General features: G+C 30.6%; 1 protein-coding gene across 2 annotated transcripts; it reads left to right on the top strand.

The window, feature by feature from the left end:
- The first annotated feature begins 10,504 nt into the window (after nt 1–10,504).
- On the top strand, nt 10,505–20,774 carry LOC121127715 (uncharacterized). Of its 2 annotated transcripts, XM_040723194.2 has the most exons (5): nt 10,505–11,005; nt 14,679–14,998; nt 18,493–18,652; nt 18,710–19,089; nt 19,170–20,774. In XM_040723194.2, the coding sequence occupies exons 2-5, from the start codon at nt 14,747–14,749 to the stop codon at nt 20,148–20,150; spliced, it is 1,773 nt and encodes a 590-aa protein (XP_040579128.1). In that variant the 5' UTR covers nt 10,505–11,005; nt 14,679–14,746; the 3' UTR covers nt 20,151–20,774. The 2 variants fall into 2 exon arrangements, with proteins under 2 accessions (XP_040579128.1, XP_040579117.1); XM_040723183.2 differs by having other exon boundaries at nt 10,695–11,005; nt 18,493–19,089.
- Nucleotides 20,775–60,948: the final 40,174 nt, after the last annotated feature.

Below are 60,948 nucleotides of genomic sequence, written 5' to 3'. Positions count from 1 at the left end.
TCCCTGGAGTTCTTGTCTTAATAATTATTTATGAACATCGAAGTTTGCTCCTTCTGCCCTTAATGAATGAAAAAGTTCTGAACAAATTTAAAAAAACATGGAAATTTAGGTTTATATATTCATTTGATTTACTCCATTATTTTAGTGCCTTATTTTTTATACATCTTATAGTTATGAGTAGTCTTTGGATTTAGAGCAAATTTTTTTTTGCTATAAAGACCTGCTAATTTTTAAAAATGAGCATCAAAAATATTAAAATTGAGCAATTTGAATTTCAGGAAAAATACTGTTCTTTTTTAGAATTTTTTAGATTAATTAGTGTTGTCAAAGGTGAAAATGAGCAATTTTGTGAGCGATTGAGCGATCACTCACGAATTCTGGTAAAAATTTTATGCAATAATACATTTTTTTATCATAAGCAGACTGTCATTTTTTTTCTTCTTATATAATCTCGTCTCCCCTTATTCCATTGCAACTGTTGTGAATTGACATTTAGAAAAATAAATTCAGATGAAATGGTTTTTCATCTACTCTTTTCTGGGGTAGAACGACGTATCGATACTACGATATTCGTAATCCGGTTATCAGTATTTAAAATAAACAATTTCTTAACTCTGGAATTACATATATATCCCTAATGTAAGGAATAAGGATGCATCATATTTACAACAATTGCCCATAGTTTTTATTATAATTTTGAACAATAACTTTGTTGACGCAATTTTTTTAAACGATTTTTTTACAATGTTTGCACCAATCATATTTTCTAACTTATTTTGAAATCAGTTTTTCATATTTTTATGACATCCTTCATCTGTTGTTATTTCTATTATCTATATCCTGTAAGAAAATTAAAAAGTAAACTGAAAAAATCATTCAAAATGTATCTTTTTTTGAAAGCAAATCTTTTTAAGTTGTAATATGATAGAATTATTTTTTAGTTTTAGCTATAATATAAAGCAATTGAAAAAAATATTAACTTCCAATGAAGAACCTTCATTTTGCTTAATTTTTGTAGGATTTGTATTTTGAATTTTGTTGGAAATATATTCTGAATAGATTAGTAAATATTTTTATCAATTGCCTTTTATTTTCATTTTTGAAAATGTAAATCTGGGATTTTTTATGTTAATAATTATTTATTAACATCAAAGTCTGCTCCTTCCACCTTTGATGAATGAAAAAGTTCTGAGGGTATGGAAAGTGATTGCAAAGGGTTTCTATAACACTATAGTGGGAAAACAGACTTAACGCTAAAATAATAAAACCCCAGGAAATAAAATTTCCGATAATTTCAAAATGTTATCCCCACGATTGTGTTATATGTATGCATATCAAAGTTATTAAATGAATTTAATTTTGCAATTATGATTTTATTTGTACTTTTTGTTTATATTTTACTATAATTTTTTATATTAGTTTATTTGAAATGTTTTATACACTGGCTAGACTAAAGGCTAAAGACAAAGAGTGGAATGGACACAACGTTGAATAGACAAATTATCGAAAGTACAAATTTAAGATTGCAAATATTAATTTAAGAAAAAGCTTAGAGTTAGATCTTTAAATATAAATTTAAATGGACAGGAAAGATGTAATTCTAAATTAAAGTGACTTTTAAATTTAAGCTATTTAAACAAAAAAAAATGAGTGATGACGAAAAACAAAGGCTTTTCATAAAACATCGTAGTCTCAGTCATTAAAAGGAGCATGGCAGACGTCCCATGAGGACGAAAAACAAGACTGTGAGAATGGAAGAGCTTGTATGGGGTGCTAAGTCTGCAATTTTAGAAAAACATGAAAAAACGAAAGTCTCTGATCTGTGGAGTAGCTGGACAGTGCAAATAATAAGGACATCCTTATGAACAAGTATAGTATAGCTTGGATGTGGCAATAAAATGGGACTAGGCCATACACAGCGAAAAAACATCCAAAATTTAACCAAGCACAATATCCAAACAATTCTTCACCTCCTAGGCAACTATAATTATATGACATCTCCCAACTTTGCCGTCTTTTACCGGCTCCAAGGAATGCTCTCTGGGGTTAGTTCTATATCCAATACCATGATCAAATCCAGAGCCAAACCTCATCAAGACCAAATACTTGAAGTTTCGTCTAGATTGCAGACAGTTATTAATGCCAATAGTGGATATATTGAATGGCGTTCTTCAATCTATATATCTTTTTTATCAATCAATTGAAAATAGTGAAATAGGACGCCTTTTCAATTCTATACTCTGTTGATTCCTTTTTTATAATCCGAGGTAATCATATTGTAAAAGTAGTAGTTGAGTGGACCTAGCTTCATTCTAGAGGGAAGTTTTATTTGTGTGATTTATGAAAATCCGTCACTTGCTTCAATTTCTAATATACAAAAAAGAAAACGAGTTTTTCAATTCATTTTCATAATTTGAAATTTGCAAAATTCTTTGAACGCGAATAACTCCACTAACGATGGAGAGCTAAAATGGGTGCCATCTGATTTTGTTGTAATGCAATAAGTTTAAATTAGTTTAGTTTTTTCAAATAAAGTAATTGAAGCCAGATTTATTTCGGAAAGATCAAAAATTTTAAGATCTTTGTGAAATTGTAAATAGCTAATAAATCGCTTAATAAACTAATCATTTAGAGCCATAACATAAAATATTTTTTGGACAAATAAATTGTGTTGATTTTTTGTATAAAGTCATCACCCTTTTGATACCTGTTAATGAAAATTTATTTAAAAAGAAACAAAAAAAAATATATATATATAAAAGTTCGATTTATTTATTGAATGAGCAATGGGAGATGTCACCTATCTGAGACCATTTTGAACACTTTATAACTGTAAATTTGGAGTATTATTATGGGAAAAAATAGATCTTTTCCGATTTATAAAATTGCTTAATTGCCTTTGGAAAATAAAAAAAGCTATGTCGCTGCATCCTGTATATTTCAAATAAAGCTATATTATAAAGTACCATCGCAAAAGGTATAGAGGAAGTATATGATATATTTATAGTTTACAATGAACGATGTAGTAAAATTATGATACAAACAAAATATTAAAAGGAGATTTCTGTCTCTGGTGTGGGTGGATAAGCACGTCATAGAGGGTACAAAAGGTTGGACATCCCATAATTTGAGCATCAAACCCTTTACATTCAAAGGCGAATGACAAAAAGAATACATTAAAAAAAGGTGAAGAAAGCTTGAGGGACGGAAAATAAATATATGTAAATACACATATTTTGAAAATTTGATGTTCAAAGAAAAGACTTGAAGCCAAGATACATTCCAATGTCCTCTATTTTAATTTCATAAACTTAACTAAATTGAATTGTTATTTACAAATATACTTAATAATATTGTATTTGTAACACTCCTTTTTAAAGGAAAACTACGACGTCTTAGAAAAATGAAGCAGCAAAAATTAGGAGATGGACAAAAGTATCATTACATAGCCAGTCAGATACTATGATAGCAATCTTTATAAACTATGAATCTCTCAATTTGAATAAGTATGTAACTATATATTTATATATGTATATTGTATGTATAGTCAGTCACTATGACACTAAAGCTGAAACCTCATACATAAAATATACTCATATATATGTAACACTGAGCAACAACACAAAAGTGCATTCCAACATAGAAAGCAACTAATTGATTGAATATCAGGAATCTGTCCGAAAAGTTATTATTCATGACTTTGTTAGTGCTAGTCCAGATATGTTATGATGCAAAACATGAATATCAACAGACAAAGAATACTCTATACATTTAATCTGCACTCCTTTTTCCTTTTTTTTTTTTTTTTTTTTGACCATCAAGAGGCACTTTTTTCTTTCCTTTTTCTATTAGTAGAATAGATATGAAATGAAAGAGAAAATTGAATAAAAAAATCGTGTACTGAATGATTAACAAAATATGAAGAGCATTTTTTTGTTGTTCTCATCTATAAAATAAACAGATGAAGATAAAAAATTGTTTTAATTAAATTTTCTATTTCATTTCATAACAATTATACTCTAAAAAATCACTCTTATTTTTACCCACTGCAGGGGAAAAGGAAAGCATTTTATATACAGGGTATTACTTGATAGATAGATACTTAAATTAAGCCTAAAATAATAAATTAAACTATCAAACTATGTAAAGCTTTATAATAGGCCATGAGTAAACTAAAAACTATATTAGTTATGTATAGTATGGAAAAAAGCATCAGTGCAACATACCAAATTATTTTATGTTAAATAATATTATCATTCAGAGACGTATATAATTTTGCCGTAAGACGACGACACCACTCTCTGCCGATTTGCTTACAAACTAATATAAGCAAACAAATGCTGCATTGGTAAACTGAGGTTGCTTACTAAATATAATATTAGCGAGAAATGATGCCGTTTAGAGGACACTTTCAAATTTGGGACGTGATTCAAAGGACCAACAACAGAGATTGGACTATACGAGACAGTTTTTAAGTCCCATATTAAGAACAGGAACAATCCTTATATTTTTATTTACATACATAGTTACAAGACAAAAGGGGTTTATTTTGTTTGTAAACTTGTACAAATTAGGAATCAAGAAATAAGCTATCATTTTGACACTTTTTTTGTACCTGTAACCTTTAATCTGAAATGAGAATAAAAAAGCACCGAAATTCTATGGTGTTTAGTTCAATATGCCTATAACACCAACTGCACTTTATCTCTTAAAGGGAGCCACATATTTTTCTGTGTGTGAATGGTATATATAAGTTGTTAAAACTAAGTCGTTGCTAAGAAAATCAGGATTTTTTGAATTACATTTTGGTGCTTTGATATGTTACCTTTCCCCCTGGATTTGTTTCAATATAAAATTATGGCCTTTTGCTATAACTAAGGTGCTATTTTCGCTAAATAAACAGAGCACATATAAATTGAAGCATATCTCTTGGCCTAAGGATATTTTAATACTTTTCAATCAATGTCTCTTTTAAAGTATTTATGTTCCAATGGATTTGCTTCATAAGAACTCATATTGATTGTTTCGTCGTAGACAAAGTCTTGTGATGAAGATTTAGAAATAGACAAATGATGGAGTTGGACCTCTTACGTTCCGCAAGCGAACTTACAATTTTAAATTGAAAAAAATATAGGTGGCTACATGATGTCACAAAGTATCAAAGTTAAATTTAAAAAGCCTGTTTTTCTTAGTATTGTTTTTTATTATCGACTGATAAATACATATTCACTCTTAAAGCAACAATATCTATCGATTCAGGCCAGCTCGTCAGACCTTGCAGGGGATCCTTTGAACTCAATAGCGTAATAATTTAGTAATTTGAGGGATTTTCTCAATAAAAATAGGATGTGGACTTGGTATTTTAAGAACCAAGAAGTCTAAATAATAATCAAACTAAAAAGAGTTGTAAGCACGCATAATTCAAAATTTTAAACTATAGAAATAATGCGACAATTGATACATATTATCAGAGATCAAAATAATAAGTAACGCTTGGTATATAACAAAAAACGTTAGCGTGGTTACCCTGGCATTTGAAGAATGTTTTGGAGGAGAGCAGCTAGGCTGTCATGACGGTTCATTAAATTAGCTGCGAACGGCTGTGGGATGAAGATAATATTCATGCACCCCCACTCCGTATCTAGCAATGATAAAGTCAGAAATTACCGCCATGTCGATCCTCAATTTAATTCAGATTCAAACACGCCCTTACCCTGACAACTCCATAACAAATTATCAGAGTCACACTTGTGATTATTTGATACTTATTGTTTTGTCTTCAAGAATAAAAAATTAATGATGACAGCTTTGGTAAATAAAAAAAATCTATTCTGGCAGCAATTAAAAAAAAATGCGACCTTCAAACTTCACATTTTATTAAGTTATGCAAATTATTTTATACATATGAGGAGAGATCAACAAGAAATATTATTCATGTCCTTTTGAAAATGGATTAGATGTAGAGCATAAGTTGTTAGATTATTTATTTATCAAATATAATAAATTATGAAATAGCCATGACGTATCAAGGAAGATCTAAGACGGAGGGATTAACGATATACAACAAAATGTAATATAAACTTTTATGTCAGGTAGGTACCATCATGCCATCAGAGACTTACTTTTTCCTTATTCCCTCTCTCAGCCTTTCGTCCTCCATGAAGATAACCCATAATCAAATATGATGGTAGTTTTTAGACAATTTGTGTCAAAGATAGGACCATTAGACTTCATTTTAGTGTAACAAGGAATTTTTCACACCACCAGAACAAGATTGTATTTGAATTGAACAAATAAATGTTGTTAGGAACACTAATTATATTTGAGGACTTAGTAATAGACAGCTGTCAAAATCAAAGCTTTTCCTATTCTAATTAGAGAAAGAAAAAAAGATATAAAATGATTTGGCCAGTTACGTCGTTATTCCTCACAAAAATGCAAAACTATTCTTCATTTGTATTAGTGACTTTTTCAGATAGTGCAATGTTATACAAAATTAATTTTTTTCCCCGCTGATGATTTTTCAACTCAGTAATGACTATTAAGCTGCTCCTTCAAAACATTTTTACAATTATCAGGGTTATCATTATACATTTTTGATATACTGACAGTTGTTAAAATGTACAACTTTAACTATTATTATTATTTAAAGTCGTATAGTAACACTCATGATATAAGTTGCACAACTACCAAAGGTTAATTTTTGATTATTGTTCTCTCCCATAATAGAAGAAAAAAGGTTGAGAGAATCAATTAAGATCTCAAAGTGACGAGCACCGTAATATTCCCAAAAACATCAACAACTCTTATGTTGGTATTTCTTTGGAAAAAGTAATCATACTATAAGTCCAATATGTGCCTCAAGCATTTACTCACAAGTCAAAATACTTGAATATTTTCATCGAGCCCAGTTAGGGTTCTGAGGTTTCTTTTGAGCCCAGTTCAAGTCCATCATTATAATTGGAGGTGCATAGTAGTTTTAAGGATTTACTTGAGTTAAATATATAATAGCTTTCGAGTCCAAGTAGAGTGGCAAATCTTAATAGATATCGAGTTATAATCAAGTCGCAAGTCTTTCAATGTGAAATCAAGTAGAGTCACAAGTTTTCAAAATAAAGACCAATAAAATAAAACAATAAGGCATGTATAAGTTATCATATCAATTCCCGTCAACATAGAAATAAGTAAGTAACAAAAAAGCCACTAAAATCAATAAAATATATGTAATATTAAGAGTGGAATTGTATTTAGACTAACAACTAGCTTATTTCTTCAATATAAAGTTTTAGTGTCATCCGCAATGTCTAAGAATGTCAAAAAAATCAAGCTCATCTAGAGTTTGATGGATGATATCTAATAATATCAGAGGCCCAGTACCAAACAGCTTAGATCATCTCAGGAATCTTCAATTAGAAAACACTCAGTACCTTGCAACCGCCGAAATTAAAATTGCACGAATATCCTCTGAAAGAATATAACTACAGATGAACACATAGTAATGTGTTCATCTGTAGTCATATTCTTTGTTAGGTAACTATAAACATTTAATTCGCTATTGATTTAGTTTTAGGAGTACGATCTTAATTTTTTGAGGACATACTGAACATAATTATCGCCATAAGTATATCGACGTTAAGTTCCTCCGAACCCCCCGATTTAAACTTATAAATGATTTCAGAATATGTAATTGAGGATATTCCAAAAAAGCGTGTCTAATGGTGTTGAATCTTTACATAAAGTGTTGAAAAACATAATTAATGTGGCTATTTGGGAAGTCGATGTCATAATCCTATGAATCCAATTACTAAATAAACTTAAGTTCCTAATCCTTCCATCACATCTGGACAATGCAAAGTCTTCTTTTGAATAAAGAAAAATTGATTTTTAAATGGTAAAGAACAGGCACATTGTATAGCTTGTCTTATGAGAGGAAAATTAAACTTCCTGTTAAAAAAAAAAATAATATATAAACCAGAGTGAACACAAATATAATGTATTGTTAGCTATTTTTTTGTGAGTGCCTCCCATTTCAAAGACACAGGGTCTTGCGCAAAATTATTTAAAAGAATGTTTCCTTACAAGATTCCTACAAATAATATCCGCAGTCGTTCCATGATTGTAAGTGGGAGTCACTTTCCAAAGAATCCTTTATGTTGCAGTAAGGGAAAAGGAAAAGTCTTTTATATATCCATTTATAAGATCTGTTCCAAGTATAATAAATTCATAGTATGAACTTGATGTTATCACACATTGATTTTTCTTTATATCAACCAAACTTTCACTTTATCGTTTCTCCTCAAGAAGTAAGTACCTTTTTTTAAGTATATACCAAAGTATAAAACAAATGTCTGTACTCATGAAAGATGGGCAGAAACACTGAATATTTGTTGTATTTGTTGGATACAAATTGGAAATTGGAGTAATTCAGGACTATGTCCTTGCTTCATAGGGATTTTTTATTTCCTTTGTTTCACAGCAGCTTGCACGAAAAGGTGTAACTAAAGAAGTAATCTGTTTAAAGAAAGAAACTAAATTTATCAATTAGGAAAGGAAAAAAGGTTGATGTATGTGTTTTTTCTACTTTTTTGCTCATCATTTAATAAATCGTAGGGATGTTGACATCTCTCTCTAAAAGAAGCGTTCTCTCCTATCTTGGCTATAAATTCATTTAAAAATGCATAATAAAATTAATATAATTATAATATTTTCCCTGCATTGACGCTATTTGAAAGGAAGAATCTTCTCCTCTTTAAAAAGTTAATCATTTTTACCCCAAAAAATCTTATAATAGACAGCTGATATTAACAATGATCTTAATTCAGTAATACTATATGTATATATATCGCCTCCCGCTGTCTCATCGTGCTCTTAGACCAATCTCATTCATAACTATAACACAAACGTGTACGTCAGGTACGTGCATGTTAAGTAGATTAATCGTTTTATTAACATATTTTTCCCATGCAAGGGTTGCTTTTTATCATACCACAGATTAAGTTACTTTAATATGTCTCTTCTCATGACGAATGTTACATTTTCCCCCTTCATAGAATTCTTCTGGTTAGTTCAGTTAAAAAGGTGAATTAATTCATGGAGGTTGTATATTAGTTAGTTATATTTCAATATTCAAGTCTACGCCACGACTCTAGCGGACAAAAAAGTACTACTGTAGTCCACTATAGTTGGACAAATATTGATCACGCAAACTTCGTTTTAACAATTTGATTTATAGGTAGGGATGGGATTTGTGTAGAGAAAAGAGCTTTTGCATGTTCATTTTTTATGACCTTCTTCAATAGATTGTCGTGATTTTAATATATCATCCCGGAAGAAGAAATATTGCAAACCTTTGGTGTAAATTGCTTTATAAATACATAATATATTAAAATAAAATTATAACGAATGCTTTTTTAAATAAAGAGGGTTCTCCCTCCAAACTATATAATAGGCTGATGATGTTAACGAGGGACTTAATTTTGTTATGGCATAAGCTTTCTCTTTGCACTCTACAAAAATTATATAACTGTTTATAGATTTGATAGAAATGATAAAGATTGACACCATTGGCCAACTACCAATTATAATATGGGGGCTTTTGTCTTTCAAATTTAATTTTGTATGAAGGAAGATTGAGAGCTTTAGTCGTCACTGCAATGTCTAAAAGTGAATATTCAACTTTGCAGCTCTCTCAAATTAAATGCACAAACATATTACTCAAATTCCACTGCATAATGACTCTATACATACATAAAATGTACTTATACCTATTGACAATGTCTTAATTCAATAGGGTTTACAAAAACAACAACAATAATAATAATAAAAAAGGTCAAATATGAAATTTCTTACAAAATTTTTCTAGATATTTTTCTTGTTTGTTTTTCTTTTCGCTGGACATTTACTATAAATTATATATATATATATATATAATGTACATATTAGACCGTACTAAGTCTCAGGTGAACATACCTAAGTACTTTTACATAAGTATAGTTTATCCTTAACGATTACCTTGTTAGTATAATTTAAATACATGGATTTGGTGAAAAAAAAATATATATATATATAAAATCATAAAAAAGGTAAATATGATTATTAATTAAGAATAATAGTTAGTGCATTAGTATTTATTAATTCCTTTTTTTTTCCAGGAAAAGTTTATAGGTCAAAAAAAAAGAAGAAGATAAAAACAAGTTTACAAATAGCTTAAATATCTCTTTCATTCAAATGAATCACTACAACATAGATACTCATACTACCTTAGGCTATAATATATATTACGTAATTATTATAAATTGTATTTACGCCGATGGAGAGACGTTTGCCGTATATTTATGAAGGCAAAAGGGATGAAAAGAAAAGCTGCTCTTTTGTACAAGAGAAACACGTTTCCCGTATATTTAGATTGAAAAGGGAAATACGAGAGATGAAAAGAAAAGTTGTGATGCACGAAGGAGAGACGTTGCTCGCATATTTAAGTAGATAGGGGAAAGGAAGGAGAGGGGGACGACTCATCATACCGGTCAAAAACTGCGTGTCTAATAAAAGAAAGAAGATTGCCTATTGTTTTTTTTCTTCTTCAAATGAGATCGTATTTTTTCTTCTTTTTAAAGCAGTCGTTTGGACGGTGACTTTCTTTACAATATATATATATATATATATACAAGACACAAGCCGGACACACTAAAATGATGGGGAAGGCAAAAAATATGGGAAGAAGTAGAAGAAGAGCGATCGCAATAGTTTGAATTTGTTAATTCAGTTACTCGTCTATTAGACGCGGTCAACCTCTCATATCCGTCCATTCATCCATCTGATTATTGACACCTATTCATACTCTCTCAAGCTACCAACTTGATTATTTATTTGTTAAGGACACTGAGGTTTGCCAAATAGATAATAATAATTTAAAAAAAAAAAAAAAAACTTCTTATAATACAAGTGAATCATCCATGTGTTATTGAACTTACGCAAACTCCTATTCTTCTCTTTTAATCCTAAATTTGTAAGTTAATTTCCTTCTTATTATTTTTGCCTAAACAACTCTTCAATTACCATAATTAATCATTCACTTTTGTAACAATTTAAAACTAAAAATAAATGTTACAGTCTTATTCATTTCTTAAGACTCAAAAGCTTTTTCAAGGTTATACAAATAATAATGAAAATAAATTATAAGAATAATATTCATAATTATTTTTTGTCTGAAAGTAAACATTTGAATAAAAATAGTTTAATTTTTTCAGGGGTGGCAATATCTTCCTAGATATACATGGATATTACACAGATTATTTAGGGGGGGAGATAAACAAAACTAACAAAATAATTACAGTAAAAAATGGGCCAAAGGAATTTGTGTAGTATTTATTATTAGGTGAAAAGGCTAAAAAAACAATAAATTCATCATCTATGTAATCAAAAGCTGGTGTTAGGTTCTTAAAAACTCTATTTTTTCCTTTCGTTACATCACGAACAATAAATATACTATATATAAGTAAAAACCGGCTATGTTATTAGTCTGTACAAGAAACCACTAGAAGCTATGCATTTAAGAATGAAAAGGAATTGAGAGTTTAGGAATCAATACTTGTATATGCAGGTATTTTAAAAAGAGTTGAAAAAAAGAAAGATAGATGGCGCTCAAAAACTAGTTATTTTAAGTAAATATCTTAAACTTACTCACCTATAATATACTCTATAAATGGAACATCCTCTCTTTTTTTCCGTTCCTTTTTTTGACCAACTGAGGTGTAATCTTTATTGTCACTTTTAACCTTTCCTCTTCCAAAATAATTGAATTTAAATAACAACCCTCAATTAAGGGCGTCCACGGGATTATATAAATATATTTTTATTTTTTTCTGGGTTTGAAAAAATAAATTTCAAATGTTAAATTGTTTGGAAAGAAATTTCAAAAATATATCTTAACAAAATATTTAATTTTTTGGAGAATAATTTCGAAAATCAAAGCTTTTCCCAGAAATAAAACTTTTCTGGAAGAAATTTGAAAAATTAAATTTTTTGAAAAAAAAAAATTGAAAAACTAAATTGAATTTCAAATATTAAATTTTCTTATCATAATCAGAATTCCTCAATTTGGGTGGGAGATACAACCCCTCAAGTCTACCTTCTGCAAACGCCCCTACTCAACGTCAACTATCATGTTGGGCAATTCTTTGTCATTGGTAGGACTAATCAGGAATGATACACTCATTTTATCCCGTTCCTTTTTTTAATCAACTAAAGACAATCTTTATACCAAATCTTAACTTTTTCTTCTCGGAAAAGAAAATACAAAAAAGACTCCCAAAATTAACTGTCATATTGGACAAGTCTTGTCAACGGTAGGACTAATCAAGGAACTCACTGTACATGGAACATACAATCTAAAAACTTTTATTTTTTAGACCAACTACGGGGAATTCTTTTTTTCTTTTCTATTAGTAGAATAGTAATGAAATGAAATAGGGAATTTAAAACTCGATTAATGAATGTCTTTGAAGAATATAAAGAACAAATGACATAAAGGAAGCAGATGTATCAATTTTTAGTTGTAATTCCTCATGACATTCATAACACAATTGATTTAATTCAATCCCTTCTTTCATTTCACTACAATTTTTATCTAAAAAAATCCCCTTAGTTTGACCAACTAAGGTTAAAAAAAATACATCTGTCTAATATCTTCAGAATATGTTGTAAATAAATTATTCAAAGATTTATTTGGTGGAAATATATAATGAAGTGTATCAAGAAGCTATTTTTTTCGACCTAAATACTTTTTTAGTTGGGGAGAGAAGTAGGAACTATGCACATAGCGGTCAGAGGAATTTTAAACTTGTAAATGAAATCAAAGCATTAAATGTCATTTTTGAATTCACTGACACTTTTTGAAAGCAAATAATGAACAATAAATATTCAAAAAAGACGGCACATATCTATAAGTATGTAGTAATAGGTATATTATATAAGATACTGTTAGTTCCCTTCCAAGTATATCAATAGCTAATATCTGGGGTGTAAGGTCACTCCAACATTGAAATGACATTTTTAAGAAGGGTAGCAACTTTTTTTTAAGGTGAGTGAGCACGTCTGCATTTGCATTATGGTTCTTCAATTTGATGGAATGAGTTACTCCTTATTGGCAATAAGTAATAAAACTAGAGATGTATAAAATACGAAAGTAGAGCCTTCTTTTAATTTCTCTTTTTGGAGGAGAAAAAAATTCAGAGATGCAAAGGAAATTACTCTGACCATACTCCAACTGGAATAGCTGTTGTTAAGAAGATATTTCCATAATATTTCCAAAGTTATCAATTTTAAGCATTTACTCAAGTATGACACTTTTTGTTGTTGCCAATCTGAGCAGACTTTTTTTTCCACAATTGCTATAATATTTGATCATTTTTGAGGAGAGAACATCGATATATAAAGTGCATGTCCTTATTTTTTTTTTAATTTACCAGTGTCATATTTATCATATCTCATACAAATTATTGAACGTTACGCAAAAAATATTGATCCATGTTCATCTCAATTTTGAGAAAAAAAAATAGATTCCGACTGAATTAGCATCAATTACGTGCACACATATAAATATTTATATATGTAGTGTAAAATTTGCAACTTTTATAAGCAAATTGCACTAGTTGTAACTAAAAAATAAGATGTAGAATTTAAAAACCTTCAATGACGATAATACTATATTTGATGTTGGGGAGTCATTTTTGATTTTAACATTTGAAAATCACTAATTGATAAATATTCTGCGGCATATCATGAAAGTAAATTGTCCAGTGCTATATTACTCCTAAATACATACAAAATAAGTAATTATAATTGATTAAAAAGTAAAGATAGCGTATATTAGTAGTTGATAGTTAGAATGAGTGATGTTATAATTTAATAAAGCTTAAGGAGACGAAAAAAATGCATCTTGTACAATCTTTTTGTACAATTTAGAACTTGTCTACAAATCGTAACTTGTATATATAAACAGTCGAACAAGGTTAACGTGTCAACTCTAAATATGAATATTGTTTTATAGTGAACATTCATGAAAGTCCTGAATTATTTATGATAAGAGTGTATAACAATTATTAGTTACTCGATAACGCGGATTTCTTTAATAGTTAACATTTTTTCCACGCTTTCTTAAGATCCTGCTTAAATGGGTTCTGTTCTACGGTCTAGAAATATATGTTGTGGAAAGGTATAGTATATTTTAAATGTAGATTGTATTAGTTGCAACCAAAGAACAAGATAAATAATAGTTGAATATCCCTTAGATCAGGGATGTCCAACCTTTTAATATAATGGGCTGCCTTCCCACTTGAAATATTTTAATGGCCACATAACCTGTTAAATGAAATTCATGGATAATGGCTTTATAAATACATATTTATTTCAAATTAGGCCGAATATATAAAAAGGCCAAATCTATTTTTTCAAGGGCAACCTGCTTCAAAAAAGGCCAATCTGGCAACCCTGTTTAGGTGTTCCCGCAGGATTATATATATTTTTTTGGGGTAGAGGGCTTAGTTGTTTTCAATTTCTTTTAATTAAAATTTTGCTCTGCTAAGTTACTAGTTACAACTTGCCCTCATCAAATATTATATGTTTATCCTTAAAGATTGGATTTAATTAATTTCATGACTCCAAATTTCATAATCATACAGAGACAAGACTGATTGGAAAAGCAAAAAGAGAAAGCCCAGAAACAGCTCCACAAAAAAAAAAGCCCAAAATGGAACGCGTTTTCCAATGCCCACAATGTGAAAAGGGCTTCAAGGAACTCCGAACCCTTCGCCTCCATTTGAAAATCCATAATGCGGAATATCCAGAGCGATGCCTTGTTTGTCAAAAGGTGTTTCGCACAAAATGGCAATTGAAGCAGCACCAGATGGATCACGGAGGGGAGAGGCCGTACCCCTGCCCAGAATGTTCTTTTACGTGTAAAACTAAGCAACAGCTCAACGAGCATCGAAGGAAACACTCCGTAAGTTTAAAAACGTACATTATTTAGTTAGTTCATTTTGCATGCATTTTAAGGCAGAAGAAGCGTATATGATAGAGAGAGAGAGGGAGTGCAAACGATTTTTTTATAATGAAAATTGCAAAATATGTGTATTTGTTTTTTGTAAAAAAATTTATAGGTGCAATTTTAGGGGTGAATTTAAATGTTTGAACTCAAACTAATAAATCCACTTTTGGAATCTGTCTATCCTTTCTATATTAACAATTTCTATCAATTTACAAAAAATGCTTATTCATTATAGATGTGAAATAATGAAGGATGTTCTTAGTAAAAAAAAGGTCAATATTTGATTTTTTTTTTTTAATATGTTATTTCTTCATTTCCTATAATCAATTACAATATGAGAAAATAAAATAAATTACAGGATGGCCTTGAAATTCCAATAATATCTGTCGTATATATATACATTGACTAGTACACATACATCAATATAATGACCATTGTTTAAAAAGCACCCCCTACCCCATCCCAGGATCCTTTATTAGTTATCCATTTTTTAAAAAATATTATTTGGTTGGCAAATTTTAATTTTCTTTATACATATGTTTTATCAATAATTTTTATTGACTTTCACAAGCTTTAATCCTCCAATCAGTGGAGAAAAAAGGGTCCGCAAATACTTAATTGATATTTGGTCAACTATGTACAGCCAAACTCTTGGACGACTGTTGGACATTTTTTCATTTAGTTACAGGGATTATGAATGACCCGCAATATTTATTCCGAGTTCAATCAATCTATTTGTTAATTCTCAGAATACTTATTAAGCAGGAAAGAGTAATATTGCTCATAAAAAAATATGTTAAGATAATATTGTGGAGATACTATTTTGCAATCCTATATGACTTAGATATATATATATACATATATATGATGTGATTTCAAATTTCTGTCTGAAAAAAGAAGAAGAAAAGGCCTTAAATTAATTGGTTGGTAGCCAATTAGGCCAAATTGTCCTCAATTGCTTCACTATTTTTTCATTTAGCAATAGTAGGGAATTACTCACAGCTTAACAAGTACTAATTTGAATTTAACCAATCAACGTAGAGAGCACTAATTTTGGAAAATTATAGACAAAAAGATACTGAGTACATTTTTATAGTTAGAATTGTAAAAAATATGACTTATTTGTATCTAAAAAAATCGGAAATTAACTTGGTATTTCTATAGGTGTAAAAGGAAGGAAATATACACAAACTCCAGTACATAAACAGAAATTTGTCTCCCGATGTCGATCCAGAATTTTAATCTGAGTACAAACTCTTGTAATCAGTGTTACTCTCCAGTATTCATGAGCACACAAATGATATACTTAGATATTTTTTCTCCAAGAATGAAAAAATAATGATGACAGCTTTGAAAAATGAAAAACTATGTTCATGCAGCAACTTTAAAAAGCTTTTTTATAGAAGTGGTACAACAGCACAAATTCACTACCCTATATTGTATTTCTCATCTTTATTTCTAGTAAATAGACCGACCAAATATAAACTAGACTATTATGTCATTTTCTCCAACTTTTACATTATTTTTCATTTAAAAATGAGAATATATTTATTGCTAAAGAAGCAATAAAAGTTTGTCGTAACTCTAATACAACACATCTGAAAAATAGAAAAATCAACAGCTAATACATAGAATATTGATCATTTGTATATACCAATGTTGATCAAGACGGCGATATTCTTATGCTTACATCGCCCATGTGACTGCCCGTGACTGCTGATATTAACTTCCTTCCATTATTGAAGGAAAATCCCACAGTTGGGAAAGTATTACTTAACTATAAACTGACTCAGGTCCTTTTCTTCTTTCTCTTCTTGGAGGAAAGATTGAGAGATAGAATAAAAGTGACTAGGTACGGAACATTAACAAGTAACATTTAGTGGAGACAAATGGACAGGTCACAAAATAATGCAATGACCCTCTTCTATTTAGTTAGCTAATATGATGATGTAGCTATGATTTTTGTTTCAAATTAAAATTCGTTGGATGACGAGTTTGAATAAATGTTACCGGCCCAAGTACGAAAATAAGTAACGGTACTTTGATATTTTTTCTCATTTTAAATATACAACAAAAAAGTCATTAAGAGTTTGTTATATATATTTACAAGTTCATCTGCGAGATTTTTGTTTGAGTGGGATGTAATTCAGAAATATGATGACGTATTTTTATTCTTGCTGAGAAATGTTAGTGATTCCACTGTCGGAGAGTCAATGTTTTTATGACGATTCTAGTACCAATTTTTATTATATTACCGTTTTAAGTATCCCAGTGCCATTATAGTAATGGTAGACCGAACAATTCTCTCTCTTGTTACGGTCATATTATTTGATAATAGACTATTGAAAAATAAATAAATATGGAGAGTTATGATGAGAATGTAAAAAAACAAAATAAAAACCTTGGATAGCTAGTTGACATATCTAAACATACATATATTGAGACGGAGGATTTTTACACAACTGCTTTGCTTCTTCGAAAGAAATATGAGATAATTTTATGTGTCTTTTACAAGTAAAAAAAAAAAAATTCTTCCCATTTTTCTTCTCAACGATAAGAAAAATACTAAAAAGTTCTCCTTCTATTTAGTATGTAGGTAGATGGAAAGTGAAAATATAAATGAAGAAGAAAGCTTTTTGAATGATTGACTCTGTGTTTTTTTAACTTAGTATGTATTGTACTACATAATACATATGTACACTCAAGCCTTGTACGTTACTTGATTTTTAGATCTCAAAAGAATAATAAAAGGATCAAATATGTTATTTCTAAAAGAACAAAAGAACTTTATCAGAATAAGAAGAGTATTCAACTCTTTTGTAAATAATGATTGACAGTTTATCCAACTTCTTGATGTGTGTCCAAGATTTTGTAGTCATCATAAAAAGAAAAAGAGACGGAGAACGGTTGTTTAGTAACTTTTTGTCAAATAGCAAAAAGCCATGAGAGAAAAAAAAAACTCTTACTGATACAAACCACAGAAACTATGAATAATATTATAGTTTGCAAAGTTCCAATAAATAAAAAAAGTCCAAATAATTTATTTGTAACGGCTATGTAATATAACTTCTATTAATTATTAGTACTCTGAAGAAAGTTGATTGGTTGACCTCTAATTAGCGTTTGACATACTTTGCTAAAAATTTCCTACTAAATATCAAATAAAGTCGGATGGTGTAGTGCATATACCGGTATCATAGTTCAGTGGTGCAAGGCTGCTAACACATTTAAAAAGCTAATCTTTTCAATTGATATTAGAACTGGTATTTGCCGCGTCATTACATAAAAGTTGGACTATTACCACAACGTATATTTTGCTTTTTTCTCCGTCTCTTTTTGTAATCAGAAAGGTTGAGAGAGTTAATAAAGATCACATCACATTAACTATACGTCAGCCCTCACAATAAATAACTATTATAATCAATAATCCAATTCCTTATTTCCAACAGGGAGAAAAGGCCTATTGCTGTGCCCTTTGTGGGACACGCTTCACCTATCGCAATGGACTTATTAAGCATACTAAGCTCAATCGATGTCCAAAGAAAATAATTACGGCGGATGGGGAAACAATAATTAAGAAACGCTCTCGGGTTGTGAATAACGCATATAGTAATAATAAAACCACCGCCCATTCTAATAATAAAAATAACAATCTTAACCCTCCAGCGGCGTCCACCTCCTCCCCACTCTTACATTCCTCTCCTCCTTCCCTGACGGTGACGCCAGTACTCAATCTCCAAATGTCTGTCGCTGTTGCAGAAGCTGTAAATAATGTAATTTCTGCCACGAAAGGAAACAAAGATGCTCTGGATAAGAAAATCATGGAGGTTCTACGACGTAATAGTAATACGCACAATGTTGCTCCCTCTTCAAGCAGTGCACTTACCATGACCTCTCATAAGTACACAAGCTCAAGAATGACTCCAGAAAGAATCCTTCCAGATCCCACGCCACCTCCAGGGAATAGGGGGTCTCCCATTATAGATTATCAAATGCAAGTGGAAGACATTATTGGAACGGACAGTGAGAGCATCGCAAATCCCATAGTAAGTGCAAAATAGATATAAATAACTTTGGATTCTTACAATGAAAATAATTCATGTGAATATATTTTTTTTAAATGTAGGCATATAGAGAGGTTGGAAATTCCTTTAATTTAGCTTTGTTGGATGATGGATCCAATTGTCTTGTCTCTACCACCTGTACTCTTCCCACGCAAACTATTACGACCAAGGCGCATCCCTCCTGTGCTTCCTCCATGACAACAACCACAACGAGCAGTACTGTTATTGCACATAATGGTATCCTCCCTCCAAATACCATAAATGAATTAAGCGCAGCAACAGGCTTACCCTCATCTGAAATTTGTTCCTGGGCCGCTACCCTTCCCACAGGAGCACTAGTTAAAGTCACTCATCACTACAACACCTCCATCGAGCCTTCTCCAACTCAGCAGCACCAGCAACAGCCAAGTCATCAACTTCTTCTTCCGGCCATCATAAATATACCTCATTTTCAGACAGCACATCCTGAAGTCCCTCTCACTGTATCAGAATCGGAAGTGTCTGGAGCCCTTAAAAACTCTTCTGTTGGATTACTGTCATATAGAGAAATATTTGCTGTTGACCCAAATGAAGTCCTTCAAAAGAGCCAGTCCAAAAGCTCTCTATTGGCTCAAAAAGGTTGTGATATCAAAGTGGAACCGAATACAACGATGTGCCGTGAAAATTCCAAGCCTATTCCAAGCGTTAACAATAATGACACTTGTTTAGAGGATTTTATAGGCTTTGACTATGGGATATTTGAGAGTGGAAGCGAGGGATCTGACTCCCAGAAGCCCAGTATCAAAGAAGAGCCATCAAGTCCTACAGGATCTGATAGTGGACTCAGCAACAACTCTAGTTTTTACTCAAACTCCTACTATATAAACAACAACGAGGATACCTTAGCAGACATTGATCTAGGACTTCCAGACTGTCTAAATTCAAACGCAGCTAATCCTCTTGACGATACTCTCAACGTTCTCAATGATCAGGACTTTAACTCAATGAAAACGATTGTGGAACAGACTTTTAAAGACGGAAGAGAAATTATGGACGTCATTTAACGTGTCAATGTCTTACTTTTTTGTATTTGAATAATGATAAATTATCATTCTTGCTCAACCCTTACAATTATGTACTTTTCGCTATTCCTTCTTTGGTGCTATATGTGTCTGTTTTTTTATCATTCTAATTACCTTTTTACCTCATTTCAACACAAGTGTTTATGTGAATCACTTTTGTCTACTTACTTACTGTATTGTGAATATCTGTACACCTCTCAAATACCTATTTACATACATACAGTTGTACCTTCAGATAACCAATCAAAAAACCCTTCCTAGTTCAATTTTCTCTTATCAAACTGTATGTACATTAATATTATTATATTTTTAAAAATCCTTTGCGATAATTGATAAAAAAAAAATTTACATGTCAGAATTAGATACAAATTCATATCGAATATTTTTATCATCTTGTTAGAAAATAATAACTTTATTAATTATCAGGTAGAAAAATCGCATTTAACTTACATCATATGTATAAAACAGTCCTAGTTAAAGTTCTACAAGCAACAGCAAATAAAGTCTGAAACAAAAAATTCCTTATAAATCCTAAATGTAAATTTGTTAAAACGTTTAGCACAATGATATATTTGTTTATTTACATAATAAATCCCTATCATATAATTTTTTTTTTTATGTCTTAATGACCAACTTATTCACCTAATTATCAACTTTAAATACACTGTTTTATAAATCTACATAGGTATTATAACTAATTTTATCACTATTCTTTTTCCCAAGCGATTTCAAATAGTATTTTTTTGATGTTTATTCCTGTCATACTGGGTAGAAAAATTGACATAATATAACATAGTGTTTACTCCCTAACATAAAAAATTATACTGTATTCTGTAGTCTGCTGTCGATTTCTCCTTTTCTTTGCCAATGACCAGTGCTTTAAACGTACATTGGTTGAGTTTGAATTAGCGCAAGTTAAGCTGTGAACAATTATTAACAATGATTAAACTTTTTTACATTCAGGACTGTTATAAACCAAATTTTAAGTCAAAACTTCATCTCCAAAGATCCTTTTTACCGGTCAGATTGCCAATTACAAAAAGCCGTTCTCGCTTTTTGGGAGAAATATTATTCACCTCTATTCATCAATACGTACGCGAAAATTGACGAAATGCTCATAATCATACATATAGAAAACCTTATAAGTCAGTAAACTCCAATATATTAGTGATCTTATGAATTATTTCTCCCTATTTTGAACTAAACTCTTTTTTTATCATAATTGCTGACAGCTAATTGTGGATTGGTCAAAAACGCTGCTTTGCTTCCACATAAAGCACCGCTTATGGCACAATATGAGACAAAGTAATTAAACACTTATATATTTAATTATAGGCGACAACAACGTGACTTTATTTCTTCGAATACAATTACTTTACTTTTTATAATGGACGATAACAAAAAATACATATTAACGAGAAAATACAAATATGTATCAAGTGGTACACAGAAGAGAATAGTATAATAATAATCAAAGGTCTTAATCCGATGTGGAATGGACATGTTAAAAAAACAACCCAAAATCAACATGGTAACCCTAACAATTTGAAGAATATTTTGGAGGAGAGAAAGAATAATGTTCATGACGTTTCATTAGATCAGGTACAATCAACTGTGACAAGAGAGGAAGGAAAAAAGAATATAAAATAGGACATTTGCTAGAATTATTCTGATTTTAATCCTCAAATCTACTCTAATTCCAACAAGGACTTACAATTATAACTCTGTAACAAATCCTCAGGGTTACGCTTCGTCTTTTATGAGCACACACGAACGTTCAATCAGGTTTTGAATATAATTGAATATATTTAGAAAAAAATGTTCACCACTCAGGAATGGAATAATAATGACAATTGTTAAGGAAAATAAAATTCGTTCTTTATACTACCAATTACAAATTAAAGGCCAGCTAAAAAACAGACCGGATTTACATGTATGATAATAATTAAAAAGCTGAAAAAACTCAAGTTCTATCAGTCCGGTCCTAATAAGAATTTTCAGTCCTAGGACCCGTCCTTATAAGTCTCTTATGGTAACGACTATAGCTGAAATGACGTAGTTACTAAGTCCTTTCAGCTGTTCCACATAACTTTATTCATAGAGACAAGATCCTTGAAGTTTAATGTAGGAAGTCTGTGGCTAGAACGGATTATTATAGGTTCTAGCTTATTTTCTTCGTTTTTAAATTATTCAATTCTAGCTAAGAGTGAAGAAAATAAATAGATTACGAGGACCGTAGGACTGAAGGACCGACGTATGGCTCTTTAGAACCATTCAGAGCGTTAGTCCGCTCAAGAAATCCTGAGCGTGCTTCCACTCAGTTACTGATTTTGTGAGCGCACTCCCGCTCCCGCTCGTTTTGTAAAACAATGAGGGCACTCCTGCTCTCGCTCGATGAAAAATGAGCGGTCCTTATTTTTTCGCTCGTATTTGAACTTGAAACTCTTTATGTATGTATGTTACAAAAAAATCCAATTCAATTTTTTCCTTTTAAATCTGTTTTATCTAATAGATAATGGTAAAAATACACTTTCATACCAAAATCATGTCTTTAGCTTCAATATTAAGAATATTGAGTGGCGCTTACTAATGCTTTGGAACCATTGAATGGTAAAAAATATCGACCGATAAAAAAATACTGAGGGGGTAGAGAATGATAAGGAAATAAGTCTCAAGACCAATCAAACACTACTGTCAGCAGATATGTCGTATGTCAAGTGAAAAATAATTGTGAGTGTAGTTAATACAAATCAGTAATTAGCATATTTATTTATGAAAATAATAAAGACCATAAATAAAAATAGTACTATCCACCAATGTTAATAGAAATACAATTCCTCTCCTACAAGATACACTAAACTGAAAAGTCAAGAGGGTTGAGGTCAAGGCTGAAGGATGGTCACATGCAAGGTTAATAGAAATACAAGGTTATACCATAACTTGTGTATGACTAATGTTAGACTTCCATCACACTTTTTATATTGACGTCATAGTAGATGAGTGGTTGCGTGTTTTTTTCAAAATCTGTTTGTCTTTCGCAGCAGTCGGTACGACACATTAAACTGGAAACTATAGGAATAGTGGTGTCATAGACTACAAGTGGTTGCTGTTTCATCAAAATCCGCCTGTCTTGTCCAGCAGTCGCTAATATACATCAAAGCAAGTCCGATTACATGATGGTCTAACCTTGTATTTCTATTAACCTTCCTATCCACCAGTATGCTAAAAAATAAAAGAAACTTAGTATTGTCACACTGACAATTTGAAGTATGCTGTGGAGTAGAGCAGCTTAGGTGTCATGTTATTTCATTAAATTATCTGAAAGAAGCAATTAGATGAAGGAAATAGACACAAACTCCACTCCGTATCTAGCAATTATATAGGTGGTAATTACTCTGATGGCAATCCTCAATTCCACTCTGAGTCCAACGAGAACTTACTCTTATAATATCTCAGCTTTACTAAATGTTATTCATGAGCAAACAACTAGGGGCTATAATTTACAGTTTATACTTATAATATGTTGTCTCTTCAAGAATGAAAGAATAGTGAGAACAGCTTTAGAAGAAGAAAAGACATATATATATATATACAGGTAGCAACTACAAAAACATAGGACCTCTTCCATTTAAATATTATTTTCATCTGTGGTTATAACCAGTGATGAAAATTCTGTGTATAATGTTCCAGTAAATAAAAACTGATATGGTAACCCTGACAATGTGAAAAATTATTAGGAGGAGATCAGATGTGACAAGGCAGGAAGGCGAAAAGATTATAAACAAGGACATTTGCTAGAATTACTCCTATGCCGAGGCCCAATTCTACCCTGCGTCCAAGAAGGATTTACAGTGATAACTCTGCAACAAATCCTCAGGGTTACGCACCGTCTTTTTTGAGCAAACACGAATGTTCAATCAGGTTTTGAATATAATTTAATCTATTTAGGAAAGGATGTTCACTGCTCTGGAATTAAATAATAATGCCAACTGCCAATGAAAATAAAATTCATTCGTTATAGTACCAGTTATAAATTAACAGGTCAGCTAAAAAACATCACTAGTTATAACTAAGGATTACACAAGATAAGGATAGGAATAAAAGAATATTGTTATTCATCCTATACGTTAGTCGTCATTCCATTTCCTTCTTCTTTTGAATAACTTAATATATTTACTCCCCACTACAACTTTGAATGGATACATTAATATATAAATTTTAATAGCTGTCTTACTCTTATCATTTAGTTAAAGTTTATATTTTTAGAATGACAGATCGTTATATTGCCACGGGATGTCAAATAATTCATCTGAGCTATGAACAAATGGACAATAAATTATTTTCACATATGTTCCCATCGAATCTCCAGGAGAGAGAAATGGATGAAGACCATCAAAAAAGTTAGGACCCATAAGACTTATCCTTAAAATACTAGAGACTTTCTATTCGTAATTCTTTGATATTTGTATTAGAGGTGGCCTCTCTACACTATCAGAAATGTGAGTTAATATTCATAAATTTTATTTATTAGAATTTCTACATATTAATTTGTAAGAAAGATATCCTTCAAAAATGGATTATAAATTTGCAAAGAAATCAATTTTTATTCGATGAAGCCCCTACTTAGCAAATAGAAGTGGAAGATTTACTAAAAAATAACATCTAAGGAGGAAATTTGCTCTTAACTTCCGTAACACAGCAAACATAATTGCTTGAAAAATGACTTCTGTAATTGTGATATGAATGTTGTTTTCCTAGGTTTTTATTTCAGTTATTCATATTCTTAACAAATGATTATTAACCTTATGATGGATCTAATTTCTAGAAAAGCGTTGAAAATATTCAAATTTCAAACAAATTCACATGATTTATATACTGCACGTTTGTTATGACAACTAATGCAATGTTTGTTGGTTTTCTTTCCCATTCCTTATTAGTTTATCCCATTATTATGAGTATAAATAGTGGTTTATAACATATGCCCTAAAAAGCGGGAGAGACTTATAGATAGAAACCTCAAACTGAATAGTTTAAAGCTGTAATTATAAGAAGAAAAACATACATATTTATATATTTTTTCATGGATTCTAACCATACCTTTATGACCTATAATTAAAATTCAATATCTTCAATAGGTAAAGCTACAAAAATCACTTATTACATTCGAACCGCTTCCTTTCCAGATATTTTTATCCCAATATGACTTCTCCATTCATAGTGCATTCAAAATTGTAAATACATATATTAAGTTATAGAAAAGAAAAAGGGAAGGTTATGAGAACTAGTGTATAGCATGAATAAAATCATTTTCTCAGATAAATAAAATTTCTCCCAAAATCATATTCACATTTTATTTTCCAAAGCAAACAGAAAGACATTCAACGTTTGAAGAAATGAGACATTTGCTTCATTGCACGACTGGTTCCAAGCCTTTACTGGACTTGACCGAATAAATTTTGACGGGCACAACATTAGTTACTAGAGCTGGAAATTGAAATGACTAAAGTAGTCGTCTGGGCAGTTATAGTTAGAAGTCTTAGAGCAGACTTAATCAAAATAAATGAATAATAATAATTTTAAATGAGTGTTGTGGCCTGTGGGTAAACTATCCAAAAAAGTATTTTCTCATTTTTCAACAAACAAAATATGTAATAATTGATCAATTTCTTAAATTCAGTTAAATACCGAGTGTATTAAATATCTAAACATGTAAGAAAAAGAGCTGAAGCCGAGGAATGTACGAATATACATCTTGTCACTAACAAGAAGGCTAAGTTGGACCCCAATTTTGAGAAAGGAGTAAAGGCCACCACACATGCTTCTAAGATGACAATATCCTAAAACATTAAAAAACAACAGTTGTTGACCCAATTATACCTCGAGAGGGAGAGAAAAAGTAACATTAATAATTTTTGTACTTCCAAAGTTGTATTAATCGTCGCATTTTCACTTATACAAACAAGACACATTTTACGTAAGAACCTCTTTATTGTAAAAGGGAGAATGGTTGAGGTTTGAAAATTATAATATACATGCACATTGTACAGTATGGGTGATTACTATTATAATTTTGTAAGATTTAGCAAATGAAACCTCATAATTTCGAGGAAAAATTATTATTAGATGTTACATATGATATATGAAAAAACTCCCATCTTCCTAAAGATTTAAAAATTCATTTTTCATAACATATGATTGTAATAGGTTCCATAACGGCGTTTGTATGAAGTAAATTACTTTTCTTAGATATTTAATTTAGACTTGATAAACAACGTTATTCTTTATTTAAATTAGTGTACCATTTTAATAAATTTTGAAGTATGTATTTGGAAATATACCTATTTTTGTGCAATCTATAAGAATAAACTGTCTAAAAATTCTAGTAGTAGGATGAGGAATTTGTTAATTTGGAAGAAAGATTTTCTTCCCTTTTTTTAAAAACAAAAAGTGACGACAACTGCAAGTTTACTGACTTAAATAAAAAATATTTTGACCTAAATAGACGCATAATGTTCTTGCACCTATATTAAAACAGGATGTTATTTAACCGCTCCAAGTCAGTCAGGTATCTGAAAATGAGTGATAAGAGAATGTCGTAAAATGAGGGCCAACATATTTTCAAAACTACAGTGTAGAGATTCTTGGGTTTGGGTTGAAGGTGACTAAGAAGAAAAGCATATCATGTTGTTCTACTAAAAAAACCACTCTGGAAATTAAACTTGGGGTCTTAAAAATAGAAAATGATTATGTCAAGGACAAATACAATTAACTGTATCTATTAATTCATGATTACGATGCCTGGAAAAATATTTTACATGATAATCTACGACAGAACAGCCTTAAATTCTAGGCATATCTATGGGATTGTAAACTATATACAAGACAATATCGTATACAAAAGCTTTCAGAGGCCTGAATATATTGGCTGTCAATACCACTTTCTTGATAGCCCATTGAAACATACCATGAATTATCGTATCCATAAGACATTCATCAGACCTAAATTGAGATACTATTTAATAAAAATAAATCAATAAAATTCAATGGAAATGATAATAACCAAGTTGCAATGGATAATGTTAACAGAAACGAACACCCTGGATAGCAAGATGGTTTCATGTACTCATATGAATTATGCCAGGCCTACCGTCATTACAAAATAACTTCCCATTGACTTATAATCAAGTGGAAAAAGCTTCCGAATTTACATTCGACTCAATAGAATTCACGTCCAATACATGCACGTATTGTTTTTTTCCTTTTGCAAGACAGTTATATTTCCTCAGTTACAGGATGTGATTTAATCTATAATTCTTGGGCATATGATTGGTTTTAGACTCAAAATTACAATAAATCAACTTTTATGCAATTGTAGACCTCCCTTTCCAAGATTCTATGTTATAGGACAATAAAATTCCTGAAACCCCATTGGAAATGAGAGAAATCGACGAATGACTTTCCAAAATAAAATAAAATTGCAGAAAAGGATGTGAAACTTATGAAGGAGCTACATGGAAGTTTCACAAACAGAAGAATATTTAACTTTGAAGTTCTTAGGAAAAAACTAATCTTGAATAATATAGTTTGTGTTAGTCAAAATCATGTATTCCTATTATTTATTTGAAAAATCTTCAAATTATAAAGATAAATACTCATATACATATTTGAAAATTACAAATTCATACAAACATTTAATTCCTGAAAAGGGGAAGGTTTTTTTAAATTTCAAAAAATCTACCAATATTCTTAAACTATACATAAAAGTTCTTTGTTTGTGAGTGGCTTCACATAGATATATAACTTATAGTTACCCTAAATGTATACAGTGTATACGGATAATAGATGTGGTAACCCACCTTTAGCCAAGAACTAACATTTATTTATAATTAAAAATGGATTAACATTAGGGTGTGCGCAAACGTAAATGTATGTATAAGCTAGATAGATCTAAGGATAAAATATATCACAACTATGAAAAAATCCAATTTAAACATCCATAATCTCGAAAGTTCTTGACTTAGGAACACCTTCCTCCTAGGGAAACATACCATCAAGGTGGGTCTGTATGTGCCCGGTAAGCAAAAGCTCAGGTGGGTTTTCCACAATCCAACCGGGAAGCACAATGAGGGAATAAAAAACAGTTTATGAAGGGAAAAATACAGATTATTTCTACATAACTTCTTTATGTACTAGTCAGTCAATATTTTTTCCAACTCTAGTGATAAACCCTTCTTTAAAAACAAAAACAAAACAAACACATAAATATTCTAAGGTGTTAAACAATTTTTATTGCTGTAAACCTAATACGTTTTAATCGTATTAAAGTTCCGTTAATAGTGAATGACTTTCTTAAAAATGGAGCCAGCCTAATGATGTATTCAACATGATGATGGTTAAATGGGATGCAGTATTGCTCTAATTATATGGAATTTCAACGTGTAATATTTTTATTTCCTTGTGGTTAAAAAGTATTTATATTTTCCCATGCGTAGTGAAGTCACTAGTCTAATAAACGGCGTCAAAAAATTGATGTGCTCGCATCCTATATACTATTATTGAATTTCATCATCTGGGATGTAGCTTATATAATTTATAAGTATTAACAGCTGTTTCTTTGATTTCCATCAAATATCATTTTTTTTAAATTTATAATTCTTTTATAAAATTTAAATTATAATCAGATAAAATGTTAAAAAATAAATGATCCCTTCATAAATGTTCTTTTACTACACACTGTATCTTATATACAGAGTGGGGACCCAAAACATGTAGTAGCACTTAATTAAAATTTTATCCCCGTTATTTCTAATTACGAGATTTCATTACGCAACCAAAAAACAAATGCAAAAAATAATTAAAATGTCGGAACAACAACAAAAAGTCCATGCATTTGCAATCTCTTCTGCAACGCTGTTAGTGCCGAGAAGAATGTAGAGACCATTGATGTCTCCATTTGGACTGCCTACAGCACCAAGATATTGTCCCATAGAGCCAAGTAGAACCAAAAATTCTTCAGTAAAAATATGGAAGGTATCTGGAGAGATGGCCTGGTGGGGCTGTAACCCCCCTTAAACTAAGGATTTCCCCCTTTTACTAAAATATTCCATTTCAATTGAAATTTTTTTCAAAAATTTAAAATTTGAATTTTTTTTCAATATTTTCCATTTTTTTCATTTAAAAATTTTATTTTCTTTCAACAGCTATAGATTTTTCAAAAAAATTTCTAAAAAAATTAAATATTTCAAATTATTAATCAATATATATTTGTTTTGTGAACAACTCAGGATTTTTGAATTTTTTTTGAAGAATTGAAATTTATTTGTAAAATAATTTTCAAACAATTTAATATTTTATGATTCACTATAGATTTTTGAAATTTTTTGTGAACAGTTGTGGATTTAAAAAAAAAAGAAAAGAAAAAAGCAATTTCTTTTCAAATGGCTATAGATTTTAAATTTTTTTCAAAAAAAAAATAATTTTTTCACAACAGCAGTAAATTATTTTTTTTTTCCCAAAAATTTAATATTTGATATTTAATTCATGTGAAAGAGCTGTGTATTTTTGAACTTTTTTGAGAAAAGCTATGGATATTTTTTCCAAACAATTTAATTTTTGAAATTTTTTCCCGAAAAATTTAACCTTTGAAAAAATTTCCTGAAAATTTTATTTTATTTAAACAGCAGTGGACTTTTGCATGTTATTTTAAAAAATTAATTTTTTGTTGTATAGCTATAGAAATTAAAATTTTTTTTCAAAAAATTTGGTTTTTGTAAACAGCAATGGAGTTTTGATTTTTCAGAAAAATTTTATATTGTAATTTTTTTTACTAAATTTAACTTTTTGCGAATAGGTGTGTATTTTCGAAATAAAATAAAAATAATTTTTGATTTATTTTTTCCAAAAGGTTTAATATTTTGTTTTATAATTTTTAAAATTTTTAACCAGAAAACTTCGATTTTTTTCGAAATAATTCCAAAATATAAGTTTCCCTTTCCCTAAATACAAAAAAATATATATAAATCATCATTCAGGCGCCCCTGATACGTTTCACTTCTGGACTCTCTCCATGTGACCATAGTTAAAAGAAATATAATTATAAGGTTAGACCATCATGTAATCGGGCATGCTAGAATTTTCAGCCTGATGTATTGTACCTACTGCTGGGCAAGACAGGTAGATTTTGACAAAACAAACAACCACTCATAGTTTATGACGTCACTATTGCTATAATTTCCAATTTAATGTATCGTGCCTTCTGTTGGTCCAAAAAAACAGATTTTGACAAAACACGCAACCACTCATCTATTATGACGTCAATATTAAAAAGCGTGGTGGAAGTAAAACACCAGTCGTACACGCGTTATGGAAAAATTATAATTTTATATTAACCTTGCATATGAACATCCTTCACCCTAGACCTCAACCCTCTTGAAATTTCAGTTTATGGTATCTTGTAGGAGATATCTCCCCCACCTCTAATCCAAATCTGGATTTTGCTACGAGGAATGAATGAATAAAATATATATCTATATATAATATTTCAACATATCCCAAATTGGGTTTGACTTGTTTTTTCTTTATTTCATTAATATCACTTACTTCGTAATTTAGTCATGCTACTCCAAGTTTTGGATCCCCACACTATGTATATAGAGATCGTATTTCGGAGAGCACGATGGGAAGGAGAAAAAATATAGTACTACTGGAATAAGATCAAATGAGATCCACACAATGAATCTAATTTTGAAAAAAATTAATAAATAATTTTTTATACATATATAAAAAGCATATCAAAATACATCGGAAATGATTTTTTTTCATAAAAATAGTCATACTGAAAGGGAGAATTAACAATTTTTGTATATATAGGAAATTATTTGACGTTTAGAACCGTTTTAATATTTTTCAAAAATATTTTTTAAGGTGTAAAATAAATAAATGTTTTTGTTTAAATATAAAAATATTTATATTTTTATATTTTTTTAAATTATCTTAAGATATTATCATATTCAATTAAAATAGGTACATTCTGGATATTTTTTGAATTTTGTAATGGACTTCAATACTCTAGCTGTATTAGATGATGAATTATATCACCTAATTATACAATCTCCAAATAATAGTAAACAATTTATTAATAAGCTATTTAAGAAACCACAAATCTTACATTCTTTAATGTAGGATTATTTAATTTTGTACTACAACATGATCGGCGTATTGATTATACATTAAATGAATTCCTTGCATAAAATTGCACAAATCATTAATGTAATACCTTCATACTAGAGAAAAATAGGCAAAAGTACTGCTCCTATACACAAAACATATTTTGCCTAAATATTGGCTAAACAAATGATAAGATACGAGTAATATCTTTTTTTTTAGTTGATGATGGACTTTTTGTATAAAAACATAAATTTTTAACCAAAACAATTAATACTCTAAAATAGTTGTATCAAACTTACACACAAAAATGTTTCAACTCTCAACAAGACTACTGATTTCTAAAATATCCTGTCTAAATTTTGGTAAACTCTGCAATTCATACTTTTAATATGCAGATATATTATGTTTCCTTGAACCTCAGAGGTCAAGACAGTTATTGATTCCAAATATCTCAAAGCAGGAATAATAGTTGGATTATCATCGTTAATAAGAGTATGTTTTCTAAATAAAAGCATGATATTCTTAATGAAAAGGCTTATATAGCAAAGATGCCTACTGATAAGGAGCAAGTACGAGGTCTAATCAAAAAGAAATCGTGATTTCAATCTTTACTGAGACATATATATATATATCTATATTCACCAAAGGATCAACAAGGTATTTTAAATCTATCCTTTTGGAAGCGGAGCATAACTTTGAGAGAATTAGTTTATTTATCAAAAAAGAATAAAATATTATTAAATATCCCTGACGTATCAAGTCAGAGGAGGAATTGACAGCTGACAATCAAATACGTAGGGTATTTTTATGTTAGGGAAGTAACATCTTGAGCAAAATACCGTGATGAATGTCGAGATTTAGAGGTTGAAAGGTTTAGTGTTAATAAATAACAAAGAGTTCCGTTTCGATTGCATCACGATTTGTAGGAATTGTCATTAAAGACAACTTTTATCATCTAAAATATTTTATTTACATACAGAAGGATTTATTTGGATATTATTGCTGAATTATTGTATAAAAAATTATTTGTATACAAGGAATGTAAAATTGCTGAAAAAAACAACTAAAAACACTTATAACACACTTTTTGCGATGTCACAAGAGTCCCATCACTAAACGTCACTTTTTTTGGGACATTTCCTTCGGGGTTATATTTTTTTTTATCAAATTTTACGACTTATATTTCATTTTTTTTTCTTTCTCAAAACAAAATGTATTTCTGCAGAAGACATTTTTTAGTTATTATATAAAAAAATCAAAATTTTCCCACTAGTATTCCATTTTTCTTAATCAAATAACAATCCATTGAGGAATGCTGAAAATACTTACTTTACCTCTCATGGCGGCCACTTTACACGTAACATCTCAGTAATAACCAGTCTGTGAAATCTCATTTGGTAATTAAACTAAGGGAATTAAATTGAAATTTAATCTTTTTTTTTTAGAGGATATTAAGAAAATTAGGATATTTAAAACAACAAAACATCATATTTTGCATTTTCATTATAGTTTTAATTTTTTATGATATCGCCATCAAGAACCTTTGAAATTGTATTTAATGATGCTCGAATCGCTTTGGCTCAGAAATTATTTAATACATTTTCAACTTCTTTTGGCTAGATATGATCAATCTTCTAATTATATCAAAATATCCCAATCCAATGAAAAAGTCCCTCTATAGATTGGATTCTTCGTAATCAAGACTAAAATTTTGGTGAAACAATAGTTTTTTCTTCTTTCAATCATCATGCCTTCAGTGAGCAGTTGAGAAAGGAACGCTTTACATTTACTGATAGCTGCAGGAATGGTGTTTACCTCTTCTACACACTGTTTATTGCTCCTTGGAATATTGAATAGTACAAAAGCTTCCCAAAATCTTCAATGTGCTTAAAAATAATTATTATAAATTATTTGATAAGTTTCAGTACCGGACAGTAGATAAAAGTTTGTTTAATATCACTTGATTTTTGAGAAATCCATGGCTATCATTATATTCTAAAAAGATAAAAAGAGAGATCAAGAAAGAAAAGGGGAAAAGAGGAAAATGAGGTTTTCTTTTGGTCAAAAATAGGCTCTTAATGACAATGATCTCTGAAGCCAAAAAAAAAAAAAAAAAAAAAAGAAGAAGTTATTTTTAAATTCTTTAAAAATGGTTACTAATTATTTTTTTCAAAATTTGTTTAAATTAGACAATTTAACATTTTAAATTGATTGCGCAAAGCCTGCTAACGTAGTAACTCTTTTCCTTGGTTAAAATCACATTGAAGCTCTACTGATATTATTTAATTAAGGATAAAACGAATGCATATTTATAGTTGTATACTATTTATTAATAAATTAATATTATGATTTTCTTTTAGATGGCGTAACCTGTATAAAGGTCCTTTATTTTTACAAAATTTAGCTGACTATCAATATGGAGCTGGACATTGTAGATGTTTATATTGTTTATATCCGACATAGAATTAGAAGTATCATGGCTTGATTCAATTATATTTTTTTAATAAAGCTTCAAATTAGTATCTTGAATACGGCTTTTTTTATGCTTTTGAAATTCGAATTTTCTAAAGGCTTCGCTTCTATAACCACAAAGCCCACATGACAAAAAATCTAAACTTCTCTCCTTCATTATAGGGGAAAAAAGATTTTAAATTAATATTTTTATAATTCAATGATATAATAAAATATAATGTAAAAAAATTAAATATAAATGTGATATTTATTTGTTCTTGTTACATGCATAATATTTCATTTAAAACATGTTAGAATTCTTCAAAAGAAAAGGAAGTAATTATTGAATTTTAGATACAATGAATCATAGAATCAATAAACCTAAAAAAATTAAACGACCTATAAATATTATTAGATCGAAATTTTTTATTTATTTTATCTTACAGTAAGGAAAACTACAAGCTTTAAAATTAACATAAGAATATTTATAAATTGCAAATCAATTTTATTAAATTTTTAATCAAACTTCGGTAATAATTATCACAATTATAAATTTAAACAATTTGTGTTGTCTTTTTTCGCGGGCATCTTGATGATGACAAGGGAACTGTTCTTTGATCTCCTTTATAATATTGAATCCGATACTTGGCATAAAAAAATTTGCTATTAAGAAGCTAAAGGGGTTTCAATCTTTAGAGTACATATCAATTTAATATTGTAATATCCAGCATTTGTTCATTTTCTGAAAAGTTTCCGTTTGTCGAAGGATCATTTAATTTTTTTTCCGTTCATTCGTTCATTTTTGAAGAATGAAAAAAACAAAAAAAAAAAAAAAACATGGAACAATAAATTTTTGTGGGAACAATAAAAACTAATGTTCCCACAAAATGGCAACATATATAAATTTACTGGAAAGAGTACTCTACATTGGAAGGAGTTATTAAGTGTAAATAAACTCTGCTTTAAAACAATAGATATGTATTAGTACTCTCTTTCCTTTTATTTTAATATGATGTGCTGGACATTAGCTACACGCGCTCGTTGCCAATATTTATATATATATATATATTTATAAAACAAAAAAATCGAAATTGAGTGGTGATTACATTTATATTCATGAACAAATTATCTTCCATTTCTATAAACAAGTTATTCTTATTCACTTTTCGAGTGTTTCGCAAATTGAACTTAAAGTAGCCAATATTGATTGTCATAATAAATGGATAAAAAATTGATAGATTTTATTTGAAAGACCATACGGGGCAAATATAAGTTTTTTAAATCAAACATAGGTTTAAAAATATAGTCCAAATTCTTGAGTTTTTTAACTCTTTCCACAAATTTGAATACAATGTCTATAATATTATGTCTATGAAATATTGAACTGGATATGATCCTTTTTTTGATTTTTGTTCAAGATTATTTTTATGTTAACGCATCAAATATGTTCTACCATTTTACTTTTAGTATGAAGTGTTGGACTTTAGCAACATATGACGTCAAAATGTGTCCTCCACAGTTACAGAAATGCATAAACTTCTTTTTTTAAATTTATTATATGTAGACAGTATTAAAATTAATGATGGAACCCTTTTTATAGGTTTTCAAAAAAAAATAAAAATGTCTATTTGCGTTCTAGGGTGAGGGTCTTGTTCATAATGGGTAGGACTATAGTTTCAGATAAAATACTTGGTAAGAATTTATTGTTACGAAAAATATATATATTTAAAAAATTGTGGAGAAATAATATAGCAGTGGCAGTCGTGGAGTACTTAAGACTATTTTGCAAAATGCCCGGGGAATCTATAAAATTTTAAAAAGAGTGATCACTGGTCATTTAAGCTTCATTTACATTCTGTCAGGTGAAATGATTGTGGGTAATTTGATTATTAAGCAATTCATTGCCAGCAATTTGATCATTAAGGATTTGATAAAGATACAATTTAATTGCAAGCAATTTGATACTCAAGTTCATTTTCATTCTACTCACACAATCAAACTATTGTATGACAAGAAATTGTCACGAGAGGCTCAATTCTATAATGCAAAATATAGCTAGGCCATCAGGTTGTACAGGTATAAGCTGTTGTCTAATGGAGATCAAAACCTATGCCCACCATTATCCCAAGTATAAAAGACCCCTTCTAATATCCTATGATACACACCTGCTCACGGGTTGTGCAAATCTATCCACTGGTCCAAAAGGTTGATCAACCCACCAATTCCCTGAGCATCAAGCATCCCATTTGATATCCTGTAATACCCACGGGTTAGGCGAATTAAACGCTTGTACACTAATGGAATCAAAACCTACTGCCTCCGCTATTCTGAGTATCAAGGGCCCCTTCTAATATTCTAGGATATACTCCGGCCCACGGGTTGTACAAGATAACTACTGGTCGAAAAGGTGGCTTATTACCTACCACCAGCACTTCACCGAGCATCAAGGTCCCCTTTTGATATCATATAATGCACCCCCTATATTTTTCGTAGTTTGTTTTTCCAAAAACAATATTTTTATACCTCACAACATTTCGAATAAAACCATTTTATGAACCAGTTTAGGAAAAATGTATTTTTTATAGTAACCCACCCACGGGTTTTAAAAAAGAAACGCAGCTTCAAGAAGTGGATCATTACCCATCACCACCGCTTCCATGAGCATCAAGGACCCCTTTTAATAGCATATAATGAACACCACCCATGAGTTGTGCAAGTGAACCGCTGGCCAAAAAGGTAGGTCATTAGCTACCGCCACTGCTTCATTGACGTCAAGAACCTTCGTTATTCTCACAACTCAAAGGATTAAACTTTTTTTGGTATTATACTTGGTGGGCTCTATAAAGGTATGTGTAACTTTGAAGGTGGTTTATGAGCGTCATGCGGCTCCTCTGCAACTTGTTTTTTAGATTTTTCAAACTAAAATGTAAGCCGAAAAGTTGAGCAATTTGAAGGAACTTGATAAAATGTGGGTATATCGTGATGACTACAGGAACAAGTAAAGATCTAAAAAAGGTTAACATTAGAATTGTTGATCCTATATAAAAATATTAGAATTAAACAGCTGTATATTTCATTTAATTTTTTTTAGTTTCTTCAAAATTTACATAACCAAAAAGTTATTTTAATATAATATTCAACATCAAATGTAATAATTTCAAACATTCATCTTTTTGAACATAGCTAATATCCACTTTGCACCTTTCCTGATCAAGGTATATTTTCACACATCTCTAATAAATGCTATTCCGTGGTTATATTACACTCTTTGTATGAATGTAAGCCCTCAAGTCTGACCTTTATCGGATGGCCATACATTATTTGGTATGAAGTTCGCCCTATACCAGAGTGGAAACGGTGGTTCTTGGCATAATGAAAAAAAAAACCACTTTCCATCAGCCAACTTTTTTGTCTTTTTGTCATGTTGCCACATCCTAAGAATGTCTTCATTCGCTCTCACATAATATTCCTGAGATTGTGAGTGATTAAGCTTTCCATTTACAAGTTCACTTGCACAACCCATGGGCCGAGAATTATTATAAACTATAAGAAGGGGTCCTTAATGCTCAATGAAGCGGTGGTTGTGGTTAATGCCCCACCTTTTAGACCAGCAGTTCACTTGCAAAACACGTAGGGTGGGGTGTATCATAGGGTATTAGAAAGAGTCCTTGATACTCAGGATAGCAAAGGGGATAGATTTTGATCGCCCTTGTGGACAGGCAGTTCACTAGCGTAACCCGTGGATCGGGTGGTATTATAATATATTGAAGGGCACTTGATACTCAGGATATTAGGGCCGATAGGTTTTGATCCACCATAAGGAACAGCTGACTACCTGTACAACCTGTTTGCCGAGGTATATTTTGCAAAATAATATGGAGTCTCTTTTGACAATTTCCGACCATACTATAGCTTGATTGTAGGAATATAATATAAATTTCAATGAAAATTCACTGGATCAGGGATGTCTAACATACCTTTTAATATAATAGGCCGCAGAACCTACAAACCTAAATTTTTTGAAAAAGAGCTATATAAAACAAAACTTTTAAATACAAATTTATTTTAATTTTAGACCAAAGATAAAAAAAGGCCAAAATATAATTTTTCAAGGCAAAACTTCCTAAAAAAGCTAATTTGGAAACCCTGTTAGAGTGTCGGAAAATACAAAATATCGTAATATATTTTTCAATGTGTGTACGTATTATGAGCGTTCAACGTATTTTGATGATATTACGACAATTTTGCTAAAAAAAATACTATCTACTTTAAGTGAAAATGAGAATTGGGCCGCACCTAAACATTAAACGGGTCGCCATGCGACCTACAAATCACAGGTTGGACATCCTTGCACTATATTATCAAGTTGCTTGCAATGAAATAATATCGTAACAATGACCAAATTGATTGCAATAAACTGTTTAATAATCAAATTACCCACAATCATTTCACCTGAAATGTAAATAAAGTTAATATGACCATTAAGCACTCTTTTGGAAATTTATAGATTATATCTGGCTCTTAAAGACCACGTAGGCCACAAAAAATATTATTGGAACATGTTTGGTTATTTTACACGTCTTGTATCATTATAATTCCTTCATTTTTTATTTTTTATTAAATGGTTGTATTTAAATATATATTTTATGTTAATAATGTACAAATGATTAAATATCACCAATTTCTGAACATACAACATGTTACTTTACTTTAATTACCTTTGATGCATTTTTCAAAACTGTAACCTTGTAAAAATGTGTTCTAGATAATTGGAACAATGTTTAGGAGAAGAGAAGCTCATTACATTAGCAGCAATCAGCTATGAGGAAAAGGAAATACACACAAATCCCACTCCGTTTCTTTCTAGAAGGATATAAACATGAATTACTCCGATTTCTATCCTCAATTCTGTTCTGAGTCCAACTTATAACTCCCAAACTAATCCTTAACGTTACTATTTGTCTTTCGTAAACACACGCACTAGTGGTTAATTTATACTTAAATGTTCTCTTTTTAAGAAATAAATAATAATGATAATATCTTTGGAAAAAAAAATCACTTTAAAGATTGCTAAATAGAAGAAAATATTTTTTGTTTTAAGTTCATATTTTATACAACTCTACCAAAGGTGATCAGACAAGAGACTTTTATTTTATGGTCACAGTTGTTTCAACATTAAGGCATTTTTGCTATTTACTGTCATAAAAAGTTAAATTTTATACATGTTATAATGTTTTTGGTTTTGAAAATTTGTGGCCTCATTTTTCAAGTTACATCTAGAGGTGGGCTAATATATCGGATTAAAATCGGAAAATCAATATATCGAGTAAAATATACAATATCTTCATTGTACTAGTATCAGAGAAGATTCTCAGAAATTTCGATATTTACTCCGATATTTTATATTATGTAAAAAGAGGGAACAGAAAATAAATTGTTGGATAATTTTTGTAGCTAGGGAATGCCTAATACACATAGTACTAATACTTATATGAATGAATGAATACCTCAATGTTATGTCTTATGTACTCTTAAAAAAACAGCAACCCGAAGTTTGCATAAGATAAAAAAATATTCAATATCATGCCCGGTCAAGTTTGTTTTCTATTAAAATTGATCTTATTTTTTTAACGTTGATAGGGATAACATTTCTACATCGGGATCAAATTGATGTATCCGGACTTTAAACCTCAAATAATTTTATTCAAATTAATGAGTCTTGTACGAGTCAGCTTTTTAAATCAAGTAAAGCATTAACCAATAAGTCTAGAAAAGATGAATGAGAAACATGCTCTTAAATGATTGCAATATAAAGTAATCAGTCAGAGTACAGACCCTAATAAAAGTATTGGCGCCGAAAAGCTACTAATGAATATTAAGTATGTTATCATTAGTATATGAATTTGTTGGCAAATGAGACAAATCAATTGTGAGAAAAAAAACATGCTCTTATATCCATACATCGTATCATTTCTAAAATATTAGATAGGATCGAAATATCGGATGAAAAAGGAATTTTTTTTATTATATAAGATCGGAAAATATTTTGACATCAGCTCATTTAGACACATAAAACAACTCAATGCTTTGGAAAGAGGCTATTGTTATAAAAGCCAGATTTTTGTATAAAATAAGCCTTTAACTTACTAATTCAATAATTAATGAAGGTTAAGTATTGAAATTAATTCATAGTTTGAAATATTAAAACATAAACAATTAGTTACAAAAAAAGAAAATAAAACCTAAACTATCTAACTTACATACAAGTCGAGTACATTGAAACGAGATCGACAAATATCCATTCGCGCACTCCAAGCAGTTGGGTGTCTCCAGGATCAGCGTTTAGGCCAACAGAAAGTCCGAAAGGAAGAAGGTATCTTTCTAAAGGTCATAATGGACCCAGAGAAGTTAAAAAAACCAGTCAGGTCATTCCCCTCAAGTCTTACACACTGTTCAGAGAGCTAACAAAAAAGTAGTTGCAAACAGCGTTATGAAGGCGGAGAGGCCACTTTTGACACCAACAATGAATCAAACCCATCTTTTCCGTTGCAAGACTATTTTGAATGAGTCTTTTGAACTATTTTTTGACACTTTTGGCCCCTTACAGCCCTGATCCCAACCCCCTTGACAACACCGAGGTACTCAAAGCCACTGTCGGCCATTGCTGGGATAATATTACAAAAGACTACATCCAAAGCCGGTACCAAGCTTTCCGCCGCTGCCTGGAAGACATCATTGCTGCTAAGAATGGCTTCATTAGTGAATAAGAGAGTTCAGACTCTCATCTATTTATACTATTAATTATGTTGAAATTCAGCAAGGGTTGTGTTCTTGTATTTCCATCTCCATGCAGCTTTAAGAAGTGTTCCTTTAGTTTTGCTAGTGCTACACCAGAATGGCTCAAATTGGCAGTGTAAATCATGCATTGAGAACGCTGAATACTAACACGTTTCTTTAAAAACATGAATCCATACTGTACATATTTTTCAGACCGCATTGTTTTTTTGCTCGACATAGTTAAGAAGGATTGAAAGATTAAAATAAAATAAAAAATGACGTACAATCACAACAGCCATAAGTTGACTAATGAACACACCAAGTTTCCTACAACACAGATATATAAACTTAGTAGTGTCACTGGATCACCTACAGCCAATGATGGACAAGCGGAGCGCAACGCCACAAATAACACAAATAGCCTGTGTTTATTTTGTGTAACAAATTTTTACTAAACAACTAAATATTTGTAATCTAACACGGCAAGGAAACTTTTTTTAATCTCACAACGGGTGAATCTCTGTCAGTATAAATGTGGATATAAATTAACAAAAGAATGCTACTGATATTATTAATTAATTTATCGAGAACATCTAATGTAATCACAAGAATATGTAAAATACCTTAGACTTTAACATGGTATTTTTAATAATGGTCTTCTCTGTTTAAGTATTCATATTATAAATAGACAGGTAAATGTTAGTTGGTTCATTGAATATAAACGTTTGTATGGTTTAAAAAGTTATTACGACACCAAAAATGTACGATTAATTTACCTTATTTGAAATGGAAATGAATCGAAAACTTGTGGTTGAAATTTCCTCCCACGAGAATTTTCCATGAATATCAGCGGGGGTTGCCCATTCATAGAACATCAGTTAACCGGATTGTCTAGAATCCCCATTGTATGATCAGAGGGATTGTTAGGGGCATGATTATTGAGTATGTCAGCAACAATCGTGATAGGATTATAAAAGCCGACCTAGGAAGTAAGTCAAGGGCTATAAGGAAAAAAAATCAAAAAAAAAATCAGAGGATCCCCACATCAAAATGTCTTTTTCATGTCACGAAGGCAAGCCCACGAGTATTTTTTTTTTTTCAGACGAGAAGTGGTTAAAGGTGTAAATTGTCTCCAACAGCTGGACAGACATTTATATAACCACCTATAAGCATGATGAGACATTCGAAAAAAGTAAATTCCTTTAAAAAACCAAAAATACTGCTTTAATCATGTTGCTTAACGGGAAAATATATACCCTGTCCCCCCCACAACCCCCTTCTTCTTTATCAAGAATAATGCCCTCGACATTACACTTAATGTAAAAATGAGGTGGCTCAGTAAGAATTGTAAGCATGGTGAATTAAAGGGGTTCTGCATTTAGACCTTGCTGCATACACCATTCACGATAAAACTGCACTTCTATCACACTTTGATATATTTCAAAAAAAAAAAAAAAAAATACGTCCAATAGAATGGTTTTTGTTTTGAAAAAATCAAGCTGTGAAACTGGTTATCCATATTTTTTTAAGTAGGCGAGAAATAAGAAAAGAGAAAAAAAAATCAACTCACCCTTTCTTCTCTTATTCGTACTTTCGTAAAACATTCAATTTTGTTTTGCTTCAGGTCTGCTCCCAACTTTTAAGTAAATCTAGAAGTGAGAGCAAAGTGTTCTTTGTACATTAAAAAATTAGATATATTTTGAAGATTAAATTTTGATTTCTTCAATTCAGAATATAAATATGCAGAGGTAGGAATTTTACTCGAGATTCAACTTGGACTTGCAGTATAAGGACTTTTTCCCATCTTTGTTCATAGATTAATCAAAAAAATCTATTGACTAATTGTATCAAATTGGTCGGGTTGTATGCTAATATTTGTTCTCTCCAAACTTCATTTATTTCTATCAATATATAATGTAGAATAAATATTTTTTGCTTAGAGATGTACAAACTGTCAAAATACTCGTGAACTTACATTTAAAAAAAATATGCATTAAGTATAAATACTACAAGATATTAGTGATCTCATAAATTATTCCCCCTTTTTTTGAAATCATAAAAACTGAATGAATATGAGAAAACAAGCAAAAACACCTATCCTGCATATTGCTCATACTTAGTGTCAACACGTTAACTTTTCTTTCCCATTGATGTTCTATCGGGATACTTTGGTGATCAGTCCCTTAATAAACTAACTGATCGGCTTCTCTTTTTTTGAGAAAAAGGGCAATCACCCTTTTTTCCCCTGGACATATAACAACATTCTTTCTTCCTCTGGTTTCAATTGTCCATCGACTTCTATTCTCTAATTCATCTCGAAGATCTTTATTCAAGCTGATCCCTGATTTGTGGCTAGACTTGATATTTCCTGAATTAATACCTTAACATTTACATCATCTTCATTTTTTCCAGCATTTACATTCTCAACGGTGTCTTCACCTACAATGGCACATTCACCATGTCCATTTCTACTTTCGTTTGAGGGTATTATCGCTACAATATTGGAGAGGGGAATGTTTTTATATGGTTCTTCCGTCTCTTGTGATACTTCTTGTTGAACATTTAAGGCAGTAGAACCTTCAGTACTCACTTCATCTCCAACAGAAAGCTTTGGTTGGTAACGCTTCCTAGATAATTATTTTTATTAATAATTAGCTCTAACTCACCAACACTCATATCGGTGATAATTTCACAATCTTCTGCCCGAGGTTGTCTATTAATTGATGACATACGTTTATAAATTATTTCATGAAAAGTAATCTCATATGCAAAAGCCTGAACTCTTTTTCCATTTCAAGACAACTTAGTATGTCTAACGCTGAATAATTGAAAGTACTGCTGCCTTGCTCCCTCAAATTTTAGTGTAACCAACTGGCCACTAATTGGATGAATTTGTGGAATGGCGTTCGGATTTGCTTCGATCACAATTTCATAGTTTAGACCCCTCATTTACCTATACCGTTGAAGATGAACAGCTCTAGCCGAAGGTGGGCACTTAAATGGGTTTTGTTCAACAACTGAACCAAATTTTGATAACAAAGATGTAATCATTTTCTCATCCTTAAACCTTCCAATAGTGCTTAAGGCAGATATTTTCACTTGTCTAATAGATGATATGCTAACGTTATCAGATCCCTTGATTTTCATGCCTACTTAAATTATAACCCCATTTACCGAGGCAACTTGTACCTTGAAATCCTTTTTAAGAGAAACTGCTCTATCTTTTACTTCAATACGCTTGTTTGTGCAAAAACTAGCATGACTGAATGAATGGTAAGGATTTGCTCCATAAAGCTCTTTCTCAGAAAAACCAAAAAAAAAAAAAAAAAAAAAAAAAAAAAAATGTCCGCGTCAAACACATCGACAAAGTCAAGGTTATCTTATCTAAAAGGACGGTCGGACTCATTTGTGAGTATAACAATGAACGTATCCCACATGAAATTAACATTGAAATTGATAGCCTCTGATGCAAATTTTATCAGTTTCTCTCTCCTTGCAATAATCCTAGCATATGACATCTTTTTCATATGTCCGCATGTGTCCGGCGGACGCGTGCAAGGATATTCCTCCATCCCTTTTTATACGTATTTTGCCAAAGTATCCAAATTATCTACTAATCTACAAATACAATAGAATAAGATATCTTTTTGAATAAATTTGATATTAAAAACCTTTATCTCTAAAATGAAAAATGATATTTAAAACTGTGTCAAAAAAAACCAAAAAAACTTTGAAAGTTTCATTATGAAATAAAAATAAAACCTTTTTACAAATAAAACTTGTTTTACTGCCTTTTGGAAAAAGGAAGAGTTTTGTCACACTCTGTACATACTCTTCCATGATACATACAATATCTTAATATATTCTTTCAGGTGGATAAACATTCTTAGTGAACTAATGGAGAGTTAAAAATTTGAGTATGCAAGATTCTATATATTTCTTGAAGCGGATGCAAATATTTGTTAATGGAGGATAACTCAAATATGCCAATGCGAACATTCGATACATTAATGGTTATGTGGTTTTAGCAGTTGAGAGAGTGAATGTGGATCCAAATACTGTTGATGCAAGTACAAATAATTGATATTTATATCGCACTTGTACTCTTAAGTAACCTGACACCCATGATAACATACAACTTTTGAATTTTTAAGTGTTTTAATGTGATTTTCCCTCCTTTTCCCCTGATATTTACATCTAAACAACATTTTATTTACATTTGTTTTGACATGTCCCTACTTTTTTTTATTAATAAATAATTATATATATAAACTTTTGTTCATGGTTGCATAAAAAGTTAAATAATAGTCCAATAAAATATATTTTATACTGAATTAAAGTTGATTTCCATAACCTCTATATTTTTAAACGTGGTATTAGTTCGTTTGATCATACAGTAATTTTCTTAATGGAGCTGTACCGGAACTGGAATAAGTATTGTGACCATTTGCAAAAGCATTTTTTTATACTTTTTGTAAATTAAATCAAAAGGTTACAGTAACTAACTAAAAGCTTAAATTCTCAGCTTTCATTTTTTATATAGAAAACTGACAAAACAAGTAGGATAATGACAATGGAAGTGACTTTAACTTTTTCATTAACATTTTAACGTATTTTACACTTGACATATCTTTGTCTTGTCTTATAAGGAAACAGTAGGTAAAATATGTTAGCTTTGTCTGGCATTAGTACAAATGTTAAAAGTATCATAAACTTCATTGACTCTTTGATTGATTTCAATCCATGACCATTGACCATCATGGCTTTGACGAGGATAAGAGAAAGGGATTCATGGATTATTTTAAATGTTGACTTTCCAGACGATCAATCCATTCACTGATGTAAGATCTATAGACCTCGAGCTTGTCATGAGGATCTCTTATAGTAGATGAATAATGATCAGAGATGAAAATAATGCATTCCATTGGTATTTTAAAAAAAGAAACCGAAAATTAACATAGTAATTTGAATAATGTTTAGCTGTCATGACGTTTTATTAGTTTAGCTGTAAGATGCCCTGAGAGGGGAAAAAAGGAATTAAAAATAAATCTTTCTCCTTATCTAGTAAAAAAAAAGTGGCAAGAATTACTTCAGAGTTGATCCTAAACTTTAGTCTTAGTCCAACAAAGACTTTTTATCCTAAACATAATCATAACTTCCCAACCAATGTTGTATAGCCAAGAATAGTTACAATATTAATTCATTGTGTTTATTCTATGACACATTGTACCTACAATTCCATTATTACATATTTTTTTATGAATAGTTCTAACTTGTTTGAAGTAAAATATTATATATGTAACAATATCAAATAAATATAACAATTATATTCCATTTTATAATTGTTACATATATATCTTAATATTAATTTTACATGACTCCTACAATATCCTACTCCATATCCAAATCTTGTAAAATTCATGAAACTATATACTGACAATGCCATTCCTTCTCACTATTCTATTACAAAGACAATAGGGTTCCAAAGTAAAGTTGTGTTTTCAAAGATTAAGAAATAACTCGTAGGGAACAATAATCTTATTGTCTTAGACGAAACTACGATCCATGACTTCAGTGTTAATAGGTTGCACTTATTTGATAAATTTAGAAGATGTTAGAAGGCTGACAATAGAACAATTATTAGTATAGGAAGTCAAAAGTCTTCCCAACTTTTTGGGCTCCGATTTCTGTGGGGAGAGACTATACGTTTTTCATTATCGATAGTGAAGCTTATTGTATAAAATCAGTCAAAAACCTCAAGCCACATTTCCAATGATGTTGCATACCATTTTGAATCCCTTTTGGTCCAAACAGAATAACATCACTCTATCCCAATTAATTTAAAAATACCAAAACTCTTAGCTATGAAGTAAAATTTTTATTTCTTAATTCTGGTGATCGAAAACGATTAGTTATTAAGCCAAGCACTTCAATTCAGGTATGGAACAATGGTATGGATGAAAACAGTGACGGAACCAATAAATCAATACAGATAACTTTATTGATTAATGACCTGTAAAACCTTTATTATAGGATAAATTGTATGTACAACTTAAATGTGTACTGATGAATGAGACCGCTATACAATTTCGTTGAGGTTATCATCAATAAAACCTACATAGTACAATCAATATAAGAATATTTATATTCGTATTTACCTATATCCAAAATTTTCCATAAATTATTTTACATCTTTATTAAATATCATCTTCATATTCCATAAATAACTATTAATTACTCATTCTATATAGTAAATACAAAATTTAATTAAAGAAAAGAGTAGATCCAATATTCTAAGCTGTATTTGAGCAGAGCTTTTCATTGTCGGATTCCTTATGCTCTGTGTTTATGGGAAAATAACTATTGTCTGGATCTACCTACATAGTCTCGTCTAAGGAAGGATATCCTTTCTTACAAGTTATTCCTTAGTTTTTGACAACACTAATTTACTTTGGGACTCCATTGACTTTGTCATGGCGTAGCACAGTGCTTTCTTTTAAATAAAAAATGGGCAAAACCTCTAAATGTTCTCAAAACATCTTCTTCTGCATGCTACATAACTCTATGTAATGATCTATTTTTCAGTTTTCTCATCTCGAAGAACACTTGAACGATGGATGCAGCATTTAAAAGTTGGAACTGGATTTCATCCACATACGAGGCTAACTTTCATGTACAGTACCTTAATCATCGAGAGCGTGTAGTGATCCTCCTTCTCGATGAATTTTATTGCACTCACAGAGTAGAGTTTTTTTGGAGGAAAAGTTACAGGTTTGAGTAAAAATAAAGTTCTCTTGGTTCCTTTAATGATATTTCCTATATTCAAGAAAGTCCCGATTTGAACAGTGAAAAAAATCAAAGGAATAGTTGAACTTGAAGCAATTGGATTTCATGTCGTTGCGCCTGGAATTGATGATCATCGACAAATTGTAGCTATTTCAAAAAAAGAATATTCTCCTAGGGGAGTTTTCTCCCATGATATTAGTGCAGAAGGGGAATTCTTCAGAATTTTTTAACCATCTCATCTCTCCAAATCCATCTATAACAATTGGACGACCGCCTGAATGTTCCTTTTTCCGCGGTTCTGCTATATATCTCATATATATTTGCCGCGGAACGCTACCCAGCTATTTACTGATGAAGTATCAGGGTATAGATAAAGTGTGTGGGGGGATATCAGTAATATTCTATTTTTAATATTAATTTTCTTTCTTCCTATGAGGTGAAAATATAAGGATTAAAAAAAATTCATTGCTACCTTATATAGGAAAAAAAGATTAAAAAAAGAATGTCATCAGAACATGTTTTAAGCTTTATATATTTTGTATTTTTCATCATAAATACCGAAATAGTTATTTTAAGGATTATGATATTTCTACGTCGTCCCATTTCTTCTCTATCAACAATATCACTGAATAAGTTCACGGTCTGACTTATATATAGCAATAATATTTACAAACCCACAAAATTTTCGAAGAGTACTAACCCTCCAACACCACGTGTCAAAATTTCATTGTATTCTGACCGTTCATTTAGAGGCTATATTCGTTTTGGTGACCAATTTTTTTTAATTTTCAAGACAATGTATAGAAAATAATTTTGTTTTTGTGTTTTGAAAACTTTACTTATAAATTTGGACATGTGCGGCTTAATTTCAAAATTGCTCACTCTGAACAAAAAACAAAACACGCATTGGCTATTCAATGTGTTGTTTAATTAAAATTAAACGGAAATATTGCGGTGTTATGTGACAATGGTACGATACACTATTCACATAACTGGGCCACAAAAACTATTTTTATCTCTTAACATAAAACTCAGAATGCATTTCAGTGCTATTAAAAAGGTGTGTCTCACTTTCCAGGTTCAAATCTCCAAATGGAAGGCCAAGGAAAGAAAACTTCACAAAATAAACTTATCTAACAAAAGATTAATTAATCTTTTCACTCCCTACACAAGCAAATTGGAGTTGGAAAGGCCCAGAAAAAAATAATTTGAATTCAATTAGAGTATATCAAGAACAAGAAGTCTTCAATAGCTTATGGCTTAGGATTTTTGAAATACATCTCCTCTCTTCCCCGTAACTCGTATAAAAACCACACCTGAGATATCCAAATTATGATACATAAATGAATATGGATTTTTATACAGACTTAGTTCGTTAACATACAAGAACCAAGAAATGATATTAGACACAGATAGTGCTGCAGTAACCTCATAAGTAGTGCCCCAAGTTCCAGAAGGGGCCCTGTAGACTAAGGTTGCTTAAGACAATAGTTTTCAAAGTGGGGTAATAAGGGGAGGCTCTTGAGGGGGGGAGGGCGCAGGAAAGGAAGAATTGAGGATTGATTTCAGTCTACACCTTGACTTCATTTCATTTCATTTGTAGAAATTTTGTGTTCCCTAGTGCTATTGAATAATCATTCCATAGTTGAGAGGAAGTGGAAAATTACCAACTGATTTTGGGCCTTTTTTTTTTTTTTTTTTTTTTGTAGAAAAGGCTGTGAGATACAATAATATTCAAAACGTGTTTTAAAATTCGAAGTTAGTCCTTTTTTTGTGTTTTCATTGTTATCATAATTCATTGGAGATTCAAAAACTATATTCTCTAACGTAATAATATTACCATTATAATAGCCATTCTTTTTCGATTGACTTTTCCTAATAGTAATCATTCTAAGATGATGGATAATTTAATCTATCTTTTTTCAAAAAATATGTATTATTTTCGGAATAATAATAATAATTAAGGATTATTATCTGGGTCGATCTAATAAAAGAAAAGCAACTTGGACATATTGCTAAGACAATATATAATTTACAAACTTATTTAAAGATAATTTATATTAATTACAATTTATTTCCTAAAATTATAGCCGCAATTCACAAATATTTTGCTCTAACATTTGGGGGTCTATAGTGAAGTCAACCCCTCAAGCCAACCATTCTTAGCTTTATCTATAGCCTGGTCCTGAACCTTGCCGAAAACCTTTATGAGAAACTCCTTGTTTATGCTAGTCACTTCCGCGAGAATGGAATATCGCAAGGAATCGACAGTGTTATCAGTACGTTTTCCAAGGGGTTTAGATCCAGGTAGTTAAAAAAAAACATTTCCTACACACTTTTTCTTCAGAAAGTATACAATAACGGCCACATGGTGTTTGTATTTAGGGGATATCTCAAACATTTTTCATTATACAATTTTGTCAGCTGAAACAGATGAAACGATTTTATAGGAATAAATCTCTGGGTTGCCAAGCTACTTAGTTTTAAACTTGTTCTGTATTTAAAATCCCCACCCTGTATACATAAGAGAGTCCCAAAAAAACAACATTAATTACCTTGGAGAATTCAACAAAACGTGAATAATTTCATTTGTTTCGGTCTCTACTATTCCATTATAAAGATCTGAAGTTAAGTGTATTATATTTCATTAATTATAATATAGTATTGAAACAAGTCAACCATTTTGCTGGAATGTAGTGGTAAAAAGATGAAAATGAGTCCTTTTTGGAGACATTCTTTTATTACCAATTAACCCTTGCTTACTTACCATCAAATTCTAAAACAAGTACTTCTCCTGATTTATTCGCCTCCTCAATATCAAAATGGATTTTTTAGCTAATATAAAAGCTTAAGAATCTGTAAATAAAATGAATATGTTTTGCAATCAAGATGAGAGTATAAATTGCTTATTCTCTAGCGGGGAATGAGAAACGTATCAAAATATGTAGAAGATAGAAGACCTCAAAAACAGAGCCAAACCTTCTTAGGGCTCTTAAGACGATTGAATCAACATAACTAACAAAAAGTTAAATGATTCAATTAGGATTAAATTTTTGTAAAATTTGATATTAAAGTTAAAAAAATAGTTTATGTGATACTGAACTGTAAAATAATGAAGGTTAAGAATTGTGTTTTAGTGGTAAAGGGTTGAGTCTAAGTAAAATTAATGATCCTTGAGTTCAAACCAAATGTGATTTATTTAATACTTTTTACAAAAAAAAAATAATAATAATAAAATAATTTATATTACAAATGCAAAAAAAAGTGAGTACTAATAAATTTCTTTCTTCTAATATATTTACCAAAAGTAAGTTTACGGTCTAATTGATTCCTAAAACATGTATGAATATCCCTTTACCTACTTATGTATACATATATTTCTAAAAGACAAACAACACTGAATAAACTTTTCTACTTTAATTAAGCACAAGCTAATTAAGATTTTCCCCTCTCTTTATCTATATGTACACAGTATAAATGTACATCAGATTACAAACATTAGTTAATAGTTAATATCACAATATTAAACCCTTTGAGAGCTTTCTAATAGATAAGGAGTATACATTTTATCTTATATTGACAAAACTATCAATAGTGAGAGCCATTTATTTCTTTGTTTTTCGACTATTAGGGTATTAGAAGTGTTGTATCAGTCTTTATTTAGGACCAAGGATTGTAGTTTAGTCCATTCCAGTCTTGTCCCATCCAGTTCGGTCCCATTTGTCGGTCCTTAAAAAAGGTAAAATTCATTGAGACCCAGTTTTTAATTTTCTGTTATATAATAAAATAAATTATATAATTTAAGAAAATATTATAGGTTCTTATTATAATGAAAACACTGAATATTAATTACACGATATGTGTAATTAATACATATCTCATATATTTTATTGTGGTGAATAAATCATAAAGATTTCTCGAAATTTTTTTAGGGAACAACAGTTAAGGACTGGTACCAAGGACCTATGACGACCGGTTCTAAGACTGGACTGGACCAAATAAATAAGGATCAATGCAAATATAATTAATTGGTTATGATACTTTATGCCGTTGAAAAAGAAAGAATGTACTAGTTTAGGGTAGAAACTAGTAGAATATGAGCCTCTTTTATGTTTTCTGTTCATTCTTGAGTGTTTGTGCACCTTGAAGGAAGTAAATCAAAACGATTAAGAAAAACAATTTTTGAATGGGGGGGATAAGAAGTTCATTTCGTTGTTCTTTTTGTACTGTTTTCTTGGGAGATCTTTTACTCCAAGACGGAAGCTGCGGAATGACAACTACAATTTTAGTAAAACTTTCGTTTGCTTAAAGAATACTTTTTTCTTTTCACTAGGGCCACTGGGGGTAGGTAACATGAAGTTCTCAATAACTAACTACATAACTTCCATACATTCGCTCTAGTGGAAATCTGCTAAAGAAATAAAAAATATAAGCCTCTAATGATTAAGTAACGTAATTTAGTTGAACTTTCATATGGGCATCTCATATGAAAAAAGTTTCTTGTATATTTTTAAATAAAAATAGCTCACGTAGTCAATATTTCGTATAAGAAGAAAACGAAGGAATAAACTGAAAAAATAAGAAATGAACGCTTTTACGGAATATTTTCAGAATGAATGGGCTCAACCCCGGTACTTATTACAGGACTTAAAAAAGGTTATATCTATTTTATCGATCTTTGTAAAACATGCCATATTTTAATAGCTCTTCAAAAAGGCATCATCATATTTAACAATTTAATAGGAAAGTACTTCATTTAATCGTTTAAAATCGTTCATTTAAACTTAAAATATATTTTATGCACGATATTTGTTCAACTTTAATTTTCAATTAAAGTTGAACTAAAGTACTGTGGGAAGCAACACAACTTCATTTTTAAAAAAAAGCACTAAAACAAGTTTTATAAGTAAGAAATGTAATATTTTTATTTAATAATGATACTACACGTTTCAATTTTTGTTTTACATCGTTTTAAAAACCATATCAGATAGCTGACGTCTCCCATTGTCCATAAACTGAACTTGGGTATTTTAATACACCATAATTTTTTTAAATTTTTTAGTTCTCTTTAATACCTTTTTAATACAAAAAGAGACTGTTTTTTTTTCCTCAAAGAAATACAATATCCTAATATTTGCAGTAGCAGTATTTAATTTAGTAATAAACAAATCAGTAAACAACTATCTCTGTGACATAAACCATTATAATAACAAAAAAAAGAAACACCCTTCATAAGCTGGTAAAACAAATCTTGAGATTCTTATCAGTTATTCGTACTACCTACTATATATATACTACTTGGGTATATATTATGGCACCGGATGCAATCGATTCCTCTTTCTAATCTATTTTTCTATTATAATAACATATGTGGGATGATTGATATATGAATGTTGAAGATGTCGTAAGGGGAGTCCTTAGGATTATGTATAATTTTTATTTTATTTTTTGAATTTAAAATATAAATTTTAGAAGAAATTCTTCGGTATTCACAACTAATTTATAACTTTTTGAAAAAATGTCAAAAATCCATTGCTACACGGAATAAATTAAATTTTTGGAAAAATTTCTAAAATTAAAATATTAGAAAAATATTTAAAAAATTATTTTTTTGGAAAAAAAATCAAAAATCTGTAGCTATTCACAGAAAATTAATTTTTTTGAAAACTAATTTCAAATATAAAATTATTTCGATTTTTATAAAATCAGCAGCAATTAACAACATTAAATTTTTTGAAAATAAATTTAAGAAAATAATTTTTTTGCTCTGCTGTATAATTTTCCAGAATGGCCTTTTTTGAATGAAATTAAAAAATATTACCCTTATTTTTACGTAAAATTTTTTCATCTAGACGAAAATAAATTCTAAGAAAAAGCTAGAGAAGGGCAATAAATTACCCTGTAAGGAAAAGCATATGCGTTATCAAAAATTAATTACTATCATCATCAGAAAAATGGCTAAATTATATAATACTATCTGGTACTCTAGAAGGGCAAAGTTTTTTTTTTTTACGGAGATAAAAGAATATGTGGCTGTTGTCGGACCAAGGAAGAGACAAGCGATTATTTTCTATTTGAATGTGAGGCACTCCTTCTGATTTATAACGCCATCGTCAAATTTTAGCGGAACATTTTGATTTTTATACTCGGTGTGTCAATAAGTCCATAGGCTGACATATAGTTGGGACTACTAATAAAAAATGCATATTATTTATGGAAAGATCCATCCTTCATACGTCATCTGTCAAAATTTAAAGACAATCAAATCATTTGTTTACAAATTACAGTGCTCTAAGTAACACAACTTTTTTTCTTTTTTTTGAAAAATATGGAAAAACTGAATTTAGTGTCTTAATAAAACGTTGCTTTTTAATGGAAAAAAAATACTGTCACAACAAAAACTTGGCTTGATAAGTGTTATCCGGGATTTGTTCCATTGAAAGCAACAGTAGACCGTTGATTTGCTTACTTCAAACGTGGGCAAACAAGCACCAGTGATGCTGAACGTTCTGGACATCCATATGAGGGTATTATACCAGTGATTTATACAGCAAACCGTAAAATGAAGTTGCAAACTTCTAGCTGACATCTTAAAATATCAAAAGACAGTGTTTTCACCATTTGTCATGAACATTTATCGATGAAAAAGTAGATTTTCAAATGGGTACCGCGTTTGCTCACAGAGGCCCGGAATCAACGACGTGTTGATAATTCTTAGAGCTGTTTAAACGGAATAAAAAGATTTTTTTAGCTTTATGTGACAATAGATTAAACTTGGATCTACTACTACACATCAGAATCAAATCAATCATCAGCTGAGTGGACAACATTTGGAAAAAGCGGTCCAAAGCAAGCGAAAACTCATAGGTCAGCTAATAAGGGTTTGACCTCCGTATTTTGGAATGCTCAGGGTATTTTGTTCATTGACTACATTGGAAAGGAAGAACCATTAATAACAAAAATTATATGGTATTATTGGTGCGTTTGAAGGAAGAAATCGCAGAAAAACGGCCCCAAATGAAGAAGAAAAAAGTGATGTTTTGTCAAGACAATGTGTCACACGTCTCTAAAAATAATGACAAAAATAGACGAATTACACTTCGAATTGCTGCAGGCTTCCAGTGACTACTGGCTCTCCTCAGAACTCAAGAAAATTCTCCAGGGAAAAAGATATGGATCGAACGATGAGGTGATTGCCAAGACTGAAGCCTTGAGGGACTTGACAAATCGTACTATAAAAAAGGCGTTGAACTGTTAGAGAAGCGCTGGACTGATTGTATCGCTCTTGAAGAAAACTATCTTGAAAATTAAATTCGAAATTTAAAAAATAAACTTCGTTTTATTTGTTACCCTCGGACCTTATTGAACTCTGTAGTAGAAAATGACATAATAACAATTCATGTTGTAACAAATAGTTTATTCTGTTATTGTTTAATGTTAATGATACAGGTAAAAATATTAAAATAAAAAAAATCAATCTTCAGAAAATTTTAGAAATTATTATATTAGATGTTTAAGATTGTTTTAAAATAAGTCTTTTGTTTTTAAAGTTTTGTAGAAAAATAATAAAATATACAACTGTGTAGTTCGAATATTATTAAATAGGATCAACGGTTCTGATGTAAATTTTTGTTAGATCATTACTTGTTGATCTAGTAGTCCTGATATACCCACATTTTATTACGTTCATTCAAATTGATCACCTTTTTGCCATATATTATATTATTTAAGAACAAACTGAAACCTTTTGGTTGTGGAGAAGCTGCAAGAGGATCATTAACCACAACAAAAGTTTCACATACTTTAACAGATCTTTCTTAGTATAATAGCAAAAGAATTAAGCCATGGAGTAATCTATAATTACTAGGGTCCTTGATGGTCAGGGAAGAGATTACAGTAAGGTTTTTGGTGCACGTACAAAGTATTGAACGGCAAAGATTTAAAAAAGACGCAAAAGTAATAGTATTCTGTTGTCTTAACATATATACAGTCCCAGGAATATTAAAAAAAGGTGTTGAAAGAGTGAGGACACCTTGAAGTATATCTATGATTAAACAAATAATGCAATTTCTTTTGAGTCATATTTAAGCTATATTTTTTTTAGTTTATAGTTAGAAATATTTTAGAAAATGTGGTTTTTAAAGGGTCTTTGATGCTCAGGGAAGCTGTAGTGGTGGATAATAACCCACCTTTTGATCATAAATGAGTTTGATTGTCCAAATAGAGTATACATTTCAATGAAAATGCACAAGACTATCAAATTGCTTGCAATGAAATTGGATCCTTACGAAATCCTTAATGATCTAATTGCTTGCAATGAATTGTTTAAAAATCCAATTTTCCAAATTAATTTACCTGACAATGTAAATAAAAGTAAATTTACCACTCTATTGGAAATTTTATATATTGCCCGGGCATTTTATACATTGCCTGCTCTAACGGTCATTTTGCACATTGCTCGGGCATTAAGCAAAATACTCGATTTGCCTCATTGCCCAACACAGTTATAAAACATACAAAAAAAATATCGAATTTATTATTACTGGATACGAATATGAATAAATCATTATGTAAAAAGGAAAAATATTATTTTCATAGATTAGTATCCATGGGCTTAATTATATGAAGCTCAAGTGCTGCCACTAATTATTATTGATGTTGTTGTAGTGGCAAAAATTGCAATTTAACTAAGTTATGCATTAAAATGAGTAGATATCTTAATATACAATAAATTATTATTAAACAAGACATCTTCTAAGTAGAATACAAGCCCCTCCGACTGAAATGCGACAATTTTTATAAATAGCACTCCTTTCTCCTATTTCTTATCTTTCCATGTCTAATCCTAATAACTTCTTGTAAACAATTGTCTGAAATAACTGTAAACAATTGTCCGAAATAACTGTAAACAATTGTCTGAAATAACTGTAAACAATAAATACGCAAAGTCAACGCAGGAATAAGATTGTTATAATCGAAAACACTGAGCAACACAGAGCGTCAATTTCGGAGCTATCTACGCATGGGAAATCTTTTAAGATATTTCTTAAGTGTGTGGCTGTAACCGCTTTATTGTGTACCGGGTGACCTCAAGAGACAAGCCAAAAAAATCACAAGGTCCAGATCAAGGCCAAAGAGAATAACATAATTGGTTGAGAGAGTTAGAGACACTATTGAAAGCAAAAAAGGCAAAGTGACCGTCATTGCTTGTGAATTTGAAAGCAGCGAGACCATAATGAACCGCTTGGTAAAGCAATACTTAAACCTCAATGCCTAGAAGAAAACTCATCTTCAGGGTTTGAAGCCTTTAACCCCTGCCGTGTGACCCCTGTGCAAAATCTTTCTCGATAAGCTGAAAAATAATAATCGTTCCTCCCCCATAACCCTGACTGTTCACCTCTAGTATTTTTGGGCATCTAAAGCTGCCCAACCTAGAGCCGAGCTTATTAAATAACTGTTGTGCACAATTCTGCAACAAGCTGGAACTGGTAATTACAGCAAAAAAAAAAAAAAAAAAAAAACCGGTTATATTGATTGAGGAAGTAAATAAGTTGTAACTTGATTGTATTTATGAATTATATTTTCCAAGTTTGATTATATTTTTCAAAATATAATAATAGTAATTTTAAAAAGTGCAAAGGAGCCTGTATAACATCTCTCTCTCTCTCTATCAATATCATGACATCGGGTATCGTGGCCTCAGACGAAAAGAGAATGCACCGTTCTTCTTTAAAAAGGGCTTCAAGATCGGTACCAATGTGTACTTGGACGCAATGAAGAACACAGTAAAGCCCTGACTTGAGGCCAAGTATCCAAAGGGCAATTATTTGTGGCAGCAGGACTCTGCCCAAGACACAAGTCAAAGGAATCCCAAACAAGATGCAGAGAGAATTTAGCCAATTTCTGGCCCTGGAAATTATGTTCTCCTTCCTGTCTAGTTGTAGACCCACTTGACTATGGGATTTGGGTCAGAATTGAGGCCAAGTCCTGTGTTGTCCCCCACATATAGACTGTTGCGATAAAGGTGTTTATTGAGCAAGGGTTGATGGTCATATCTGATGAGTATGTCATCAGATTGTGCAAGTCCTACCAACCTTTTGTGAAGGCTGCAATCGGATATTTTAAGGAACGAAGATGTGTTTTTCTAATAGTTAATACATTTAAAGGTGCTAACCTTTATCATGCTTGAGCTCTTGATGATTTTGTAAACATTGTCCGCTTTAATGCATGCTTGTGACCACTGTATAATGCATTGAAAGTTAATCATTGAACACCATAAAAAATATTATCTTAAGCTCTAACTTAAACTCGATTTTTTTACTATACAGTTGCTAGTTGCAACATCATACAGGGCACACTCAAATGCAATTTACGAAAGAACGAGTGAATGGGATAGTTCTTAATATATTCATAAAATAGCAAATATACCTACTACGTATGTTTGATAAATTTTGGTGGCTCTAAGTCAAACCAACTCTGAGCAAATTATCAAAAAACAAAAAGGGTTACCATTTAAGCATTTATAGACCCTTTGTGTGACTTTTGACATTATACTGTACAAGATGTGCCTATTTTATATTGTCTACACTTTTTCAGTTATATATTTCAATTTTTTTCATTATAAAGCCTTCTGTTACTTTGAGCTTGACCTCGCAAAATTTAATGGCCTCATACTGTTAACATATATAATCTTCCTGCTAAGGTTTACCAAAATGCATCTGTAATTTTTTTCGAAATACTGCTTACTAACAGATAAAAAAAACTAAAATAAGTACTCGGCATTACAAAAAACTCTGGTTAAAATTTTTTCCCCTATTCATTTGAGTAATGTGTTTCAATTTGATCAATTATATTTTTTGAGATTTGAGTGACCTTGACCTTTCAAAATTAAATGGGTTCCTACTGTTAACACATATTCCTATATAACCCTTTCACAATGTTTCACCAAAATCAATACGTTACTTTTTCCATAATCCTACATACAAACGAACAAACCGAGGTGAAAATATATACTTCGTTGATGGAGGTAAAAATTGTAGGCGAATACATAACTTCCTTTCAATTTTGTGTGCAGAGGCTATAAGAAATATTATTGTAATGCATATTAACTATTATGCATATCTTATAAGAAAGTTATTGGTCGTGTGATTTACATAGAAGCTAGAATTGTGTCAATAAGAGAGTAATGTCACTCAATTCATGACTTCATTTGTATTGTGAAGCTATGATTGTAACCTGCCTTATAATTATTGCCTGGTGGTATATGTATTTTAAGATAATAACTATTATTACACTCTCTCTTTTTTTTTTTTTTTTGGTGTTGCAAAAGTAATGTTATATAATCATTGGTTTAATTATATGACATTTCTAATGTCTTCATTTTAGCTTGTAGCTTGTTATTACTGGTAGTAGCGCACTAATTATTATTTTTTTAAACCAAAATCGCATAATTACAGTATTTTCACAAAAGATAGAAAAAGAGTTAATAATATCCTGATTAAACTTAAAAAAATATTCACTTTGGAAAGTAAACTGAAAGGAAACACTAGGTAGACATGTTTTGTGAAGTTAGAGCTGCTAATGTCTCTGAGTTGGGTATTCAGACTACCTTTTCCATTTTTATATGTGCAATTATTTGTCATCAAACGGATGACTGTCTTGGTTTGACTTACAAAGAAGACGAAAGAAGATATACCCATATTACAGGATATTCATATACTGAGAGTCAAGAACAACTTATATATGCTCTTGATTGTGAGTCTTACTGAAAATTTATTGACAATATTTCCGTTGAAGGGTTCTATATTTTTTATGAAAAAAAAGGTGAGGCAGCAAGAGCAGTAAAGAATGAGAGCAGGGAACCTATCTCCAAGCCATTTAACCTCCACTCTTTATCATTATTATTCAGAAATACAGCTAGTACACGATAGGGGTTCAAGTCATAAGTGAATGTTATGGTTGTTAGGAAATGTTGTTGGGCAATGCTAATTTTGAGTTCGAATGAAAGAGTAATTAATAATTAGAAGATACAAAAATGTTCAATAAATTTTTCCATGTTAAGGCAATATTATTCGTGTCCGGTTATGAGATACCCATTTTGCTTGAGAGGCTCATCAAAAAATTGATACAATGGGCTTGAGTCTTGGGGAATCATTTTTCTTTGAAGGTCTATGCAAAGATACGTAGTGGAGATTTATGCTTAATTAAGTCATCAAATGCCTCTTCACATCTTATTTATAAAAAAATGAGATAATATGTGAGCTTTATCTCAATGTTTGGACAGTTTTCAGGATAGCCTACACTACCACTTACGAGATTTTCCTTGCTCCTTTAGATTAAAAGAGGAGGAAAAAGTTATTTTTGAAAAAAAAATATTGCTTGTTTTATGAATTGGATTGAGAGCTTCCCATATCTCATAAGAAATGATAAAAAAGCTTAAATAAATTGCAGTTATAAGTGATGACGTATAGAGAAGTCCAATACGTCACAAATATTCTATTTATTCCTCCAATATCTTATTTATTTTTAATTTATCTCTTCAGATTTCAACATTAGCCAGGTACTTTATGGAGACTCCCCAAGACCGAGCCGTTTTTACTCGACACATTGGGAACCGTTTCAACTTTCAAAAGATCTGATATATGTGCTATGATTCTGGGTTGTTCATCTTGTCGTCAACTTCAGAATAGCCGCTCCGGACTCAGAGTCCTCTTTCTATACTTGGCTAGAGTTATAAATCAGAGAGATAAATTCAAGATAAATAAGAACTTGGAGGTATCCATCGAATGAGTGGTATCATTTTGTAGCATTATATTACTTCTGGAGACAGAGTTGGAAGCACAGATTACAGATTAAAAATTCGAAATTTGTGTTCTATTTTATTATTATGACCGAGCTATGAGGAAAATAGGTTCCTCATTTCTATTTTATGTACCGTATGTCTGTTGCTTCCACCCTTTTTCCATAAAAAATACAGGAGCTTTCGTGTCTAAGAGTTCCGAAAATTTTATATTTAGTTTAATGAGTTTCGTTTTTTCAGACTATATTCAGACTGGATATCTTTTGTTTCCTACTTCATCTGTTGCGAGTGGCTCAAATGACCTTATTGAATGTATGGATATGTGTACTCTCTCTGAAGAATGTCAATCTTTTGTATTTTATCGAGAAGAACGACTATGCTACTTTTACGTAGTATTTTCAGCTATAATGTCAGACAAAGTTACTACATTTAGTGGAATACCGTGCTTAAGTCTGAACTTGAATGATACAAACATAATAAAAATATCCATTTGATGTTTTTTTTTTTTTTATCAAGAGCACTTATTGTAGATTATAATTTAAACTACATTTTGAATATCTTTAAAAACACTCTTTCCCTTATTTAAATATTAGGAAAATGCATTTTCCAAAAAAAAGATCAACTAAAAAAATAAGAAAATAATATGATCACCCAATTGGGCGTAGAGTGCGCTTACTTAATAGGTTAGTAAGTAGAAAGGCGCTTGTGATTTCTTTAACACCACCAATACGTACTATAGAAAATGGAAATTTCATTTCGGTCTCATCTTCTAAAAACATTAGTTTTGTCTTGTTTACGTTA

This window comes from Lepeophtheirus salmonis, chromosome 1 (genome assembly GCF_016086655.4).
Source record: "Lepeophtheirus salmonis chromosome 1, UVic_Lsal_1.4, whole genome shotgun sequence".
NCBI classification, from domain to species: Eukaryota; Metazoa; Arthropoda; class Copepoda; order Siphonostomatoida; family Caligidae; genus Lepeophtheirus; species Lepeophtheirus salmonis.
The sequence above is the reverse complement of the archived record's forward strand: the minus strand, read 5'-3'. Positions and strand labels throughout refer to the sequence as shown.

Coding starts and splice junctions, on each gene's coding strand:
- LOC121127715 (XM_040723183.2), top strand. CDS start 14,747: ATGGAACGCGTTTTCCAATGCCCACAATGTGAAAAGGGCTTCAAGGAA. Junction 14,999..18,492: donor AGCATCGAAGGAAACACTCC/GTAAGTTTAAAA, acceptor TATTTCCAACAG/GGAGAAAAGGCCTATTGCTG. Junction 19,090..19,169: donor AGAGCATCGCAAATCCCATA/GTAAGTGCAAAA, acceptor TTTTAAATGTAG/GCATATAGAGAGGTTGGAAA.